Source organism: Manacus vitellinus, unplaced genomic scaffold, assembly GCF_001715985.3.
Source record: "Manacus vitellinus isolate BGI_N305 unplaced genomic scaffold, ASM171598v3 scaffold_16_pilon, whole genome shotgun sequence".
Taxonomy (NCBI): domain Eukaryota; kingdom Metazoa; phylum Chordata; class Aves; order Passeriformes; family Pipridae; genus Manacus; species Manacus vitellinus.
Genome location: NW_021939189.1, coordinates 2579245 through 2645080, shown reverse-complemented (window position 1 = coordinate 2645080; position 65836 = coordinate 2579245). Strand labels below are relative to the sequence as shown.

The 65836-nt window shown below is 48.0% G+C and overlaps 4 protein-coding genes across 10 annotated transcripts in view; 2 read left to right on the top strand and 2 right to left on the bottom strand.

Annotated features, from left to right (window-relative positions):
- Positions 1-6420: 6420 nt before the first annotated feature.
- Positions 6421-29111, bottom strand: DPP8 (dipeptidyl peptidase 8). 6 transcript variants are annotated; one of them, XM_018069619.2, is made up of 20 exons: positions 28968-29111; positions 25753-26022; positions 24125-24237; positions 23053-23226; positions 22009-22177; positions 20698-20808; positions 20209-20337; positions 18339-18400; positions 17288-17388; positions 15790-15967; positions 14430-14589; positions 13383-13462; positions 12465-12617; positions 11753-11888; positions 10870-11015; positions 10236-10382; positions 9685-9837; positions 8148-8290; positions 7335-7446; positions 6422-6773 (listed from the first exon to the last, which is right to left on the bottom strand). In XM_018069619.2, the coding sequence occupies exons 2-20, from the start codon at positions 26009-26011 to the stop codon at positions 6651-6653; spliced, it is 2649 nt and encodes an 882-aa protein (XP_017925108.1). In that variant the 5' UTR covers positions 26012-26022; positions 28968-29111; the 3' UTR covers positions 6422-6650. The 6 variants fall into 6 exon arrangements, with proteins under 6 accessions (XP_017925109.1, XP_017925108.1, XP_017925103.1 ...); XM_018069614.1 differs by lacking the exon at positions 28968-29111 and adding an exon at positions 27949-28001; XM_018069615.1 differs by lacking the exon at positions 28968-29111 and adding an exon at positions 27378-27439.
- Positions 29112-30314: 1203 nt separating this feature from the next.
- HACD3 (3-hydroxyacyl-CoA dehydratase 3) lies at positions 30315-41504 on the top strand. The gene is made up of 11 exons (XM_018069613.3): positions 30315-30433; positions 31214-31256; positions 32400-32473; positions 34361-34525; positions 35366-35417; positions 35763-35873; positions 36501-36628; positions 37134-37246; positions 37795-37901; positions 38498-38629; positions 39545-41504. The coding sequence occupies exons 1-11, from the start codon at positions 30347-30349 to the stop codon at positions 39619-39621; spliced, it is 1089 nt and encodes a 362-aa protein (XP_017925102.1). The 5' UTR covers positions 30315-30346; the 3' UTR covers positions 39622-41504.
- On the bottom strand, positions 41496-52192 carry INTS14 (integrator complex subunit 14). 2 transcript variants are annotated; one of them, XM_018069612.2, is made up of 12 exons: positions 51848-52192; positions 51138-51407; positions 49728-49835; positions 47806-47961; positions 46675-46793; positions 46106-46248; positions 45095-45187; positions 44447-44591; positions 44060-44193; positions 43833-43951; positions 43385-43450; positions 41496-42490 (listed from the first exon to the last, which is right to left on the bottom strand). In XM_018069612.2, exons 2-12 carry the CDS (start codon positions 51357-51359, stop codon positions 42239-42241), a joined length of 1557 nt encoding a protein of 518 aa, XP_017925101.1. In that variant the 5' UTR covers positions 51360-51407; positions 51848-52192; the 3' UTR covers positions 41496-42238. The 2 variants fall into 2 exon arrangements, with proteins under 2 accessions (XP_017925101.1, XP_008921347.2); XM_008923099.3 differs by lacking the exon at positions 51848-52192 and adding an exon at positions 51572-51787.
- A 2805-nt stretch (positions 52193-54997) lies between these two features.
- Positions 54998-65836, top strand: part of SLC24A1 (solute carrier family 24 member 1) — a 13097-nt gene continuing 2258 nt past the window's right edge. Inside the window, exons 1-6 of the mRNA XM_008923098.3 lie at positions 54998-55958; positions 57455-57517; positions 58000-58108; positions 62910-62996; positions 64611-64711; positions 65336-65539. Of these exons, the coding sequence (XP_008921346.2) occupies positions 55038-55958; positions 57455-57517; positions 58000-58108; positions 62910-62996; positions 64611-64711; positions 65336-65539 (1485 nt within the window). The 5' untranslated portion in view covers positions 54998-55037. The remainder of the gene's footprint in view (positions 55959-57454; positions 57518-57999; positions 58109-62909; positions 62997-64610; positions 64712-65335; positions 65540-65836) is intronic.

Below are 65836 nucleotides of genomic sequence, written 5' to 3'. Positions count from 1 at the left end.
AAAATCACAGCAGCCACTGTCCCCTGTTTTTAGAGAGATGCAACCCTCTCTCCAGACTTCCTGAGTCCCAGGAGGGATCCAGAGGGTGAGTTTTGCTGGATGACTGATATTAAAGAGGGGATGAACTTACAGGGGATGGAGAACATGGGAGGCAAAGAAGCAGGGCCAGACTGCTCCAGCGCTGCTGTGTTCATCACGCCAAGAGGAATGACTCACCTGCACCCAGACAGAATCATGGAATCACAGAACCAGACACTGTTTGGGTTGGAAGGAACCATAACGATCATCTTGTCCACCCCCTGCCATGGGCAGGGACACCTTCCACTAGCCCAGGTTGCTCCAAGCCCTGTCCAACCTGGCTTGGACACTTCCAGGAATGAGGCAGCCACACTTCCCTGTGAAAACTGTGCCAGGGCCTCCCCACCCTCACAGGGAAGAATTCCTTCCCACTATCCCATCTATCCCTGCCCTCTGGCAGTGGGAAGCCATTTCCTGTGTCCTGTTCCTCCATCCCTTGTCCCGAGTCCCTCTCCAGCTCTCTTGGAGCCCCTTTAGGCCCTGGAAGGGGCTCTGAGGTCTCCTTGGAGCCTTCTCTTCTCCAGCTGAACCCCTCCAGCTCTCCCAGCCTGGCTCCAGAGCAGAGGGGCTCCACCCCTCAGAGTATCTCCATGGCCTCCTCCAGACTCACTGCAGTAGGACCACATCCTTCAGGTGTTGGGGCCCCCAACGTCAGACACCACATACCTGCTGCCCAGCCCCTGCCTCCCCACCTGCACCTCCCGGCATCCCCACCCCAGAGCAACCCCCAATTTCCCCAGCAGGGCTGCCCAGGGGCAGGCAGGAAAAGGAAAGATGCTTTTCCCATAAACCAGCCCTGCAGGTTGTGCAGCTGCTGCTTCTCCTCCACCACCACGGGGCCAGGGATTTCAGCTGGGCTGGTTTAATGTGGAGCTCCCGTTCTGCTCATTTCAGAGCAAAATTATACCGCAGAGTTGCCTCTCCTTGAAAGGCTCCAATCTCGCGTGTCAGTGCCAGATAAATAGTTTTCATTCAACAAATCAATGAATAGAAACAAAGTACAGCAAAATAATGTCAAGTCATTTCACTGATAACGACAGCTGCTGGGCTGCACAGAGACAGGGAGAGCAGGAGGGGGTGTGGGGAATAGATTAAAAAATGTAAAAAGCAATGAATCACAGCTGGGGGGAAAATCATAAAACCACAAGCCACCGCTGCTCCCACACGAACGTACACGGTATTTACTCATCTATTTGCAACCAAAGCTCAAGGAGAAGAGAAAAGGAAAAGAGGGAGGGCAACGGTGAAAGTGTATTGGCCAAAATATCCTTGTTGGAAGAGCAAAAGGGCTTTTTTTCCCGGCATGAAAACCCAACACGGGATGCAAACAGCACAGCACCAGGTGCTGAGGGAGCAGGATGCAGCCCCAGCCCTGCTCCTTCCTCCCACAGGTTCTTACCTTGCTGCTTTTGGGTCATCATTTTCTTGCTGTTGGTTTTCACCTTGGAGCAGTCCTTTGCTGTTTGCTTTCAAGAGAGGAAATCCTGGCACTGGGAATTCCCTGGGAAACGTGCAGCCCAGTGGGGCCAATGCTCGTGCCTGTGCCGAGGAGCTCAGGTGAACCAGCACAGGTTGTCCACAGGTCTGTTGGCAGGAGCAGCCCAGAGGATGATCAGCCTGAGAAAAGACTTGATGCTGGGGAGGAAAATGCAGCCCTTTAATCCCAGCTACCATTTGCAGTTTTGTTACTAATCCCATAAACTGAAGAGAAGGTTAATTGTGCCCAGGCCATAAGTTCTCCCAGGAAAGATTTTCCCTTTACCCCCTCCCAGACCAGCACTGCGACCCCAAACACTAAAAATAAACCATGACTTCAGCCCTGAAAGGCTAAATCTTCACTCCTTTCCCCTGGGGCTCAAAAACCTCCATGGATAAACACACTAAGGATTGCAAACTGGGAGCCTCGTGTAGGAATGAGCACACGCCAGTGCTTCCCTCCCACTGAAACAGGGGGTGCTTCCCCATGGGTGAAAAATCAGAAATGAGTGAAAACATGAGTTGTGACTGTGCTGAGCCACCCCAGACCTCTTGGGACAGCACTGCATGGAACTGGGGTGCCTGCCAAGCCCATTCTGCTCACAGAGACACAGAGGAGGCCGAGCACAAGCTGACTGGAGCAAGGGACATCTCCTCTCTTGGGGAGTCCATTCCATACACACAGGTCCCTGTGTCCCCCTGCCTTGACTCCAGGGTCACCTCTTGTGACGTGCCATCCCCGGTACGACAGCTCCGGCTGGTGGCTGCCGAGGGCTGGAAACAGCACTCCCATGGAAACACTCAGGAGAGGGAACGGAGTTATGCCAAGGAAATGCCTGATCTTCCTGATGGTATCCTAATGGTATCCATCTCCCAAACCACAAGGGACAGGAGACATGGCAGATGCTTCTGCGGAACACCCGACGTGCACCGAACACACATCGCTGCTGCCTTCCCACAATGAGGAGGGAGATTTAATTACACACAAACTCTACTAAATCAAGGAGAGAGACAGTTGAAAACAGGGTAGGAAGAAACCCAACATTTAATTCAATTTATTTAGCAGCATCTTTATTGCAACAAAGGTTTCGTAATAAAACGCAGCAAAACTAATGTCTCCACTTTACATGATTAAAAGCCATGGAGCTCGGGAGGGTGGGAGGGAGGGAGCCCAATAAACCCACTGGAGTGAGACATGCAATTTTGTTAATGCAAACAGCAGGCACTTCATGTTCTCAAATTAAACACCTGAACTTCTACTGTGCACAACAGCCAAGTAAAAACAGGGAGATCTCTCTTCCCCCTCCAAAGGGGCACACGGGAAGGCCCTACAGGGCCCTGGTACTCAAACAGGCAGCTCAAGGCAGTGTCCTCATCTGGCTGATGCTTCAGTTACTGAGACTCGGTTATTGCCTTGGCAGAAGTTGGGTGTCACATGCCAGCAGCCTGTCTGACACACAGACACCCAGCAGGAACACAACCCACTTCTCCTGGCAGGGAATACGGGTTGGGACCCCCGGGATGGGAGTTTGTGAGTTCTCCATGATTTCCCACCCAGTCTCAGACGTAGGTGCTCCAGGGTTCAAGCATTACCACACCATCCCGCTCAGAAAGTTTTTCCATAGCCTATTCCCAAACACCACTAATAAGTAGGGAATGCATTTTCCATTCTAATACAATGAAGTTAGTTATTTTCAAAGCTTTACTCAGTGCTTTGAGCTCGTTATTCCATTGAGTTTGTAAAAAATAAGCAGTTGTAGGTAGGTACTAATTTTACTTTGTTCTGAATAAAAAGAGACCATGAGAAACAAAGGGGGTGGGGGTGAAACCCAACAGCTCTGCACATCCCACACTCACGAGGCATCACTGGAAGCTGCATTAAAATGGGGTGAAAGAACGTGCTTCCACCAGAAACAAGCACAACCCATCCCAAGCACCTCAAAAGGGGGGGAACTGCTGGCACCAACACTCAACAATTCAGTATCTCAGCACTCAGATCCCCATATTTCACATATACCCTTAAATATATGAAAACATTCATCTCAAAGACACCTGTGCCACCACCAAGGAAGGCTCAGTCCTGCTCCTGCTCAGAGCAGGTGTCCTCTTGGACATTCCAGCCTCTGGTTTGGGAGCCATAGGGATGGCTTCCTCCTCCAACCTCCCTTGCACGTGCTCCCCCAGTTCTGCTGAAAACTCACTAGTTCTGCTGAAAACTCACATTAACCAAGAGATTTTTTTTAACATGCAGAAAGTGACAAAGTATAATCCCAAATATCAAACAGGCTGGAAACCTCCTCGAGCAACATTCCCATCTCCAGGACTGTAAGGTCAGACCAGCACCTCACCATAGGAGGTGCAGGAATACCACTCCCCCTAAAAATATGGATACAACAGTCCCTCAGCACTGACACCACCTTCCTACCTCTGCAGTCTCAATCACAACAGGCTTTGCCCTTCTTCACTGGGAATTTAGCTGGAATCAGACTTCATCTAAGGCATCTCTTCTGCAAGAACTACAAAACTCTGGTGATAAATCCTCCAGCACTTCCACAGGATAGGAGAGCACGGGGTCTTAAAGTGCTTAACTACGGTAAAAAGGAAAGAAAATGGTGGGAAAGGAAGAATCCATAATTTATGTTGCAAAACAGAGCAGTTACAGTACGTTGTACTTTAATAGCTTTTCGATGTGTATATTTAAAACAGGGGAAGGATGCATTATTAAAAGTTATATGTCAGCGCTTATAATCACATCCTGCCTCAAATCCAAACCCAGCCTGGTTTACTTGCATAACATTCAGTTCTTCAGTTCCCCAAAAAAAGCACTGTTTGATGAAGGCCATTTTTGTTCTGTTTTTTTAAACAAAAGGATCGATTTCATCTTAAAAATCATATACATTTACATTCAAGGGTAATCACCTCTAGAAAAAGAACAAAAACACCCCAAAAAAGCAAGTTAATTTAATATTGAACAAAATATAAACAACCTTGGAAAAGGTGATACCATCCACGTGTAATTTTATACATATATGTATATATGAACAGATATAGATATATGTATATATAATACAGCATAAACACATTGGGAACACAATGGAATTCCAGAGGAACAGCTTATTCTTGTCTCCACTCACTGTTGTGTTTCTCCTCTCTCAGTGCTGACTGTAGCACACACCAGTGGGATGCTGCCTTTGCCTCAGCCACAATTAACCACTGAAAAAAGACATTCCAGGAGCTAGGCTCCTTCCCTGCCATGCCCTTCCCAAAATAAACCCGTTACTGACCTGCCAGTGGCATTTTAACTGATCCACTTACAATCACTGTGGTCTGAAAACCAGCAAACAGCCCAAACCGAACCTCCCCGCTGCGGAGGGAACGCGCCCTCACTGCAGGCCTGTTGGCTTTGGCTCTTCTGTGTGGCCCAAATCCCAGATCCTGTTCTCACACAGGGATTTTACAACCGTGTAAGTGCACCAGCTCCCACTGCTTCGGTGCCCAAGGCCAGCAGTTTAACTGGAAAACGATGCGGTTTGATCCGACACAGCCAGACTCTGTTCAATCCCCCAGTTTCGGGATCGAGCTGAACAGCACAAAAATCAAGGGAAGTACAAGGTTACAACATGTGGAGTACTAAGAGTGTAAACACCAAGAGTGATTCCAGATTTTCAGCAGATGAAAAGAAAATCGTGCTCTGCTCCTCTCTAGCACCAAACGAGGAAGAAAAGGAAGTTCTTGGGTTTCTAAGAAAACCATTAAAACTTATTGGAGTCTCAGAGGCAAGTCCCAGGGGTGGAATTTCCTGGATTAAAGAGAATCATTTTGCTATGGATTTCTATCCTAAACGATCTGTTGCCAGTTAAAAGTGCCCTCACACCCTTATGCTTTTCAGCCAAGCCTGCTGTGTAGTTAAAACCTCACCAGCAAAGCCACTGGGACTGCAATCCCTCCAGGATTTGTGGGGTTACCTGAAGCTGCACGGAAAGGGGTTCTCAGAGACAGCATCAGCATCATTATCATGCTACAGAGCAGTGCTAGAAAAGACCCAGGAACAGGGGACTGGACAGAGCACGAGCCTGGGAAAAAGTCCCTCATACAGCAGGAAATTCTATGTAACAGTTCATATTGCCCCACATCCTCTGCAGAATTAAGAGTATTGAATTTTAAAATCCTAACAGGATGCAGATGCCTATATCATGCTGATGTGAGGGTAAGGAAAGAGTATTGCAAACCCAGCTCCACAGTGAACATCAGGGAAAAATGTCAGTGGGATGCACTTTGAAGCTTGTTTTAAAATTTACAGAGTTTCAGCTCTTTGACTTAAGTTAGTTTGCACCTCAGAATAAAAGATTGTTATGTCCATATCACAGTAAAATATCAACTCACTTCCCCATTGAAATCAAGTACAATCAGGATAGGATCTCAAGCTGCTGGAAGAAAAAGAGAATGATTTATCCTGGGGGAGAAGGAATCAAAGAACCTGGCATCAACTGAACTGAATTCAAACTTTAAATTCATTAGGAGGCAGCTTAAAAGTCTTTCTTCTTAAAAAACGATTAACATCTAGAGAGGTGATGTGTCCAACTTGTGACCAGCTTCTAAGGAGTGAGACACATCCCCCTCATGAAGCATAAAAGCTATATGATAGCATTTAAAATTAATACAAGTTGTAACCATTCAGGTAAACAAAATCCTGCTGTGTAGTGAGCAAATCATCCAGTATTATGTAATAAGATACCAAGGAACACACTGTAAAAATACATCAATTATGTCATAATGCTTTTAAAAAGTGAAGCTCTGGTGCTGCAGAAGGACATTATTTTCAGTTTCAGCTCCTCCCCCCAGAGAACACCCATGGTACTGTGTTATACCACAGACAGTGGATTTTATTTACAGCTTAAACTTCGAAGTTATTAAATCACCGTACTTTCATTTCCTGTATGGCACCAAATTTACTTCTCTAAAAAAAGTGTCTGTGAGTGTGTGTACATGTGTGTACGTGTGGCAGGCACCAGAATGCAACGTTCCATCCTGTTTGCTCTCCTTCCCTGCACCTCCTCGTCCGGAGCACAGCCCGTGGAGCGGAGTGGAGGGGTTGGTCACAGGGCCTTCAGGGCAGCGATGTGAGAGCCCAGGTTCTCCTGCAGGTAATACAGCAGGTGCAGTTCATAGTGCTCTCCTGACTCAGGCACCCTGATGCTGTGTCTCTCCTGAGGGTAGATCTAAAAATGGAAAAAAAAGTTGTAGATATCCACAAGAGTTGCGGGCACCAACGTCTAAACCCATCCCAGAGCCACATTCCAAATGTCCACGGAATCCCCCTGCATTAACTCTGAGCTAACACACCTCATCCTCCACTGCCTGAACCCAGAGAGAACCCACTGCACCCCCTGATCCAGGGCTGAGCCTGGCTGAGAAGAGGTAGCTCCTGCCCAGAGCCATCCCGTCAATCAGGGCATTCCCAGTTCCCAGTGTGGTGTGGGATACCTGGGCTGCACCTGCCTGACTAGCAGGGTTTAATCAAATTCATAACCCTGTTCCACACTGCATGAACACTCCTGCACTGCCTCCCAACTGAGACCTCCTTGGGAGCAGCCTTAGCTGCTCATTTGCCCATTTTTTTTTGTTTATTTGTAAAATCTTACTTTTAAACAAATGCTGGGCTCAAATGCTACATTTTTATCCTAGAATTCCAAGCTGCCCTGCACAGCCATGCTGCAAGTTCTAGTTCTGGACTCCCCAAAGACAGACACATCACCTTTACACCCTGGTTCTGGCCTTACCTGTAAGTCATAGGGTTTCCCAGCTCTCACCAAAAAGCTGAGCAGAATACTGGTGTGTGCGAAGTGAACGTTCTCATCCAGGAACCCGTGCAGCAGCAGCAAGCGGTTTGGTCTGGGAAAAGCAAGAGGCAAACAGTTCTAGGCAGCATCCCAGCCATTTCACAGTCCACACACATCCATTCAGAAACACTCCTTGGAAAAAAAATGTTTCCATTAAAGGCAGTGACTTCACTGCTGTTAATTGCTCTGGATGGACCAAACTTATTCCTTCTTCCTCTGAAAGTTCTTCCTGCACGTGCATATCACAGTCAGACCTTTTATTTGTGTATCTTATTTATTCTCAGCAATATTTCCTGGCTTGGACAATGCAAGGACTTAAACCTTGCTTAACACTGCTGATTGTCAGCTCTTTGGTGAGAAAGCCCCTGGTCCCAGCCTGCTCTGCTGTGCTGACATAGCCTCAGAACAGGCAGAAAACATCCTGATCAACTAATTTTTGTTCCACTTAATGTGGCTCTGAAGTGCTAATCACAGCTGAAGATATGTTTGTCATTTCTTTAGACATAAAAGATACTCTTTAATTATAGCTACTATGAAAAGGATTACATGGAATGGCCTGTAATTATACAAATGTTCATTCCAGCATTAAATTTATTAGTGTTGGGTACTGGTGGGTTTTTTTAATTATTATTTAATGCGAGCACTTGTGATTCCAGGACCCAACTGCCATGAACAGGGAGATAAAAATGTGTCCGTGGGGCTTGAACTTTCCTGGTGGGAAAAGCAGAAGGTAGGAGGCAGAACCAAACTCACTCAGAAGGGAACTTCTCAGCCTGCATGGCCACGGATCCCAGGTAATAGCCCTGCTCGTTGTGCTCCGGGTGGCCCATGTAACGCTCCGTGTATCCCGTGTCGTAGAAAATCCACAGCGTGACGGGGGCTCCGGCTACAGCCACCTGGGAATTCCACAGGAGAGGGCAATGACAACACCAACCCCTGACCAGGCATGTCCCTCCCTCCCCCAGCTTTATCCTGCTTTAACTGTGGAAAAAACAAAGCACTGCCCACCCTCCCTCCCCTAGTTCACACGTGGCACGGCTGGGCTATGACCCACATGTGCTGAACACAGGGAGATCCTACAGATAAATCAGAAACAAAACCACCTGCAAGGGCTGCTGAGGGACATGGATTTTGTGGATTTTTGTGCTTTTACATTCATTTGAATATCTAACAGAAACTGGGAATGATGGCTCCCTAGGACTCAGCTACCACCAGCTTGTAGAGAGGCTTGTGGAAAAAAAGACCCAAAACCTCCCCTTTGCAAGGTAAGCGTTTTTAAAAGTAAAAATATAACAATCATTATGGATTGAGACAAATAATCATTAAACCTCCCAGTAATATTAGGGTCAGACTTGGAGAAAGCAAGAGCAGCCACAAAGTACAAAACACACCCCGAGAGCAATATCCAGCTCTTCCCACATCTCTGCCTTTGAGACATGCCCAAAGGCAGTCTGGACATTTATTACAGTGGTCTAAAGTCAGGCAATCACAAGAATTTCAGCACCTCTCCCCATCCCCAGCCTGCCCTCCTGGTTGCTTCAGAGCACACTGCTACGAAGCACCACAGGCAATTTGATCTGGGAATAGATCTGTCTGCAAAGGAACTACTCTCTCAGGGCAGGAAAGAGGGAGGATGAGAAGGAGGTGTTGTTTTTCAGCAGGATGGTTTCTCTTACCTGGTTCACAACACAAAGAGCTCAGCTGGCACAAAGTGGGCAGCAGCTGAGGCTGTCTAAGGCACCTTCAGCACAGGTGACCTGAGACTGGTGGAGCTACACCAGCACAGCTAAGTCACTGCGAGCTCAACAGTCCAACAGTTTCAAGCTCTCTTACACAGATCCACAGAAGGAACATCCATCTGTGCTCAGCTGACTGGGGGGAACAGTTGCTCCTCCTCACCCCAGCTCATGAGAACAGACTCAGATATTCCAGAAAAACTGGCCTACCCCAACAGCCCCCCACTCCTCTGCCATGCCAGGCTTCTTGAATGGCAAATGTGTTCTGCCCAAAGGTAGAGTGCATGGATTTCTAGATCTGCTGTCTGTGAAATACCAAAAAAATAACCAAAGCCTGGAAGCCTAATTAGAAACACCACAGAATAAATAAATAGAAAAGCAACTTCTCTCTGAAGTCACCCAAATAGAAGAGCCTTGAAGAAACTGCACTGTGCCCTCACGTGTCCAGAGCAAGCTCCGAGGTCTTTGTGCTGTGAACACTCATGGGAGGTCACACAATTAAAGGAAAAATTCTGTCTGCACCACCAGAGTAAGTACTCAATGCATGAACATACCCTGAAGATATCTGACCTCTGTGTTAAAGCCATGAGGGAGAGGTATCCTCCGTAGGACCAGCCGTGGATGCCGACACGGTCCAGGTCGATGAAGTCGTACTGCGACGCCAAGTACTGCAGCCCTTCCACCTGGTCATCGATCTCTATCTGCCCCTGCGAGGCACAGGCAGAGGCAAGTTCTGCTAGTTACAGGAAACAGTTTCATTCCCAGGATTTCCCAAGGAAACCACCTCCAGAGCTTTGCTGCCAAAGAGTAACCCATGCTGAGAATGGAAGTGTCCTGCAAATCGCAGCTGGTGGGAGTCACAGCCCCCCTTAGGCACCACTGTGTGTCAGGGCTGCCAAGCTGGAGCTGCCTCACACCTCACAGACATTTTGTCTTTCCCACACTGAGCACCTTTCCTCCCTCAAATCTCACCTATACCCAGTTCCTGTCCCCAAACCCAGGCAGTGCTGGGCACCTGCACCAAACCAGTGCTTCAGCTCAGGTAACACTGGGACTCAGACCCACCTCTGGCTGAGCACAGAGCCAGACTCAGAGCTCCACTTACCATTTTGTATTTAAAGGCTCCTTCAAACTTGAGCCCTCGGTGGCAGGAGCCCCTGTTGTCAATGACAACCACAACGTAGCCTAAGGAGGCCAAAGTGTTCAGTCGGAAATACTTGATTCCTTTGAACCGGTTGTTCACCAGCTGTACCTGGAGTACAAGAGCAGCACAACCACACGTGAATCAGAATCCAGAGGTCACCTCTTAATCCAACTTCTGATCTTATTTCTATTTCCCTTCCTTTAAATGGTTTATATTATTATAATGTAAAGTTTTTAAGACCCCTACTCCCTGCTGAATTCCCCCTCCCTGCTATGAAATAACCTCTCCTCCCCCATTCTGTGTCACAGGTATGAAGAGCTGAACTGAGCTCCAGTGAGGCACCTGGAGAGGAAAGGGAGACAGAACTGGGAACAGGGACTACCTGACTCCCCTTTGCCCCAGTTTCATCTCTGCTGCTGTTCTCAGACAAGGGAAGTGCCTCAATCCAAGAGCTGGAAATCCTGACTCCTTACAGCACCTTTGGCCAAGCAGCCATGCACCGAACAGGCAAAATGCCACATGCTGCCCTCAGCATGGAGCAGGAACTGCTCCTGCAGGAGAGGGCCAGCCAGCCCACCCCCTGCTCACCACTCACCTGAGGGCCTCCATAGATGAAGAGCACAGTGGGGTACTTCTTCCCAGGCTGCAGGTTGTGAGGTTTGTACATCATTCCGTACAGCGTGAACCCCGTGGAGCTCTCGAAGGAGAACACTTCAGGAGGAATGTAATCGGGAAGAGGGCCTGCCATGGGAGGGAACAGGGAGACTGCTTTAACAGGGCATGGATGAATAATGCAGCTCTGCTTCAGCCCTGCCCTGTCACCAGCCTCACTGTAATCCCAGCAGAGCTCTCCCATGCTTTCCAGTGGATGTGGCTGGGTCTAGACAGAGACAGGGAATGCCCCAGCCCTAGGTGAGCTTTCTCAGCCCTATCACATTCCCATCCCTGCTCTCCTGCTAACAACAGTAACTCTTCTCCCCTGACAGCCATTACAGATGTCCTGTCCCTTCCTAACCCCTCTTAGGACTCACACATTAGTATGTGGAAAGCACAGGATATGGAGCATGCCTTAGGGAAAGCGAGATGAAAGGGAACAGAAACACAACAGAAAACAAAGCCCAAGAGCTGTCCCACAATCCCAGGAGCAGGCAGCAGCACACACTGTTTAAGAAGTGCACACCCCTCCCCAGGAGCACACCCGTGAAAAGACACATTGCACAGCGTAAAGGAGTGCACTTAAATCCCTTCCTGAGCTAAAACTTGGTATTCTCCACATAAATTCCTTCATGGTCTGTTTACGCCCATTTGTTGCTGAGCTGAAAATGTCCCTCCTGTAATTCCAAGAACTCCTCACACAAGGCTGAGTTTCAGACAAAAGTCCAGTCACCCACAACAAGAGCAAATCTCAAGCAAGCATATGCTGGGGTTATCTTTCATCCTGTGACCCTGCTTTTCCTGTTCCTCATGCATGCCATTACCTGCTGAATCCAAAATGGTAGCCCAGAATTCCTTTGTCCTGTGAGCTGCATCATCTTCTGACCCTGTGAGCCGGTACAGTGACACACAGTGGGGGTTCTTCTGATTACTGTACTTGCTGATGAACATGTCACAGTCCTGGGGAGAAAAAGAGCATGCCCTGAACTCCTCAGTGCAGAGGCACAAGTAAAACTGAACACTTCTTTCTGCATCTACATCTTTCAGAAGATGCTTATGGACCAAATTAAAGCAGGAAGTCTGAGCACTTTTGACTCTGAAACGCTACAGTCCTTGGCAAGGCTCATATTAACACTACAAAGCCAAAGATACACCTGCAAAGCCAACAGTGGCAGGAGGACCTGGTCACACACCTCCCTCTGGGTAATGAATTCCCAGCTGGATGCCTGGAACTCCAGCCAGTGCTATCCCAGGCTTATCTCCTCTGGTCACTGCTCTCTAATCCACTTCAGAAAAAGAGTCAGGCTCAAAGAGTTTCCAACAATTCATCCTGTCTCCTCTTGCCTGAAGTGACCTGGAGAGCAATGAACTGGAAGGTCAAATCTGGTTTCCAGCGTGGTTTTACACACCGACTGTACAACGTACAGGAGCCCACAACACAGCAAAAAATGTGCTTTTGTTATACATAATTACTGCCTTGGCTGCTGACTGATGAAGGATAAGCCTGGTGACAAGGCAGAGCACCCCCAGGCAGACCTGGCTGACACAGCAGGCGTGGGAGTATCCACGTTCTGTCAGTCGCTTCACTTCCCCGGGATTCTCGTAGTTCACAACGTACAAGTGATGCTCCAGAGGTGAGTCTTTTGTGCCTTGAAAGTACACCAGTTTCTTGGTTTCATCCACATAGATCTGCCAGAAGCAAAACAGACAACACATCCCTCAAGATTGTTCCTTATCAAAGTAATACCCAGTTCTTCTGCCTCCAGGTCTCCCCTCAGGCCCACTTCCATAGTGCTGAGTTGGAGCCCAACAACCCGCAGGGAATAAAAGCCAAATGACTGTTCTCACTGTCCACAACTCTGTCACAGTTTGCATTTCACACCTGGTTGATCAGCTCTCTCATGTAGGTTCTTTGCTGTTCCCAGTCTCCCCTATTGTTTGCTGTGCTAAATAACTGTCCCCCATTCTTTGTCACCTCCACACTCTTCAGATCCTTTCCCAAATCATGTAGGATATAAACCATCCCAGAAGGAAATCAAGGCAGTAGCTCCCTGCTATATTAAATATTCCTCAGTTGTCCCTTCTTTTGGAGGGACAGCAGGCAGCAGAACAGATTCAAACTCAGGTCAACTTGCACATCTCATTCCCCAATCCCATTTCTAATTACTAGGAAGGATTTCCAAGTCCTTTACAAAGACCAAACCAGTAAAACACTTCTATGTGAGCTGCTGTTTGATTCAAATGATCAAAGAATTCACCCAGCTCAGAGCTAGAAGAGCAGCAGTTTGGGGAGCATTCCTTCCCTCCTTGTGCAAGCTGACAAGTTATATTGAACAGAAACACTGGGTATTCTGGCTAAAACCAGACAGGATTAATGGATTATGGTGATCCCTCCAAGAGACCATCTCCCTGCAGTGTGTGGCAGGATATCTGTGCAGGAAGAGCAGGGCTTACGTTGGATCCATGTCTGCCAAGCACTTCCCATTCCCCACTGGTAATTGCTATCTCCTCTTTGATGAGGCACTTGAAGTCACCTGCAAATAACAAACATGAAGAGATTTTACACTTTAAATTTTTACAAAACATGGTCACAATAATTCTTCTTCTTCCCAAGCTTTTTTCCTAGAACTAAGCCCAAGAGCAACCTGTTTCTGCAGCAGACCCCCAGCTCTGCCAGCTCCCCAGACAATGTCAGGGCTGGGGCTACTTAACATTCTGTGAAATATATGTCAAAGGATTCACAGGACATACTTTTATATTTTTAAAGTATTTTGTCACTTGCATAGAAATAAAGGTTTTACACTTAAAAAAATGGGTGGGTAAAGGGAACATGAAGTGTCAAAAAATGAGCAATTTTGCAACAGGGTGGGGAACAACTCTGCTTTTCTAAGACAGTCTAATTTCCCTTAGAACGAGGGAGATATAACGAGAAAAAAACTCGTATGCATTCAGAGAAATCCAACCCACCCAGGATATAAGGCTACCCAGGAAAAAACAACCCACCAACAGTTGCATGAAACTAGGACCTCTAGGAAAATTAGGTGTATTTTTTGTGCATGCAGAGTTCAGTATGCCTTTAACACATATCAAGTAAATTAAGTCTCACAGCATGAAACTGTGAATTAAAGGACACGTGCTGTGGAAAAGTCACTCTGGGAGCTCTGCACACAGTGACATCCTGCATCTGAGCAAGACCAAACCCCAGCAGTGACAAGGAAAAGCCAACTAAGTCTCACAGTATCACAGGGAGCTTTTTTCCCCCCATCTGTTTTTTTGGAAACTTTTCCCTCTAGTCCATAAGGAAGGGTCAGGGTTAAAACTAATGCATGCTGAAAACAGAAGAATTTCTGTTCAAGAGGAATGACTGTACAGGGAAGAGCTTTCCTGGACAACAGCAGAAGTTTCCAATAAGATAGTAATTCCTGCCAGCTGGAAGGACATTTATTTCCTCACCAGGCAGCAGCAAATGCCCAACTAAAGCAAAAGGATAATTTCCCTTACTGGGGGCAGGGAGGCCTCCACAGGACCGTTTGTATTTGCTCTCCTTCAGCACCGAGGTGACTTTGTACAGGTGCCGGAATCCTGTTTTACACTCGGAGGCAAAGATGAACTCTATCTCATCTTCCTGGGTTTGGGGGAAAACATGGAAGATATCGTGGATCTGTGGAGACAGAGCAGTGGGTTATTGTAATTAGTCACACAAAACACCTTCCTCTTGGTGCTCAACACACACCACACAGTCTAGGCTAACTGGGTGCAGCACTGTCCCTTACTGGGAGAACCAGTTACACTTTGAGCTGGGGGATCTGCAGCCAGTGCCACATCCTTACAGTTCCAGCTTGTTGCCAGTCTAACTCTATATGGTGGTCACCAAACTAATGAAGTTTTTCTGCACCTGCCTTTCTAGCTTGGTCACAGGGGTGGGTCCAGCCCTGCAGACCTCTGTCCTGTGCTGTCTGCAAGCCCTCAACTGAAGGGTTATTTTAAGAAAGATGAGCTCACGTCATCTTCCCACTCATCAAGAACTCTTCCTTCAAGGGAAAACCCTTTGAGGGACTTGGAAGCATTTATCTGCACAGGATGAGCTGCCAGTCAAAAACCACTCCAGCCAGTAAAAATACTGGAGGAAGGAAAACTCACTGCACCATCCTGAAACCACGACACCACTGCTAAGGAGAAAACTTGGTATCATAGAGGGCAGTCACTGTATAGGGACCATTCACTGGAAGGCTTTGTGCAAGTGCTCTCTGCTGAAAGATCCAGCCACCTGCCAGTGATTGATGCTCCAGGTACACCTCCAATGGCATTCCCTTTGATCCTTGGATCTGTATCTGCAGCAGTGTGAGGAGGGGCACACGTTTTTGCAGCAGTAACCAGGCACACCAGTGTCTGGTCACAGCACAGGCCCTGCTGTTCACTTGCCACAACATCACACCCCAATCTATTTCACCAAAAACAGTAGTTCAGGAGGGAGTTAGTGCCTGTCAGCAGACTCTCAGGACTTGTTCACCCACTATCATCTTGCTACATCTTTGTTGGCTGAAGAATATTTAATCTGGTGGTGAAGGACCAGCACCAAGAAGCTGCAGAGTGGCAGTAACACTGTGGGCAAGGGGGTGCTCAGGACCCCCAGAGCCCTGGGCTCTGCTCCTGCCTCTGAACACTGTGCAGCCTCAAGCAAAGCAGCTCTTGTTTTCACATCCCAAATCTTCCTGTTCTCTATATACTGTTTTTAACAGCAGGAAGCACAGAATATGCACAGAACTTGCACAGTGGGATCCCTCTCTTAAGCAGCACAAAAACCACCAGCGCTGCTCAAGTGCTACAAACTGTCAGAGAAGGCTGAAATTCAAATTCTTACATTTATCCAGATGTCTGTTGTTTCTTCATAAATAATGAAAGGTGTAACAGAATCTGGGACAGCATCGATGAGTTTCTGCCTTTCCATTGCATCATCTTCTGTGGGGATGAATAATGCAGGAGGGATCAGGACTATCTGCAGCCGAGTTTGGGAGCGATCCAGCAGGATAGACCAGATGCTGTTGGGGAGACAGATATTAGAGAAAATAACATGCAACCATGAGTATGACACAGGCCTGAAAATCTCAGCAGACACTCACTAGCACCAGGCATTTTGGGGGAGCCAGGAATGTTCGACTGCAAATTAAGCACAAAGTCACGTGCAAAATTTCACCCACATAAACAAATTTCTTCCACAACACAAGAACCTATTTCACTTCATTTCAATATTGCATAAGCACTGCAGGTTCAAAAGTTTAATTCGTTCCATTCTCCCTGATTTGAATTGTGCTTCAAGGGAGAAAGAGAAGAGAAAAATCAGAGGGAATAATGAAGCAGAAAAATCTCAATTGAAATTTCAGGATGCTTGTAAAAATACTATTGCTTTAAACCTACACCTGGCAGAGAATAACACTGGCACCTCAATGGATTGGCAGCAGCCCCTGCCATATTCTGATGGTTTTGCATGTAGCTCTAACAATTATCCTGCAAAAAGCAGGATAATGTAGCAAATGTGTCCCTGGACTCCTTCCACATTTGAGGGGGGGAAAAACCTAAAAATGTGAAAGCCATCTTTAGATTCAAAAACTGGAGGAGTGCAATTCTGGAAAATCATGGAATCATTTAGGTTGGAAAAGACCTTGAAGATCATCGAGTCCAACCGTTCCCCCAGCACTGCCAAGCCCACCACTAAACCATGTTCCCAAGTGCCACATCTACATGGCCTTTAACTCTCTCCAGGGGTGGGGACTCCACCACTGCCCTGGGCAGCTGTGCCAGGGCTGGACAACCCTTTTGGTGAAAAACCCTTTTGGAGAAGCTTCTGGTGAGTTAGAAACGCTGTACTACATCATCTACAGGGTTAAAATGACATGCAAATGTAAGTAGCACTTACAGCAGGTTTTCTGATCAGTAAGTCTGGTCAGCAAGGATGGTCCAGTGGTTAGGGCTCTAGCCTAGGGCCTGGGGGACTGGGCTCATTTCTCTCCTCAGCCACAGACTTCCTGCGTGACCTCTCACTTAACCTCTCTGGGCTTCAGTTCCCCATCTGTAAAATGGGGACAATAGCACTGCACTCTCTCTCACAGGGACGCTGAGAGGACACACACACCAAAGGCTGCGAGTGCCCAAAACCAAAGCAGCGGGGCCAGGGACCAGGGAGAGAGACAGCGAGGAGCCTGGTTCGGCTTTTGGAAAAATGGTCCCCTTTGCACAAACGAGTTGGTAGTAATGTAAAAGTGAAAGCAGGCTTAAGCTGGAAGAAGAGAGAGACCGCTACAATCTGCTTCTGACTGTATCACCCCAAACCCTCTGAGCAGAGACAGGAGTAACATACGCACTATTTTCCTTCTGGCGTCCACCCAGCTCTAGCAATGTACTCTACTCCTTCAAAGAGGATCTCGAAGGGCTGAACTAGCTCTTTATCCACAACATCTGCAATCTGTTGACAAAGCAGCAATTCAGTGACACTGAGATGAACCCCCACAACCAGTTTTTTCATGCACGATGAGAGTCTGGACACAGAAGACTTTTTCTGTGCAGCTCATGCAATTGAGATTGTTCAGCCTTTGCAGCACAGCAGGAGAGCTGCACTCTACCAGTACAGCCAGGGCTGGGATCAGGGAGCGTGGATGCTGCTCACAAATCCATCCTTCATCTCGGACAACTCACTGGAACTCTCAGTTCCCCTCTGGGAAGGGGAGGTGGTTTGTACTGAGGGTGCTTTTATGGGCAGGTGCTGAACGTCCTGCATGACCTCCAGTTATTAACGTGCTGCAGTCTGTTCCTGCTGGGAACAGACAGTTCCAGTGGTACCCAAAGGGTCCTGAAGGCTTTCCCTGCCTTTGCTGGCTGACACCAGCATCACTATCCCAACAGGTGACTGCTGATGGCTGAAGGAGCTCAAGAGTAGAAGAATCCCCATAATTTATGGCTGTTACTGTATCTGTTTGGTAAGACTGATTTCCCAGCTGTCCAAAGGTCTTGGACTGGGCTATGGAAATTTCTGCATCTGTTAAAAAATCCCAGGGCAACAGCAAAGTTCATCTCTTTCCATATGGTTTTGTAAGGTGATATATTGTCTTTGCAATCAAATTTTCCCAATATCTGCAGCCAATCAAGAGATCAGTCACAGAAGGTCTAACCACCCACACCTAAAATGCTCTGCTCTGCAGCTGGGTTTTTACACCAGTGGTAGGGAAGGAAAGCACAGCCTTGAGAAACACTGCTGCACACAGACACCAGGAATGAGCCAAGGGCACTGCCTCCAGAGAAGCCAGTAAGCCATCACAACCAAGAAAGTGCCTTTGTACTGAACTGGAAAATGAACGTTACCAAAGAAGAATCACAGCAATTCTATGTATTTGGCAAACAAACAGCACAAAGACTTACTCTGCCTTCTGCATTGATTGTCACCTCAGAGATCTTGAAAGTGACCTTTGGATTTGCTGTACCTGTAAAAACAGATGTGACCAGTCAGGCACCAGTTGTTTGCTAGGATTATTGTGGTCTTACTCACACAGAACTGGAAAAGGCAAACAGCAGAATGCTCTTTGATCACATAACCTCCATGCCTGTGTGAGACAGCACAGAACCAGGCAGGGAACTGTAAACATGAGGAGATTTAGTGGATTGTAATCCTGCAAACATGCTACTGTCACAGTCAGCCTTCTCTCTCACAGTCAATGGATGCAGGTACTAGTTGGAAGTAAATGCTCAGGAGTGATCAGTACAGCAAAGCAAGCTTTGGTTCCCTGTTTGGCTCTTATTCTCAAGGTAGTACACAGAAAATGAGCCAGTGCTAAAAAGCATCTGTGAAAATTAACTGTGAAAATTAAACCTAAAAGCCTACTGCCATCACTAGTGCCATTAAGATAATAAAGCTCCATATTTCTGTTGATCAGTGAAAATCTAAAGTTAACTCTTTCCACAAAGAAGCAACTCATCCTGCTGTACAGCCCCTGCCCTGCTCCACACAGGGAAGAGGGACTTTAAAGAATAAATCCACTGCCAGTTGATCCACAAGGAGTCACATGGCAATTCCATGTACTCTGAATATTCTCAATGCTGCTGTAAAGTGCTCCCACTTCACCAAACCTGATGCACTGAGGTGAAAATACTTGCCTTGGATCACAGTGCCAACCTATTTAAGTCCTTACTTCTCCCAGGGAAGAATGTTCTCCACTTCCTCAAGCTTTACCCTCATAACATTCCACAGGAAAGGGGTCTTGTCCCTGCAGCTCACATTAGAAGCTGAGACCCACAGACTAAAACCTTTATTTGGGCTTTGGTTAGCTCAGTTTCTTTGCATTGAATAATTTCAGAAATCTGGGTGTCCACAAGCACCACAAAAACCACAAGGAGTCACCTCTTGCTTCACAGGCTCACAGTGAACCTTTCCCTCTCCTCAAAACAAGTAGTAAATGAGGAAAAATAGAAGACTTTTCCCAGTGGATCAGGGCATCTGCAAGATCTGAATGAATTCTGCTGCTGGGAAAGGTCACCCAAACAGAAGATATTTGTCCAAAAAATGAAGATTTCAGCAGTGAGGAAAGAGAGCAAAGCACTGTTATCTGTGAGCCACATGCCCTGCTGTGACAGCAGGGACATCTCAGAAGGGTCAAACTCTTCACACCTGACTGAATCAGACTTCAGCAGGTCTGCTTAAATCCCACTTCCCTGCTTCCAGTGACACTCCAGTTTATGTGCTTCAAGCCTGCCCTCACCTCTTTTTGCTGAAGCCTCCAGATCATACATTTTTTAAAAAATATGACCACATGAGTTTTTCCTGGCAGGCTGCAACATGCTGAGTTTGCTGTTCAAAGTCCAAGAGCAATCCTGGAGAACTGACTCCTTCAGAACTTGAACTGCAAGGGCACTGCCAGCAGCTAAACAGAAACCCTCCCAAAAAACCAAAAGGCTGTCATTCTGCAGCTGTTCCCTCAGGAAACGGGGCTGTAACGAGAACCAGCTCCTCAACAACTCAGATCTGCCAGGATCTGAGAGAGCAGCTCCAAAATAGTGACCATCAGAGAGAGTTTCTGCCAACTCCTGACACCCAGACAGAGCCCTCAGTAACCCCATGGCTGCAGCATCAGCACAGTCACCAGTGACCCATCTAAGCTCTAGAGCAGCTTCCCCAAACATGTTTCCACCACTCCAACACATCCCTGCTCTAGGCTTGGAGAGTCACTGCTGTCAGGTACATGGAATGAAATTCCACATCTCCCAGACACAGGGATGTAAAGCTTCAGGCTCTCACCAGTTTTGGGGTACCGGAAGGAATCTGTTCTTCTTGTCTCCAGCATGGGGGATGTGACATGGATAATTTCCACCTCTGACTCATCGTTTTCTTCATAAAGAATTCGAAGGACTTTACCCCCATCCAGTGCTGTAAATGAATTAACATTGCAGAATTAACAGGACAGCTCTCGTTATCAGTTATTGCAGGCATCAATTATCTCAGGAGCACAAGCAGATTGGAAGGAAGAAGAAAAATCCAACAAAGCCTGTGATTCATGTTTCATTAAGCAAAACTCTGAGACTCTTACAACTCCCACCTCTGTTGTGAGAAGGGAAGTCTATTCTTCCAGTGCTCACAAGGCCCCTGTAACATACCCACTGCTGACAGATCAAAAGAAATTATAAAGTTTCCATCTTGCATAGAGACAAGTAACAGAAAAAAAAACAACTCTGCCCTGGACAGCAGAGGAGAGAAGTCACTACTCGTGCCTGGATCCACCACACTTACTTGGCTGTGCCCTTGGGCACCACCAGTAGCCAGTGTATCTGTCAAACTCCTCCTGCAGCACAAAAGTGGCCACGCCAGCAGATTTTGGATCCTCCTCAACATTGGCCAGTTCTAGAAAAACAGACACCAAAGAATTAGTTTGTGATGTGCTGTAGAACCAAACCAGTTCTGCATTATCCCAAACATGACCCGAGTTCACCCCCCTGGGAAGAACTACACGATAATAAATCTGACTTCTCAGCAGATTTGTCTTCTGCTTCCACCCTTCCCTGTTGATTTATTTAGGGAGGATTTAATCCTCTCTGGCATGGCAGCTTCCTTAAGGAAAAGAAAACCATCCTCCCCTCTTACTCCTACCTAATCAGGCTCTCAATTGGTCAAAAAAGAAAATGTTCTCTCTACCTGAGCTCGGTGAGGTGGAATCACAACTTTTAAGAAAATCAAAGAAATAAAAACAACCCAAACCTTTCCCGAACAATTGAAACTGAAAACATCAACATTCAGAAAAATGAAAGCACCAGTATTTCATTCCCTGTGCAACCCAAAAGTAACAGACTTACATAACACCTCAACATGATGACATATCCATAGGGCTTCAATATTTTTCCTGTTACCCTGGAGGTAACTTAGCAGCGCTCCATAAATAATTATCATCTGAGAAGGAGTCATTGCTACAGTTTATTTTTACTGTACTTACATAATATTTTAATATTTAACATTTGAATAATCTAAAGCATTATTATAAAGTGTCAGGAATTTTAATTAACTAAAATTTAAATTACACAGTTTCAGCACAAAATGTAATTGATTTTTAAAAAGTGTTTTATCCACAATTTCCCACGTTCTTTCTTCCTGGTCTAAAATAGAGTTGGAGAGGGTAAGAAGTGAGGACCCAGGTCACTGAGTATGAGGGGCCAGCAGAAACCCCAGTGCTATTCAGAAACTGCCTCAATTGTTTTTCAAAGTCTCTGCAGCCTGATTTCACTGACAGAAACTTTCCTCCAGCTCTATTCCACCCACAGCTCCTCCACACACAAAAAAGGCTGTTCCAGTAAAAAGCAATGTGCTGTGTTTCAGGAGAAGAGCCCTTCCATATGTACCCACCAAACAACTCATTCTGCCAGATTCCACAGTGCAGGGAAAAGAATCATCCTACAGTATGTGCACCAGGGGAACCGTGACAAACAAGGTGGGATAAACAGTGGCCACGACCCCGATTTCAGGAGAACCTTTAGTGCCACTGCTCACTTCAGTCTGGCAAGAAAAAGTGCAGAGGAGGTGCAGGGGTTGGATTCAGGGTGCATTAATTACCATTGTGCACAAACGTCAGCCTCCTCTCCTCCCTGGATTCTATATTGGATATCCAGATGTCGTTGCAGTGGATAAACGCAATCCAATTTGGATCAGCTGGACAAAGCTTGGGATCCATCCGGATATTTGGACAACTGGTCTCTACCAGGATGGGTCTCAATGGTTGTTGCTGTTTGGAATTTAAAAAAAAAACCAAAAAACAAAAAAAGCAATGATGACACATGAACACATGCACAAAGTAACCTGGATTTTCAGAAGGCCACAGCAGTGTGGACACTGACTACAAATACATGTTTACAGATGAATCTACTCGTTTTAAACACACAAAAATACCATGCAGGTAATTTATAGGGAAAGTTGTGCTTGTACCATGGTTGTACAGGCTCTACCAGGGCTCTCTCCCCACTGCTGAGGATCAGCCCCAAATCAGAAGGCAGCTTGTCTAGAGAATCCTGGCAAACTCCTAAAAACAGCACCCTAAAAGGGGCTGGCAGAACATGCAACCTTGTCCTCCAAAAGCAGCTCAGGGTACAGTAAATTCCCCCTGACAACAGGGTTAGACAGACACCAGGCATCTGTTGTAATAATGAGAAATTATTTCAGCTTTGAAGTCCAGCTTCAGCACCAGCAGAGTAAAGGTTGCTTGTTCTGCAAGCTGTACAGCCAAGTGGTGTAACACATCCAGCACTGCCCCTGAACAGTGACCTGGAAGTGCAGCTTGGGGACTGAAGTTGTCTCTGATGTGACTTCTGACTCCATGAAGAGCAGGGAACCTTTTGTTGCTTTTTATGGACATTGCTAGTCGTGAAAAATAATTTAAAAATATCTACTGTCCTGCCTTGCTGCCATGGTTTTTACCATTTCTTGTAATCCTCCATCTGAGTTTCTAGGACCATGGAAATGCATCCCTGTGGAGGACTTCTCCACTTTTCCAGGGTTATCAAGGTCATTTGCAATAACTGATGATGATCATGCTCTCTGCTCTCACTCCAAGCCAAAGGAGCTCCTGGCCAGAGCAGAGAGACAGAAGAGGAGCAAACTCACAGTGAATCCATGAGGGCCTCCATCCTTCACATGATAAATCCCACTCCCTGCCTGGAATAAGAAGGTGCCACTCTCCCGGTGATAATCATAGGAGGCAATCCCGACGGTGCCGATCCGCTTCCGCTCCCGCAGCAATTCCTCTTCCCGGGAGTACATCCCATAGTCCAGGATGGCCTGAAAACAGGCAGAGAACACAATCACACCTCTGCTCTGCACGCCTCACTGTTGGAGCATCCCTGCCTGCTCAGCTTCCAGCAGCAGATGGCTGTGCAGACTGCCTCCTCCTCCGGAATCCTGCTGCCGGCTGGGAGCCCACTCCTGCTCTGCCGCTGCCATCAGCACTCGTAGGTGCAGGCCACGATCGGATCCCACACAGCCGTAAACCTGACAGCCACCCCTCCCCAGCACACCAGCATTGTTCCCAATATTCCTGGTATGAGAAGGACCAGCCTGAAGGTCTGTTACTTCTGGAATGAGCAGGAGAGGCTTTGCTCGTGTTCACAGACACACAGTGACTGGTCTGGTGGGAGGAGAGTGCAGCCCAGGTTTTATGTCTGGCTGACAGCCCTGGGAGATAACATGGGGAAAAATACACCTCATGCCATGTGGGGTTTGTCCCACCGCCTCCAACCTGCCACGCTGCCTGGGATGGGATGGTGCAGGCTTGCTGTGTGCAGCAGTGAAAAGGGAATGCACATTGCAGTGAGTGGGAAAGGGATGCTCTGCTCCACATGAGTCACGGAGCCACCGGCTGATCCTCGGGGGAACCATCACTTCCCCTGCAAGACAGCAGGGAAGTGACTGGAGACTGCAGGCTCCTCCAGCAATCCCCAGGATCTCACAGCACAGAATTGGATGTAAAATAGAATTTTCCATCTCTGTCAGCAAAGGAGGAATCATCCAGCACACACAGAGGCTATGATTCCAAACAGGAGAAAGCTGTGCTCGGCTTTGAGATGGCTGCAGGAGAATCTTAAAATATTTAAGACAATAAACTTCAAATTTTAATGATGGCTTACAGGTGCAAGCCTGAAGCCCACGTCCTTGAAGTGAAAAAGAAATGATGACTCACTGGAAAAAGATCCAGAAGAGGCTTCCAGGAAAGCAACAGGACGGCAGCTTTGTTTATGGTTTTGGGGATTTCAGAGTAGAAGAGTGTGTTCTCCCTGTTCTCCCCAGACATTGCTATGGAAAAGGAGGAGAAAATAAAGACAAAAGGTGTATTAGCTTTCTGTTAATAATTCATTCTGACAGAATTTCCAGAAAGTTTCCCAGGCCCTTCCTACAAGAGAAAGTACTGATGGTCTCTGCATTGCAGCCCCACTCTGGGAATTCCCTGTTTCACAGAAATGCAACTCATGGAAAAGGCAGAGGACAAGGAATTACACCCAGGCTCACCCCACTCTGCCTGAAGCATGTCTGTGTCTTCCTGCTGCCCTTTTATTCCATAAGCTTTATAAATCAAGGAGGGCCTTTCTGCCAAATCCTCTAGTGGGATACATGATGCAGCTCGTGTTTCAGAGATAATGGAAAAAAATAATCCTTTAGGGAGGTTTGAATGTCCCTTTCCTGCTCCTCTCCCTCAGTGCTATTCAGATTTCTGAAGGCTCCTGCCCAGGCACATGGGGATGAGCCCAGAGGGAGCCAGGTGTGCTCCAGGGAAGGCCAAGCTCAGGAAGCAGCACTTGGGAAACCAGAGCTCATCCCAGGGGCTCAGCCTTAACCCCCCTGTGATGTGCTTGAACTCAGCACCATTCAAGGATTATGATCCCCATCCTCTGAAAAGGGGAAAAAGGGACTGACCAGCAGTGTTCTGGCCATGTCACTGCACAGCACGTGCAAAGACCTGGTGAATCACAAACCTGAGCTTAAGCAAAGTAGCCTAAGTGGTGAGCAGTGGGGATAGAATATGGCTCTGGCTCCTAGGCCTCTGCTCCAGCCATTGCTTCTCTCCCTTCTCTCCTTAATCCAGGTTTTCACAGATTCATGTTCATCTAGTGCAGCTTTTGACAAAAGCATTCCTCTCCCACAAAGGCTGCTCCAAAGAGCCATCCAGAGGGTTGCTCACAGTATCACTTGCAGAGCCAAATCACTTCTATCAAATGAACATTAATTAGTGAAGCAATGCCCAAGTGAGGCACCAAGGCCAAGAACAACAAACTGCATCAAGTTCTTCCTTATCAAGACCAAAAATGTTGAGAAAAGTATTTACTCTTTGAGCTGCCCCCACCCTACACTGCTATTTATTCCCCACAGGATCCCTGGAAAACCTGCTCCATCAGCAGCTGAGGCACAAAGGACTTCTAAAATGACACATCATCGCTGCTTTGGAAGGAAACTTTTAAGGAGAACAAGGTTCTACCCAATATCTGTCATTGAGAGAGAGGAGATCAAACCTGCACAGCTTTGGGAGAGGGGTGAGAGAAAAGGGACTGAACAGACTTCCAGCTTGGGAACACTTGGACAACACTTGGGAACAGAGGACACTTCACAGTTCTTTTCCAGCTCTAATGGATCACCCCCACCCATTCCCATGCGAGGTTACATCACAAGTTTTAAGGAGACACTGAGATCATGATCCTGACTTTTTCCCAGCCAGTGTGGCCCGGAATCTCTTTTGGTTTAACTGCCAGAAATCCCAGCTGTCAGGAGCAGTCAGAGCCCCACAGCCCTGCAGTGACAGGGGCTGTCACAGCTTACCCAGATAGTAGATCCTGTCAGAATGGGGCCCTTCAGGATCGTTTTTCTTCACGAACGTGAAGTCGTGAGGGGCTTTTGCCATCATGTATCCATGATACTTCCGCGTGTCCGTCAGCAGTTTCCGGAGCTGGCTCCAGGAATGCCTCTCCACATAGAAAGGTTCCAGTTTTGGCTGCTCCTCCCTCGGGACCTGCTCCTCCCGACCCGCGGTCTCAAAGATTTCCAGCGCCGGCTGTTCAGTTTCCATGGCTGCTGCCATGTTGCATGTTTCTGGAAGGACGGGACAGCACAGGGTCAGCTCCAGCAAAGCCCCACTGCAGACCCCCAGCACACCCCACAGCAAAGAAAACCATCGCTCCACGTGGGGAATAAACCCCACAGCACAAGGAAGAGGGATACGAAAGAGATTCCTGCTCTGGAAAACAAAGGCACCACTCGGCTCTTCAGAACGGGAGCGAGGACTTCATGGAGACACAGATTTATGGCTGTTGGCCTTTCCCACACCCTCACATACCAACTGCTCATTTTAGTTCATGAAGTGGATGAATTCTTCCCCTTTAAGCTCCTCTCTGCTCCTGCCCCCTGTGATCTGCACAAATGCCCCCTCCCTGCACTGCTATGGGAATGGGGGATGACCAGGAGTGCAGCCAGAGCAGGGACAAACTGCTCAGAAGAAACAACACCGGTAGTTGCTATGAAACCATCAGGCCATTCACAACAGCTGCATGTCCTTACTCCCATTATTCTCCTATAATTTATTGGATTTGTTTGCACTTCCTTTCAAACAAAACTCAGAAGTGTCTAGAAACGACCACCACTATTTTATCACCCTGAGGCCACAACTGCAAACACCGGGAGAAAGGGGACACTGTGTAAAAAGCCTTTCCCAGACAGATTTATCTGCAGCACAAGCCCCATCCTGCCCAGCAGGTTGTTTATGGAGCAGATATCTCCTCCTGCACTCAGCTGTGCTTCACCAAGTGTAGCTGAGCTGGCATTATCAGCACAGATGTCTGGCAGGAGGAAATCAAGTCTTCCCACTGTAAATCCCAGACCCAAGGGCAGCTCCAAAACGATCCAGGCCATAAACTCCTGCCACACAGTTCATTCCTGGAGAATCCAAGGTGTAGGACTGTCAATCCTCAAAGGGAGGGGGTTCTATATATAGGATGGAAAGACTGCACTAATGCAGCCTAAATAAAGCTCTTCCCTGGAGCAAACAGGCTCTGAAGGATCCCTGAATCCCCAGGCCAGGGCTTGGGCAGCTGGCAAAGCTCCCTGGTGGAGCAGCTCTCCCACAGCTCGGCACCGCTGAGACACCTCAGAGGAGTGACAAAGACAAGTCCCACACCTTGGCCCAACCCCGTTCGAACACAAACTGCCAAAAGCAAAGCCCAGCAGGTCTGGATCCACCTTTGGCAGCACAAACCCAACAAACAAAGGTCTTTCTTTTGTCCACGCTATTTATAGCACAAACCCCCAGAATAGAACAGCCCTGTACAGCTGGAAGGAGGGTCCGAGGCGTGCCCAGAGCAGTGCTGTGCTCAGACAAGAGCCTCCAAACCTCAATCACAGAACCCGTTTAATCTGCACGATTCCAACAAAGAAAAGTCTCCTTTCCCCACCTACACCCGAGTGCTGCTGCGTCTTAACCCGACCTACTTCTCACAGCAAAAAAGATAAAAACCGAACAGGAGGAAACGTTACCGAGCCGATAACAGCGAGAACGGGCACCCGGCACGGGGGTGTCGGCCCGGGCTTGTGCCCCGGGAAGATGCTGGAGAGGTCCCCACGGCCGGGGGCAGAACCCAGGGGTCCCTCCACGGCCAGGCACGTCCCAAGGGGGACTCCCAAGGCTGGGGGCAGATTCCGGGGGGGGGGCGGTGGGCAGATCCCGGAAATCCCTCCACGGACGAGAGCAGATGCCGGGGGAAGCCCCAGGCCGGGGCAGATCCCAGGGGAGACCCCCAAGGCCGGGGGGCAGATCCCAAGGGTCCATCCACGGCCCGGGGCAGATCCCGAGGGAGCGGTGGGCAGGTCCCAGGGGGGTCCCCCAGGGGCGGGGAGCGGCCAGGCCTGGCCGGGGGCGGAAGGCCTGGCCGCCCTAGGTGAAGCCCCCTCCTCCCGCCCACCCCAGGGCTCTCCCCCGGTGCGGAGTCCCCTCCCCGCCCCGCCCCAGGCTCCCGCGGTACTCACCTCGGCTCTCCCCGGCGCTCCGCGGGCGCTGCTGCCGGGCCGCCCCGCCGGGCCGCTGCCGCCGCTTCCGCTTCCGCTCCCGGGAGGGGCCGCACAGCGCGGCACCGGCGAGGGCGCCGCCTGCCGGCCCGGATGACCGGGCTGCGGGGGTGCGACACCCACCCGGGACACGGGGACAGGGACACGGGACACGGGACACGCTCCTCACCCCTTGCACGGGGGCCGGACACGCATACACACTGCACAATTAACGGGGGTCAGGTCTTGCAACCTCCCTCGTGCGCGGGACCCGCGCGTTTCAAAAATCTCGTTCACTCCCCCCCCCGATGCCACCATTTCCACATGGACACGCTGCCCACAGCAGAAAAAAAAAATAATAATTTCCCATCTGCTAATAACGAGTGTTCAGCACGGGGCACCCTCAGGCTCCAGGGCAGTGAGCCCCCAGACCTCCCCCAGGCTCCAGAGCAGTGATTCCCACAAAACACTCCCAGGCTCCAGAGCAATGAGCCCCCAAAACATCCACATGTTCCAGAGCAATGAGCCCACAAATCACAGGCTCCAGAGACATCCCAAAACACCCCCAGGCTCCAGTGCAGTCAGTCCCCAGACACTCCTCAGGTTCCAGTGAGCCCCCAAAACACCTCAAGGCTCCAGTGAAGCCTCAAAACACCACCGGACTCCAAAGCAGTGAGCCCCCCAAACATTCCCAGGCTCCAGAGCAGTGACTGCCCCAAAACACCGCACAGGCTCCAGTGACCCCTCAGCCACTCATTTCTCTGCACCTGAATTTCCAAACTAAAGCTCCCTTTTGTCAAGTGAAGTCTTTTTTGTCCCCCTATAAACCAGAAAAAACAACTTCGCTGCAGGTGCCCCCTGGTAAGTGCAGGTGCAGGTGGAATTCCTGGGTCACACTGGGACCTGAATGCTGTTTTTCCCCACATGCTGCCCCAAAGGGTATCTGGGGTTTGTGTTCCCAAATCAAGCAGCCTGGAGATCACTGCTACAGCTCTGCCCACCTTCTGCAGTAGCTGCACAGCCCCAGCAGTGGCAAAGGTTGGGAATCCTCCATCCAGGGCAGGCTGGGGCACGGGGTCCGTGTCTCCCACCGACGTGGAGATTCACACAGAAAACCCTAAGGCTGGAAGAGGTCGTGCCAAGCTGGGATGGAGGGAGAATGGATTTGCTGCTGGAATGAGGATGGATTTGCTGTTAGAATGAGGATGGCCATGGGCAAAGGGCTCTTGTATGAGCTGCTGAGGGAGCAAGGGGCATCATTTTTGGAAGTATCACCGTAATCAGTGCTGTCACTTTTTAGTCTTTTTATCACAGAATCATGGAATAGTTTGGGTTGGAAGGGACCTTACAGTTCATCTCGTTCCAACCATGAGCAGGGACACCTTCCCCTATCCCAGGTTGCTCCAAGCCCCATCCAACCTGGCCTTGGATACTTGCAGGGATGGGACACCCACAGCTGCCCTGGGCAACCTGTGCCCGTGCTTGGAGGTCTCGGGGCACGTAATAATGGCAGTGTAGGAGTTTAAAGAGGTTGGAGCACACAGGATTGGCATTTTCTACATTTCTATCCTCCTCCCCTGGTCACTGCTGAGATGGGGTTGGTCTCTTCTCCCATGTAAGGATAGGACAAGAGGAACAGCCTCAAGTTGCACCGGGGTAGGTTTAGGTTGGATATTAGGAAAATTTCTTCATTGAAAGGGTTGTAAAGCATTGGAAAGAGCTGCCCAGGGCAGTGGTGGGGTCCCCGTCCCCGGGGGGGATTTAAAAGCCATAGAGATGTGGCACTTGCAGACATTTAGCAGGTATCTTGTCAGTGCTGAGGGAACAGTTTACACTAACACACTAGTGCCCTCTTTCCAAGGACACTGTACTCTAAAACCTGCTGTGGGCTACTCGTTTACTTTGTTTTGATCAAGTTTCACACATTAAAAAACTGATAATGCTCTCTACATGTAATTTTTTTCCATGAACTTTTTAAGCATGAGTACCACTATAGGCAGTAATTCTTTCTACATATCTATCTATCTACCTATCTATCTATCTACATATATATATACACATATATGTACACACATATATTACGTGTCTCCCAAACTCTCCTTAATTTCTCAATAAATTCCTCTTATTTTCCGCCTTATTTTCTCAACAAATGTAATCAAGAGCATGAAAATGCACCAAGCTTTCGGTTTGGGAAGGGTTTTCCAGCCGAAACGACGCTGCGATTCCCCATCACGGCAGCCCCAGAGCTCCGAGGTCTCTGAGGGCTCTGAGGGGGCTCGGCCGCCCCCCCCCGCCCCGCCCCGCGCGCAGGCGCAGCGGGGCCGCCCCCGGCGGGCGCGCAGTGCGCAGGCGCGGGGAGCGCCCCCGGCGGTGCGGGACCATGGCGGGGCCCAGCCTGAGGCCGCACGTGCACTGGGCACAGCGGCACCGCCAGATCTTCCTCAGGGTGGAGCTCAGCGACGTGCGGGTACGGCGGGGGGACACCCCTGCGGGATACCCGGGGGGTGACACCTGGCGGGGAGGGGGGGGCGGGTAAGGACTCCCCTGCGGAGAGGGAGGACGCAGGGGGACACACCTGAGGGACAGCCGGAGGGAGGACACCTGGGGGACACCCCCGTGAGGGGACACTCGGAGGGGGACAGCTGGGTAAGGACACCTGCGGGACACCCGGGGGGTGACACCTGCGGGACAGCCGGCGGGAGGACACCTGGGGGACACCCCCGTGGGGGGACACCCACAGAGGGACACCTGGAGGCACCTGCGGAGGGGGGACACCCGGGAGAGACTCACCTGCAAGGGGTGGGGGGGAGAGACTCACCTGGGGACCCCTATGGGGAGATTCCCGAAGGGGGACACCTGGGAGCATCTGAGGGGGAGTGACACCTGGGGATACCCTGGAGGGACTCACCTGCAAGGAGCGGGGGAGACTCACCTGGGTACCCGTGGGGAGGGGGATACGTGTGGGACACTCAGGGGGGAGTCACTTGCAAGGGGGGAGACTCACCTGGGGGGACTCACCTGGGGACACCTAGGGACACACACCTGTGGGACCCTCGGGCAGACTCACCTGGGGACCTCCCCGGGGGCTGTCCCTGCCCACAGGCAGCAGCAGTGGTGGGGTCTGTGCTCAGGGTCCGGGGAGGGCTGTGCTGGCGTGGGGTGACAGGACCCCCATATGTGGGTGGGTGGGTGCACTGACCCCTGTGGGCGTGGGAGCTGCCACCTAACACACGTCCTCCCTCTGCAGAACCCGGACATCACCATCACCGACAATGTCCTGCACTTCAGAGGTAGGGGTTTCACTGGGGAGGGTCTCAGCCTGCCCCCTCCCTGCTGTCCCAGGTGTCCCCACCATGAGCTGCCTGGTCCCCATCCTGGCAGGAGCCTCCCTGACAGGCATGTTGGGATCTGTCAGGCTCCCACCCACAGCCCTCTGTGTTCCAGCCCTGGGAACTACATCAAGCCCTATCTTATCTAACAAGAAAACCCCAACCTCCCTATATTTAAATCCTAGTGGAATTTCCATATATCCTTCCTGTCCCTGGTCAGCCAAACCCCAGAGAGAACTCCTAGCAGCTTTTCCTTTCACAAAGACCTTGTGTGCAACTGTTATCGAGCCTCCACATCAGGAACTAGGGCTCCATTTGGAAGGTAAAGCAGATCTTGCCCTCAAAGATGTTTTTTGGGCAGCTGGACAGCTGCACATTCCAGTACTGTGGAGCTGGTGCTGGTTGGCATGTTTGGGTAGTGCTGTGGACCTGCTGTCACTGCTTTTATTGGGTTTTCTCTTTTATTTCTCCTGAATTTCTTTAAGATGCCTCATCCAGGAGCTGCTGCCTCCCTGGTGTGCTGCAGCCAGGCCATTTGATAGGGGGTGTTCCGCACCGTCTTCACTTTGGGATCAGTTTACAGCGTGGAAGGGTGGGAATTAAACACAGTGCAGGGGTTTGGAGCCCTTCTGGGGACGAGACCAGTGTGGGAAATGAGGAATTACCCCATTTCCTGGTGTTGGGAGGGCCTCCCCACATCAATCCTACAAGCCCAGCAGGCACCCCTCTCCCTGGGTGCTCTTTCACCAGTGCAGAGCCTGAATCCCCCAGGGCAGGAGATTTCAGCTGGATTTGAGTTAGCCATGAACAGCCTTTTGAATCCCTCTTTTGGGAATCTGACACTGCCTCCCTGCAGCAGGGACCCTTTTCCAGGGGTGCAGACTTACAGCAGCTTTAGCTGCCGACTCCTGCTCTGCCCCTCCAAGCCGCATTTTGGGCTCTTGGTGTCTTCCCCATTGTCTTGTGGTTTCCTCTTATCTCCCAGCAAGGTGGGGGAAGTGCTGTGAAATAACTGCTGAATATTTCTGTGTGTGAAGCCTCCTCTGCAGGTGGGGTGTGTGGAACTGTCTGGGACCTTCACACTGACTTGATTCTTGTCTTTAGCTCAGGGTCATGGTGCCAAAGGGGACAACATCTACGAATTTGAGATCGAGTTCCTTGAGCCTGTCGAGCCTAAAGTAAGTATTTTTACTTTTCTAACTCCTGAAAGGAAACTGGCTGTGTGCTGTGTCCATAATATGCCTTTTAGGTTTTCCTGGTGACTCCATAACTGTTGCAAACTCCAAATTGTCTGTGGCATTCTTCCATCCCAGTGCTCAGCCACATTCCTGTCTTACTGCAAATCACCTCACTGGAGCTGGTGCTCCCATGGGTCAGCTCTAACAGACACAGGGCCTTGCTTGTATGGCTTGTTAAACAGCAGTTTTAAGTTTTTGTAAAGATTTAAAGCAGCAAAATAATGGGAGAATCCAGCAATGTGTTGTCTGATGCAACCCCAACTGGAGAGCAGGGGAACACTGTGCTGCAAAGTGTCAGTGGTGATGTTTTATGGCTTTTGCAGCTTTGACAAAAGGCAGAAAGTCATGAGAACTCATGTTTTCTGGCTTGTGCAGGTTTCTTAGGTTGTGATACATTGTGGCTCCTGTTGTAGAAATGTTCCCCTAATCCCTGTTGCAGCCTGACAGGAGAGAGCTTGCCTGCAAGAGCCGTCCCTCTGAGCTACTCACAAGTGGGTGGAAGGTCTGTCCTTGCCTCCCAGAGCTGTCAGGGAAAAGGAGAACTCTGGGCTGTGCTACCAGGGCAGGATTTGTGCTGCTTGTTCCTGGCTGACTTGGGGATAGAGCCACCATTGACCTCTGCTGCTCCAACAAGGGAGGAGATGCCGGAGGGTGAATTCCCAGGGTCTGCCAGCAGGCAGCTTTGTGGTGTGGCTCCTGCCACCTGTGGGTGGCAGACAGTGAACAGCTCCTGGTTCCAGGGTCTGGCCACCACTTTGTCACCTGCCTGGCCCCCAGTGTGGGAGAGGTGCCTGTCACTGCCTGTGCTTGTCCCCTGTGCTGGCAGACGTGGGCTCTGCTGGGAGCCAGGCCTGGAAGGCAAGTCCTTGCCTCTGTAGAGCTGCCTCCTTCCAAAAGTCTGTGAGTCACCATGAGTCACTGTGGGGGGACTGGAGGAGAACAGACTGAATTCTGTGCAACCACAGATGGTTGGGACTGGGAAGTATCACAGTCCAAGGTTTTCTCCTTTAGATTTGATGTGTACCGTGAGTTCCCATGGCTGGTGCCAGGCTGGCCAGCAGTGAGATGGAGCCTCTGGCAGGCAAGGACGAAGCACAGCAGCTGTAAATTACAGCTGCAGCCTTCAGATGTCTGAGGAGCATCCAGCCAGCCCTGACAGGGCAGTGCTGGGGCAACGTGCTCAGTTAAGGACACAGCTCCTGGCTCTGCTGCAGCACTTTCAGCTGGTCTGATAGGCAGTGCCACCCAGAGCAGCCTTGAGGTGCAGAGGGATGTGATGGGGGCAGCAAGGGTGGGCTCCAAGAGGACAATGCCATGGGCTATAAGGTTGGAGAGGTCCTGGGCTGCCACTGTGCAGAGGGGTGACAGTGACCACACTGTTGTCTCCAGATGTTCCCTAAGGCTGTGAACTCTTCCTCTCACTGCAGCAGATGTCATGTGGGGTCCCCTGTTTCGGACACATCCCTGGGGCTGCTGCCAGTGTTGTTTTTACCTCTGGCTGGAAGAAGTGTGTGGCTCACAGCACTAAGGTCTAAAGCCGAGATTATGGGTTCTGCCTAGGAAGGCTGGCTCTGGGGTCTGTGGTGGGATGCAGTGGTGCTGTGCTATGAGCAGGCTTCCAAACTGCTCATCAAGTCCTGCAACCATCCCAGCTGCCACTTTCTACTGGGCTGCCCTTTGCTTCCATGCCTTAGCTGGCAGAGAGATGCTTGTGCTGCAGTTTGTGTCATCCCCACCTCCTTGGTCAGGAGAACTGGGGTGTCAATTCGGTCTCAGAACTCATTTCTTAGTCCTTCTGCTGATGTGAGCCCCTGTGTCTGCCCTCAGCCTGTGTGCAGGGTGACCCAGAGGCAGCTGAACATCACTGTGCAGAAGAAAGAGAGTAACTGGTGGGAGAGACTCACCAAGCAAGAGAAGCGGCCGCTGTTCCTGGCCCCCGACTTCGACCGCTGGCTGGACGAGTCGGACGCGGAAATGGAGCTGAAGGAGAAGGTCAGTCCTGTGGGCACCCGTGGCCTGTGCTGCCACTCACAAAGCAAGGGGAGCATTTCATACAGATCCTGTGTAGAATTGGTGAAACTGTTCAAGCTGTAAGCAGGAATTCAGCAATAGGCACGTTTTGGTTGGAATTGGAACTGGACGCTGTGTGCTGGCTCCTTGCCTTGCCTGGTGTCCTGATCCATAGGAGGATCATATCCCTGTGCCATGTGGAGCCCAGAGGCAACACTCCCAGGCATTGCTTGTTCTGGGAAGCAAGATTTCTAAGGCTTTCCTCAGCCACTGGACAGGCCCTGCTGGTGCATTCCTACCACCTGCTGAGGTTGAGCAGCTCAGTGCAGCAGGGAGGTGCAGGACTGACTTGGGAGAGACTGGAACAGACCACATTCCTGCAAATCCCTTTTACAACAAACACTGCCCTGTTCCTCTCCACAGCCATGAGCTGGGAGCAGGGAGGGACACTGCAGTGCCAGGAACAGTGGGAAGGGCAGGCTGGGCTGGATGTTCTCAGTTCCCTTCAGGTCACTGGTGGGTCATGTAAGAAACAGCACACTAATAACTGAGAATTAACACAGAAAACAGAGGCTTCTTCAGCAAAAGCATCTAATTACCAGAACAAAACACACTGAAGACAGGATAACTGGTTAACACCCTCTGGCTTTTACAGTACCATAATTTCTGGATGATGAATGTGCTCTTTTATGCCAGTAAAAATTTATACCTTCTAGCAACTGGCTGCTGAGCTGAGTTTTAAACTAGCTCTGCAGTAGTATGGTGAACAAATGACTTGCTAGGTACAGTAACAGTCTTTAAAACCTTATCCTTCATTTTAAGGAAGAAGAAAAGATTAACAAAATGAAAATAGAATCCAGAGTCCCAAAAGACCGTAAGTAACTGTATCTTTTTAGTGGGTAAAGGGGTTTAGAAAGTTTGTCACTGAGATGAGAACCTCAGCTCTTTGGAGCAGTTTGGAGTGGCTTGGCGTGTCTTGGAGGGGATCTTTGTATTGTGAGCTATTAGAAATTTAGTCAAAATGGACTGCAGTTCCTGAGGAATGTAAAAAATCTAATTAGCAGTAACTGAGTTCTATCAGATGGTAAAAGCAGGCAGAACCCTTTTACTGTGATCAACAGCTTCCCTTTTCCTTGTAAGCTTTATTCTCAGAAAGCCTGGTTTGCACAAGTGTTACCATTGTGCTCTGCTCAGCTGATGTGTTTATTGTTGATTTCAGCTTTCAAACACCTAAAGAAGGGATATTTGATCATGTATAATCTTGTGCAGTTTCTGGGATTCTCTTGGATTTTTGTGAACATGACAGTACGACTGTTCATCTTAGGAAAAGGCAAGTAATAATCACTGTTTTGTTTACACGGGGGGTTTTGGGTTGGTTTTTAGTGTTGTTTTTAAGACTTTCTAAATAGCAAAATTTTAAGAGAGACATATTTAGGAACAAAACCATGAACACGTTGCCAAAGAGCACAAGAAAAGCCTCTCAAAGGCCATCACAGTGTCAAGGGTAAGAAAACAGTGTCCTCTTGAAAATTAGAGCTGTGTACTTTGATGATGATATTTGTGCTCTGCCAGGATCACTCCTAAAGCAATCAGCTGGAGCAAAATGTCTCTCTCACTGCAATGCTGGTGTTTCTGAAAACGATCTGGGCAGAATATTTTGGTTTTGAAGCAAGAACAATCCATTCTGTTGAGGTACAGCACTCTTGCTTTTTTGGTAGAGTCATTACTGAAATAGCTCATGATCCTTCTGTGTGTGAAATGGAGCACTTGAGCAGAGTTTCTGGCCCAACTGCTGTGAGTTCAAGATAAGGCCTATAAAGAAGTTACATAATTATGCATCATGTTTGTTTCCAAATGCAGCCAGAATCCTGTTATCACAAGCTGTGCTGCTGCCCCAGCTTCCCGAGCATGGAAATTCATTTGTTCTCTAAAATGGTTGGCTTCCTGTGTCTTGCAGATTCCTTCTATGACACATTCCACACTATTTCTGATATGATGTATTTCTGTCAGACCCTGGCATTAATGGAGATCATGAATTCACTAATAGGACTGGTCAGATCCCCTCTGATACCTTCTGTTGTGCAGGTGATGTTTTAAAATTCTTCTCCTTGCTCTTATGTTTAAAGTAAATGCTTATTTTACACAAGTTTGAGACTTTACTAAAATAAGAGATACTTCACTGGCACTGGGCTAGAGGATTTATTATTCCAGAGGCAGGAATCCATGCTTCCCAGTCTTGGCTGTGGCAGGCTGTCTCCTTCCATCACCCAGCTAAGAGAGTGCAGGACAGCAAAGGCAAGAAGCCGATAAAAAAATATGTGATTTTGGTTTGGTCCCAGTGTCCTTTTTATCCTGGCTGTGGTGGTTGTGCATAAAAACAAGGGTGGATGATTTAAGGCTGGGTCCCTTGGATTGTGCCCAAATACAGAGCAAGATGCCCACTCAAGAGAAGCAGGTCACAGCTCAGCTGCAGAGTCAGTTGTGTGCTCAGATGTGTGAAGAGTAGACATCTTGGGTGGTTCTGACAGCAAAGACTTGCCCTTTCTCTTGATAGAGTGTGACTGTTCCTTAATTTGTTTTTCTGAAACAGATATTTGGAAGGAATTTTGTTTTGTTTGTTATCCTTGGAAGCCTGGAGGAAATGCAGAGCAAACCTGTGGTGTTCTTCATATTTTACTTCTGGAGTATCACTGAGCTGTTCAGGTCGGTGGGATTTGTCTCCCAGCAGGTGTGCACAGGACTCTGTAAAGAAGATTTTCATCTTTGTACTTTCTGGAAGGGTGGCATTAATGCCTTGGCCCCAGAGGGTAAAAAAAAGCTCCTTGAGTCATGGACTGTCACAACCTTCCTGGGTTGTTCCATCTGCCAAAAGCTGGGATAAGGCTGGAGACTAAAGTAATACTGCCCTGTTGCTTTTTATCTTGAGGGTTCTGTTGCTTTGAATTTCTGTTGTTAAATGAGATGTTTCTCTTGGAAAAGAAGTACTTTGAAAGGTTTATTAGGCAGACAGGCAGTTGCCTTCATCCATGTGTTCAGAATAATAATAATAATATGAGTTCTGTAAGCTTCCAAATAACTGTGTGTCCATGTCATCCATAGGAGCAATGCTTTGAATATTCTTGTGCCATTTGGGAATGGTATTCACTACACAGTGTATATACACAAGACTAAATCTAGTAGCAGCTTCCATTTTGAACAGTGTCTGTTCCCTCATTCTAAACCATGTCTGTCTGTTCCCCCCCTGGCTGTAGGTATCCCTATTACATGCTTTCCTGCATTGGAATTGAATGGAAACCACTGACCTGGCTCCGTTACACTGTCTGGATCCCTCTCTACCCCTTAGGGGGCTTGTCAGAAGGTATGTCCAGAAAAGACAGTTTAACAAATAAGGAATTCAAGGTGGGGCAAATAACTTTTTTTTTTTTTTCCTGGCTGCTGGACTTAAAAATAATAAAATAGAACAACAGATACATAGATTTGCTTTGAGGAAGTGTTTTGTCTTTCATACTGAATCATTGCCTGTGCCTCTGTTCAAGCTCACAGATCTTCACATTACCTTGGCATTGCAGAGGACAGGCAGGGGCTGATGGTTGTGTTGTAATTGTACCTGTCAGGACCCGTGTCTGGGAGGCAGGAGGAGGTTTGGGCATTGCCCAACACCAAGCAGGGGAAGGACTGTGCCTGTTTGGTTGCTGTGGGTATCTGTGGATGGTAAATGCTGCTGGCACAGGCCCTGGGGGCTGCAGCTGGGTGTGGGAGCAGTGTCTCACCAGGCAGGTTCACTGCTGCACTGCCTCAGCTGCTTCCCACCACACTGCACATTGAACAGCCTCAAAACTGCTGCAATTAATGAAAGAGAGCAAATAAGAAGGGAATAGCCTGAAATAGGTGGTGTGGGCTGGGTAACTGTACATTTTATCTGTGTTTGATGATGATGGTGACCTTTGCTTTCAGCTGTCTGCATCGTCCAATCCATCCCAATCTTCAGTGAAACAGGGAAATTTAGTCTGGGATTGCCAAACCCACTGAATGTCACAATCCAGTTCCCATTTGTGCTTCAAATATATCTTATAGCCCTGTTTTTAGGTAAGTATTTAGTTGTGTTTCTCACTATGGAAATATAAAGGCCAGTTCCCCCTGAATAAGTAGATTTTTCAAAGAAAATTAAATTCCTGCATCTTGGGGACCATGGCAACACAAAACTGCTTGAGGTTAAGCATTATCCTTGTGGCTTGTTCATGTAAATTTGTCAGTGATGAAGGGGAACTGATTAGCCCTTCATGAAGGACACCTTGGCAACAAATTATCAGCATTAACTTGGGTTAAAAGAATAATTTTTACATGTATTTATAACCTTAGAGTACTTAGTTTCACCTTCCACTTGGTATTTGAGCTTTGCAACGATTTAGTGGAAATCTAAACATAATTTCAAATTAAAGCAATTCAGTTAAACATTGCAGTGTAATAACAAACTGTAACATGAAGTCATGTTTTTCCAGGAAACAATACAAAAGGTTCTTTAAATAGTGCACTTAAAGAAGAAAGGTGTTTGTTATATACTTGGTTTCTGGTGTTACACTTTTAAACACAATTTAACTTTGTTGTAGGCACACCCAGCACTCTGGGTATCCACAGCTCAGTAGAGTCTAACCTGGAATTTTAAACTCAGCTTTCACTAGATTTCTCCCCTTAAGACATTGCTTAAAGCCAACCTTTAATCGAGTTTCACTCTGAAATACCTGTTTCATCCTCCACAGCTCTGCACAGTGGGTGTCACAAGGTGACAAACCAACCTTCTGAGCAGCCAAACCAAACAGCCTGTGCAGCAACTCCTGCCTCACCCAGCAAAACAACACTTGCATTAGCTTTCAGTGCTACACACACCCTTAAATAATTTATTTCTTTCTGTGGTGGTTTGGTTGGTTGGTTTCTGTTATTGTTTTTTTTTTAATCTGGTAGCATTAAAACGATGTCCTACCTAAACGCTCGGTTCTTTTCCAGGGATATTTGTAAACTTCCGTCACCTCTACAAGCAAAGGAAACAGCACCTTGGACCAAAGAAGAGGAAGATGAAGTGAGGGAGGACTGCAATGCTTTCTTGTCTCACTTGATGACAAGATAAGCCTTCAATTCTTATGGTTTTACCCTCTGTAATGTAAAGAATTTTGTAAAAATGAAATGACCACGCTAGATTTCATGATTTCATAGTGAATTCAGGTAACATTTCCATATCCTGGATTTTGTTCCCTTTCCATCACCTGTGCATGGCATTTACCATTGAACAGTTAAACAAACTTGTATCCTGTCAACCAGCATATTAGAAAGAAATCCTATTATCTGCATATGAAATGCTTATAATCAGTGGAGCAGCACTAAATAGAAATAGTGTTTATCTTTTAATTGGAGATTTGCTCTTTCAATATTGCATGCAGATAGGGCTTCTGAGGCTGGGATATGCCCTCAGCTGGCCTGTGCTGTTCCTGGGATGCATCTTGATGGCAGGAGGAGCACAGTCTGAGACCACTGTGAACAGTGTCTGGGTGTTTATCAACCACTGGGGTAAACTTGCTCAGCACATACCCCCCCTTTTCTTCTGCAGGATTAAAACTGGAAGTAGCTAATGCTGATTTCAGTGCTATCACTTAGCCTGTTTCTAGTTCAGCCTTAACAGAATAGAGTGCTGTGTGGACCTGTATTCCTGTAGCTACACATCCTATCCAGTCCTGAGGAAAAGGAAGCTGCCCCTCTGAGGCAGAAATGCTTTCCTGGTTGGCAAAGCAAGCACTGAAACAGAGCAAAATAAGGAAACATAGGTACCAGCTTTCTCCTGGCATGGGAACCCCAAAGAACTCCATCCCACCCAAAGGGAGAACGTGGAACTGTCATGGGAGATGGGGCTCCACTGGTGGATCCTGGCAGTGCTGTGGCTCCTGTATTTATGGCCTTGAGCAAGGCAGCAAAATTGTTTTTCTACTTCCATTTGGGGCTGCAGCAGAGAGGTTGGTGTGTCTGGTTTGACTGGCCCCTGGTGAGATGGAGCAGTGGGTCAAATAAACTGCATTATTGAGATAGCACAGATCAAACTTCAGTAAGGGAGATCCCACACAGGGTCTGAAGGACCCTTTTTTCTGTGCTTGTTAAACAACTGCAAGAACACAACAAAAGAGAAGCTCCCCCCCCTGCAGTTCATCACTGTCTCACCTTTGTTTCAGTTGACTTTATTTCAGGATGCCCCTCACCCCGAGCCTCCCAGATCCCAGATCCCTCTGGCCTCCTTAATCCAGTTCAGAGGTGTACAGAAAGTTTACTCTAAACTGTACTGTGGTTATGAACAGGTTGTTTCCCAACTGCCACTGCCCCAGGGCACTGCAAAGCAATGCCAGCAGTCCACATTAGCTTAGTGCCATGTTACTGGTTGTCTTTTTCTACTGTAAAACCATAGGAATCCTCCAGAAAAATTATTTTCTATACAAAAAGTAACGAACAGCGTAATGTTTGTGATATGGACCCAGTGATTGTTACTGTAAAGGAAAGGAAACTGTTGTAAGGAGACTTTAACAAGGAACCTGTTCAAGCTCCACGCTGCACTTCACAAATTGTGTTCTCTCAAAAGAGGTGTAATCCACGTTCTCTTTGGGGATACTCCAGACTCCCACTCATAGGAGAGCACAGCTGACTTTACTCAGGAGAGCTGAGCACTACTTACACAATCTTTCACTTAGCACACACTGTACCTATGTTTGAAGTATGTCCAAGGATTGAACTAGCTGAGCAACAGAACAGCAAGGATCACTTTCATACTTCCATTTTCTCCTCTGGGCATTTAAACTTCTGTTATGAAATCCTTATGTATCCATCAGTGAAACTGTGGTACCTAGTGCAGCCTGTCATGGATCTTACACTACTGAACTTTAGTCCTTCAGCAAGAATGTGTTTCTATTAATAAAGATTTACAACCAAATTTTGCTTTCCTTCAGTTGTTCTTTCCCTGCACACGAGGAGTTGTATAATTTGGTATCTGACATGTGATAAAGAGCTGCAAGCTGAGCCTTCACCAGGTCACTGTTTTAGGCCACACAGCCTGGTTGCTCTGAAAACGGAAAAAAATCCAACTTAAATTTTCCTGAAGAATTGCTCTTTATTAATATTATGCAAATAAAAAAAATGTCCCCCAAGATTAAGTTACTTTCACAGACATAAGCACTGCAGTGCCAGTGATAACACTTGCTCTGGCAGTACAGGCTGGCTGTCAGGCTGGGTATAAAACCAGGGCCAACACCCCGAAATCAGCTCCGACTCTGATCTTGCTTCCCACACATTCTCTTTGGACTGATGAAGTTTATTATAAAGTGGAGTAGCTGCCTTTTAGGATACTCTTACCAGCGAGTTCAGTTACGTAGTAACTGCATTTTGGAGAGGCCAAAAGCCACGAGCTGCCCCAAACGGCATTTTTTTCCTGAATAACTTCCACCCATCATCCAACACCATAACTGGCCTTGGGACACTTTCCCCAGTTTCCAGGTCTGATTAAAGCCACCACGAACTCGCTACGTTTGTTTAGAGAGCGCTGATGCAAAATCCCCCTTTGGACAGGAAGTTCTCCAAACAGTAATTAAACAGCCCTAAAAAGTAAACAGGACAAGAAAATCAGAACCACTCGAGCCTCAGCCTGGAGAAGCTCCCGAAATGGAGGCTTCACATCCTCTCAGTGCTGCTGCTGGAAAAGTCTGTCTGCAGAGGGGCAATGTTGTGGTCGTAGGCGGCGTATTCCGAGGCTCCGGTGCTCGCCACCTTGAGCTGCTGTGCCGCGTGGGTGAGCTGGAAGGCGGCGTCGGGGTGGGCGGTGTCGGGGAGGAGGGTGCACTCCCTCTCCAGCATGTCCGCCACGCCCTTCAGCAGCTCCAGGAACCCGAAGGCCAGCGCTGCCTTCCGCAAACGGTTCAGCTCCTGCAAGCACAGAGACTCCCTTTTAACGCCGCTCCGAGCCTTCATGTGAAACGTGGTTTTCCTTCTTTTTCTTTAAAGGTGATGGTTACTCACAGCTCGGCTGCTGGAAACTGCCCAGCTGCTCGCAAGGTAAGAAATGCTTCAAAAAAAAGGGCTGAGGATGATCACAGTGGCACGACTAAACAGTTGGATTTCCCTTGATCCTTTCCTAAAAATCCCCCCTTCTCTCCTCTGTGCATTCAGTTACTTTGTCTGTCTCAGCAGGGCTCCAGCTGAGGCTTCACTGACTGACCAACTGCTGCCTTGAACCAGTGTCCACATAAAATGTGGATATATTGATTTTTCTTCACTGTAAACTGACAGTGCTTATGTGCACTTCGAAGGGTGTTCATTCCTCAAGTCTCTGAGGGCTACAATACTAAACTGCTTCAGCACTAAGCTTGCCAGAGGGACAATAACTTCCAGCTACAGTCCAGTTATGGATTACTGTGATGTGGCCAAATGTGCCTGGAATTTTGTCTCTCTCTGCTTCAGTTGCAGACAAAATATGAGAGACATTTTCAGACTCAGAATGACACCTGTGTTCCTGTTTCTGTCTGATCCTCCAGCTTATTTCTGCCTGGACAAGAGCATGAAATCTGTAAAGAAGTTCACCGTGGAAGGAGCAGGGGGCACGAGGGACACCTGTAAACATGACATGTCTGTGCCACCCTGACAGAGAACATGGTGGCACGGAAACCAGACCCTATAAAATGACTCAGGATGTCTCCTTTGCAGAGCATCTGTGTTCTTACAGCCCTACAAGCCTGCACAGAACATCCCACAGTCACAGACACTGTGCTTCTTCTGTTAAATGCATGGGTCAAACCTGGGCCAGCCTGCAATGTTACTCACTTTATAGAAGGTCTGAGTTTTTTCAGGGAGTTTCCTTGCATTTCTCAAGATCTTCTGTACATCTGTCTGCAGAAAAGAGGGGGAAAAAAAAGTACAAAAATCTTGGCAACTGCTGGGGAAAGCTACAGGAAAAAAACCTCAACTCTTTATTGATAAATTATCCTGGCCATTGACACATTGCAGCTCACAAAGGCTGAAGCAGAAATGGTAATTATACTAAATCCAATAAACCAAGCCAGATGCTACACTGGAGACAGAGCTTTCATGAAACAAGCTATGGTTTCTGATTGCATTTTAATCAGGACACTGTGAAGAGGCAGTGTTCATAAAAATGAAAGAAAAGCAATAAAGCAATTACCTTAAACAGACAGGACACACACAGACCCCACTTTCCTGCTAAGATGGCCACTGCTGCTCAAAGTGAAGCACCAAAACCTCATCATTTTACCTGGAGGCCACTTGGTTTAATCCAGACTGTGACATTCTGGGCGTAGCTGCGCTTGTTCTTGGGCTGCAAGGGGAAAGGGCTCTTGTTGTCATCCTCCCCATAAGGATTTTCTTTTGCATCTGGGAGGAAAAAAAAAGAAAACAAACAGGCTTAGCTACTAAGATTTGGCAAAATTATGCACAGCACACTGACTGTGTCAGAGTTACTCAAAGGAGTGCGAGCAGTACCTGAAATGGGGCCGAGCTGTGCCATCTTCCCCAGCCATGGCAGGGGCTCAGGACCAGGCTCAAAGAGTGACATCATGAGGTTTGATTTCTTCTTGCTATCAGCTTGTGAATAAAGCATTCCATACCACTCTGGCCTATGGAAAAGAGCAAAGCCCCAAAGGCTGAAAATCTTCCACCCCTGTGCCTAGAGTTTGCCTCCCTCCCACTGTGTGGGGGCTCAATGTTTTGCAATTTGTACTGGCAGAAACATCTCTGTGATTAGAAATCCACAGCTTTGTCTGGCAGTGCAGAGTTCTGCACAGAACACAGATATAAATAACATAATTTATAAATAAAGCACAAATGAGCAAAGGAAGAGATTTTTCAGGCAGACATCCAGCTCCATACCCCAACTGGACGACAGCCACCATGCCTTCCACTTTGAGGCTGCCATGTAATAAAACACAGAAGTTGGGGATTTTCCCAGCAATCTGATTTGCTGAATTCTCATCTTCGGTGTCATCTGTGATCCCAGGTCCCACCTCATCCCCTTCTGGGAAAGAATAAAGACAAACAAAGAGAAAACATAAGAATAAATTCAAACACACCAGTTCTCTTCCCATGACACCACCCTTTACTGTCTGCATGCAAGAGTTAATTAATACTTTTGTAGAACAAACAGCTGCTAAATGAACTGTTTGGGCAAAGTAGTACAATAATGATACATAAATATTCCCCTGCATTGTACTCACAGGCGTTAAATATTCATCTTGCACCACATATTTCATGGCTCATTATTATTTTTAGCTTTAAGTTTAGCATGTTCTACAAACAATGATGCTTTAAGGACCCTGGTCCCTCTATGAACTTCCCAAAGAACACAGTATTCAAAATAAGAAACCCTGTGTTCAAGGTTTTAATTTTAACATCAGCACACAAACTTGACATCTGGCATTTTGATAAAGCACAAAATCTGTGCTTTTAGTCTAAACCACCACAGACATTACAAGGGAAGCCTGAGGTAGTTTTTTGCTGAAAAAAACCAAACCTGCTCACCTCTGTTAAGTGCAATGGGCAGTACCAAGTGTCTGGACAAGACAGGAGGGCTGGAAATGTCAGCTATGTCTACAAACCCAACAATTTCTAGATCTGTGGGGAGACAACAGGTTTAAGTCAGATGTGGAAACAGCTGAAATGGATGGAGTCAATTTAATACCACTTCTTACACCACTGTTTTCTGAAGCAATGAGGCAGCACAGAGAACCCAAACCTCAGCTGAGGTCTCTGAATGTTAATAAAATACAACCATTCACAATACCATGACTTTTTAAGATAAAAACATAACTTCCATCACACACAGCTGCCCATGAGCTGTGCTGCTTGACAAATACAGGATTGTGGACACTGACTTTTACACTGTAACAACCCACTCCTGTTTTAGAAATGCCAAAGGAGAGGAAAGAAATACCTGCTGCTCATGGGAGCAGTGTGCACTCGTGGGAGGGCTGAGAAAGGTTTTTCTTGGTACAGTTGTTTTTTAAAATAATTTACTATTGGCAAGAAGTGCCAGGATGACAGAGAACCTAAATCTCATAAATCTCAACTTGTGCTGCCTCACCACTTCCTCCTGATTCCACTTCTAATGGATTCCTCAAAGAAACCTCCAGAAAGATGCTGCTTTGCCTCACCTGATCCTGCAGATTCTTTCTGGTAAAGGCAACTCTAATACAAAATGCAGCCCCTTCTTCCACACATCTCTCCTGTCTCCCATGAAGTTTATGAGGGTGTTCATGGAAAGCAGGCTGTGGCTGTGTTCCAGTCTCTGCCTCTAAAAACTGGCACCCTGAGCTCTGCAAGTGCCTCTGCCCCACTCCAGCCCTTTCACCAGGCACTCATGGATGAAAGAGGAGGATGTTCTTGTCCCCACATCCCCAAACATTACACAGTCAGTGAGTGATAATTGCAGAGATGGATTGAGATGGTGAATGAAACAGTAACTACACAGCTGGCAGTGAAAAGGCAGAAATCAAATGGGTTTAAGTCAAAAAGCAATCAAAGGTTTTTTACCTGTATTAATTGCTTTAGGAATGGGGTCTATCTCCTCATCTATAATGAAAGGCTCAGGTCTGGGAAATACTTGCACATCAGATGCTAAGTGGCCACACTTGAGAACAGCATGGAATGGTGTATAAGCCAGGTCTATCAGCTTTCTAGAACACAAACACTTATTAAGGAAAACATAAAACATACCAAATGGAAATTATTTGTCTAAAGCACACTAACTTAGGTCTCAAAACTTTTTTTAAGCTACAGTTAATTTAATAGTTCTAGTGTTGCTAAATTATGGAACAGAATACCACATTATCACACTGATGGCAAATGAACAATAGCTGTGGAAATTACTGTGTTCTGTCTGCCAAGCTTAAACAACTGCTATGGTTTGGTTACACAATAATTAAAATAAATATTGACCTTAACCAGCGAAGGTCAAGATGAAAATACAGGTAACAAGATCATAAAATAAAAGGAAAAAGAAGTTTAATTAGAACATCTCATATCACCAGATTTCTTATTGTATTTGTTTTCCTTTAGAGATACTAACTGGAAACCTTCCCAAAGGCCTATTATCTACTAACCCAAACATTGACTGCACATTCTTCAGGCACAGGGGGCCATCAATGGTGAAAATCTGTCCTTCCCCATTGTTTAAATCAATGAGCCTTTCCAGGCAGTCCAAGGAATCTGTGCTTTGAAGCTGTAAAAAAACAAAGGGAAATATTTTTGTTGAGTGTTCTTCTTCCTCTCTTTTTCATTAACCAGTATGTTTTAAGAAAATATACACACCACAGCAAAAAGCATCTGATTGGATGTTCTCCTGTTTTTTTGTTATCTCACTCCTTTCAAAATAAAGCAACATTCTTGGTCTCCCAGGTAATGCTCTCTTATTACTTATCAGAAATAGAAAATTTATTTTAAACATTTTCCCAGTTATCCTGATGTGTAAACAACACTTCAACCCATCAATTTAATCAGAAGGATCATCCTTGACAAGAGACCTTGAAGCTGAGATATCTATTTGATGCCTAAGCAGAAAATCCTTCTGTGATGGACACAAGAATATTGGTGTCAGGTCAAAAGCAATGCTATTAATAAAACCTTTTCTAAGGAACCTTAGTCAAATAGGCTTCTTTTTAAACATTGTTTATTCAGCAGAATTCTAACTCCTGTGGAGATTTTTAAAGCTGGTATTCAGATTTGCAGGAGAAAAGTAAGGGAAAGAAAACCAACACTTTTCCTTTGAAACTAAGGGAAGCTGGTTTGAACAGTGGCTTAGAGACTTCACTTTTGCTCTCTCACATTTCCACATAAAGCTATTATATTTTAAGAGTTGAGCATCTTTACAACAGAATTCATTTAGTCAAGAATTTAACTGTAGGTTAAGAAAACCCCACAAAAGCATTCAGTGTAATTAATGCAGTAATGGTAACAACATAAGCAGATAAATTAAAATTGCCTAATATTCCCCAGGGGGAAACTGGCATGATTTATAAAGATTACTACAATAATGCAGCAGTAGTAGATAATAACAGTGCAATAATAAACTTCTTAGCAGTCACACTTCAGCCAATAACTAACACTGGAATGTCAAGCACACCTCAAGCACAAGAACATCGAAGGACGTTTTGTGCCGCCCTGGTTGTTAATTCAGAAAAAACCCAGCAGTTATCCCCCACAACAGAGCAGAAGGAAGGTGTTAAGGACATCACCTCTTCCAGGTTGGCCATGCACATGACGTAGAGCTTGGACGGGAAGGGGAAGGGCAGCGGGAAGCGGTTGCTGTCGCTGCGCTGGTTGTGCGTGGCCAGGGAGTGGCGCAGGGAGCCGCGGCCGATGCCCAGGCAGCCGTCGGTGACAAGGACAACCTGGGGGGACAGCACGGGGAGAACTCCTGTCTGCAGGGCGCAACCAACACCGAAACATCGCAGCAGCCTTCCCGCAGCTCGGAAAAACCCGGCTCCCACCGGGATTCCCTCCGCCGGGCTGAGGGAAGGACCGCGAGTAAAATTCCCAGAAAACAGAAGATTGAACCATCCTGATTCAAACTGTGCATGGCAAATATGCATTTCCTTGTCATTAGGCAACTGCACTGGAATTTAAATTCCATAAATTTAATTTCTAAGTGTACATCAGAAGCACAGTGACTATAGTGCCAAAAAAAGCAGCCTGATGCTGATGGACTCAAGGATTCCAGGCTTATTTCCAGGTGGAAGATAAAGCCCAGTTCTCCTGCAGAATCTGGAGGGCAACTCAACTTCCACTCCAAGCCACAGAAACCATAAAAAAAGTAGTATTAATTATCTTCGCTCTTTGCAAACACAGCTGCAGTTTGCTCAGAACTATTAGAGCAAAAATACACATTTTTCTATTGAGTTGCACATCACAGTCAATCCTTGTGGGAACCTGCACTAAGAGGTTACACTGAATAATGGGATCATTTACACTCAGCTGAGACACTGAGCAGTGAAAGAGCTGCTCCTTCAGCACTGCACAGCAACAGCAGGCATGATTTTTGGCTGGGAGGTGAGAAAAATCAAATCCAATCCAAACTCAATGTGTATTTGCTACATCCAGATTTGTATCCTCTCCCCATCCTCAGTCTCTCTCTCTCTCTCCAGTTTCCTCAGCTCCTATCTGAACTGTTGCTCACCAGTGATGTTTTCCTCCAGTCCAAGACCCCTGACAGCACATTCCCCACTGCCTTTCATCACCCCACCACCACTTGAAGTGCCAGGAAAATGAGCCCTGACACAAATGAGAGACCAAATTGTTGAGGTTTAATCTCTGTTTGGTTTTTACACCTTTCTAGTTCTTTGCTCTGAATGTCTGCTGTTCCCAGGGACCTTTTATCAGCGTTGGATTGTGAAGCACTACCCAACCCATAAACCTCTATCCTTTTTCTCCTTAAGGAATGTTGCTTGAGGCACCTTCCCAGCTCACTGAGCTGCTAAATTACTGAACTTACATCAAGTGTCTCAGAAAACTGAGGGTTAAAAGCAAACTTTGCCATAAGAGGCAGCAAATCTGGAAGGCTGAGAGCTCTGAGGGCTGGCTGGAGTGTGTGAGCAGCTGCAAGTCAAATGACTCATCTGGGAAAGAAGTCAGATCAAAACACACTCAGCACAGTCCCACACTGGTGGTTGAGACCTGGAACTGCTACAAGCCCTGGAAAGCATCAGGTATTGGGGAAGGAAGGTTCTTGAATGTGTGACTGCACCCTTTCCACCCCGAGTGAGGCTCCTGGGCCAGCAGAGTGCACCCAGACCAAATGCCAAACCTGCACAATGGTGCTCCTGGGCCATATTTTATAATCCACTGCACAACAACAACACACTGGACAGGAAACAGCCTAGGTTTTACTGCTGAATATTTAAATAAACATCACCTTCTGTTCCCATTCCAGATCCATCCAAAACACTAATTCTTTGTGGGTCTGTAGCACAGGCATGTCTGAGAGCATTCAGAGTTTTCAAATTACATTTACATTTCTAATGCAACTCACAGGGATAGAATCACAGAATCATGGAATGGTTTGGGTTGGAAGGGACCTTGAAGATCATCCAGTTCCAATCCCCCTGCCAGGGAAAACTCAGGATGCACTGGATGCTACGAACAGTGAAATCAGGTGTACCTGGCATGGAATTGCTGCCCCCCATTCCTGCTGGACAATGTTGCAAACCCCCAGCAGTGCTGACTCCAGGCAGGTTTTGTCATAATCATCCATGTTACTCAGGGCTTCCTGCAAAGACAAACAGCACTGTCATTCCTGGGGGGAATATTCCTCCCAGGAGACACACACCAGTCACTCCTGGCTCTTGGTGAGTCAGGATGTTTGCTCTGCATGGTCACACAACTGCACTGTTACACAAAGGGAAAGAAAGGTGTAAAGAAATGATGAATGAAACCATGAGACAATGACAGCTGACTCTGAAAGAATTATAATATTATAAACAGAGCTCCTCAAGAGAAAAAAAATCCTTTGTATGTCTCAAAGAAACAGAAAAGTCAAAATCTGAAGCAAAGTCTAACAAGAAACATTTAGCTGAGAAAATCCTCGCAGGTGTCAGAGCAGCTACAGCCTCTCAGAGGTTCAGAAAGGAGAGAACTCTCATGAGGAGTTTGTCTCACAAAAACTCTTTGGCAGAGAGAGTAACAAACCCTAAACCTTCCATCTGCATCCATAAACCAGCTTTTCTCCTTGAAGTGAAAGCCTCACACTTAACACAGGGTGCAGCTGTGAGATGAACCTGCTAAAGGAGCCTGGCTGGGTTCTTGGCTTTCAGAATTCCTCAAATGAACACCTTAGGGAGGTGAAAACAAGTCAGAGAGGATGCCCTGGTACTCTTAACACTGCTCTAAATCTGCAAACAGAACAGAGAACTTCTTTGAAAATCTGTTTGTCCCACAATGGACAATCCTAAACCATGGTGCCCTGTGACAGCAATGTGTCATTTCCTCCTGATATTAGGTATGATAACAAGATATATATGTACAATTTTTACTGCATTCGGAGGCTTTTAGTGTCTTACTGCACTCATGGGAAACTTCCCTCTTGGATTTCCTCCCTTTCACTTCCTCCTCCCAACTTCCCATCACATCTGTGAGGCCTAAAATCACTTATTCTCATCCCTGCCCCGCTTCAACTGCTACACACCCCCAAAAGCACCTTCTCTCTGCCAAATCACCTGACCTTCTCAATGGTCCTGTCACCAGGACATCATCCTGCGCCATTTATCATGAGCAAAACCACAGGAACATCAGACAACCAGTTTTAGAGCTTTGAGGCAGCTCTTTCCCATGTTTAACTCCATCCCCACTTTTAAGTTAACTGGCCACACTCCTGGGCTCACCTGCAAAACAGCAAAATGTTTCAAACCCGCTGATTTCCCCTACACTTAAATAACGACAAAACACTCCATTCCAGACGTGGTGCACAGGATGACACCACAACACACAATTTCTCTCCCGATTGCTGGTGAAATTGGCTGATTTTGGTTTAAAATGCTGAGGGTTTCCCGCTGTTGTGTTGCACCCTCCCTACCTGCAGCGTGTTGTAGTCCCTCGTAAAGGGCACCATCAGCTCCCAGAGCGATGAGAACACCACGAGGGCCGTGAACTCCAGCTTGTAGTTGGTGGCCATGTGCTCGAAGAGCATGGTGAGCCCGTGGGCCGCCAGGTGCTTGCGCTGATACTCCTCGGAGCCCTCCACGGCCACGGGCCGGGTCATGGACAGGGACACGTCCATCACCACCACCGTGGGCATGGCGAGCTGCTCCTCCCGCTGCCCTCACGGAGAACCGCGATCACCCGCCTGCAAGGGAGGAAAAGGCACAAATCTTTATCAAAGTTACGGAGAGATCACTGAAGGTGCCGAGCTGGGAGGGGCCCACGGAGACCACTCAACTCTTAACCCCAGGAGTCACACGCAGGAGGCAGCTCGCCCTCACACTGACCCCGGGGAGAAGCGACAATTACCCTTGTCCCCCGAAACACTTCGCCCAAAACGTGGGATTTGGCTCAGATTCAGTGGGTCACACACAGCTCATCCCGCCGGGGGTAAAGGACGGCCCGGACACGGCGGGAGCTGAGCCGCGCTAAGGGGAGCAGCCCTGGCGCTCCGGGAGCCGCCCAGCCGGCAGCCAGCGCTCCCCACTACCCTTTCCCGCTCCGCGGGGCCGCTCCCGGAGACTCCCGGGATGTTCGGGGGGAGCGGAGGGAGGCGCGCGGGGGAAGGGAATTGGTGTTGCTCACCCTGGGCCCGCCGCGCCGCCATGGGTCCGACACGGAAAGCGTCCCCCCGGAACGCGCGGCGCGGGCGGGAAGGGCCGGGGCTCAGGCGGGAAGCGTTCTGTGGGATGTCGGAGTTGTGGGAATGCGGTGCCGCTGTAAAAATGACCGCTGTGCACGGAGAAGGGGTTAGGGATAAGCAATCCCGGCTGGGCAGTGGGCCTCCTTCTCCCAGCTTTGGGAGTGAGGGACAGGGGAAGGGAATAAATGCCATTGCAAAGTGGGGATGTGCCCCCGGAGCTGTGCGTTCAGACAGCGGTTTGCTTTAATATTATCATGGAATCATGGGATCATTCAGGTTGGAAAAGACCTCTAAGATCATCGTGTCCAACCGCTCCCCCAGCACTGCCAAAGCCACCCCTATTCCAAGTGCCACATCTACATGCCTTTTAAATCCCTCCAGGGATGGAGACTCCACCCCTGCCCTGGGCAGCAGCGCCAGGGCTGGACAACCCTTTCAGTGAAGGATTTTTCCCTAATATCCAATCTAAACCTTCCCTGGCATAGCTTGAGGCCATTTCCCTTTCTCCTGTCCCTTGTTCCCTGGGAGCAGAGCCCGATCCCCCCCGGCCCCCCCTCCTGTCAGGGAGTTGCAGAGCCAGAAGGTCCCCCCTGAGTCTCCTTTTCTCCAGGCTGAGCCCCCCCAGCTCCCTCAGCCCCTCCTGCTGCTCCAGACCCTTCCCCAGCTCCATTCCCTTCCCTGGACATACTGCAGCCCCTCAATGTCTCTCTTGTCACGAGTGGCCCAAAATCAAACAACAATTTTCTAATTCCCCTGTGACAAATCTGATGATCAGGCTGTTGTGACCATTAAATCTCTGGCCAGGACTGTTGTCATTTCTTCCTCTGTGGAGCTGCACCATGTCCATGCCACAGAAGAGTCCTGGACACCATCCCAAGGTTGTTGTGCCGGTGAGGGGCTGCTGCCTCCCTCTGCATCAGTGCTCCTGGCGTGGGAGCTGAGTGATTTTTCCAGAAAGAAAAAAAGAGTTTTAACGCTCCCTCTGGCATTGCAAAGTAGACACACATTGTGGCAAAGGTGCTTGGATGGCATTTGACCTGTCAGCTGTAGGAGATGCCTCAAAATGGAGCTCCAGGGCCTTGTTTAAGGGTGATTTGCCCCCTGGAGCTGCCGTGAGGGTGATCCATGTCCATGGCTGGTGCTCCAATCCTGTAGTTTGTAACACAGATAATCACCTGCCCTCACACTGGGAATAACCTGGGGCAGCAGACAAAGGTATTGGCTTCAGAGATAGACCCAAATCTATACAATACTGCTTAATCCTCTTAGGGCCTGTGGTATTAAATGGGATTGGCTGTCCCCCACTAAGGTGTCCTTCACACCTGACCCTCCCTTGCATTAGGGCTCTGCTGGCAGAGGAGACCTCCTGAAAATGGGATCATTTTCATCCACCTCCCTCTGCAACAGCATCTCCCACCGGGCTGTTAAGTACCAAAGAAGCTTCCAGCACTACACCCAGCCCTTGGAACTCCTGTTCCTCCTGGACACGTCTTTGGAAGGTAGGCTGGGGAGGTTTATTTGATTGGTTTGGATCTTGCCTGGCTGAGGCAGGAGCTGAGAAAAGGAGTTTACCAGGAGTTAACTGTAAGAAAGCTGCTAAACTTAACAAGGCTAGAGAAACAAAGAGGCTGGTGGTCAGGAATTGTGAAAGGTTGGAGAGCTCTTAGAACTGACCCTAAGTATGTGCACATGTCTGTGTCCTCCCTAGGCCATTCTTTTAACTCTCCTGTCTTTGTTAGGGAGAATTATTTTATAATTTCCAATTTGTTATACCTATTATGCAGTTCTGCCACATGCATGTTTATGTTCCTTTTACATATGAAAAGCAAAGCTTATATCATCTATTTATCTGGGTACTCCCATGACCCTCTATTAGTGTTGCCTTAGTGATCCTCCCAGCTATTTAAATGAAGATAATAATGCCTGTCTTGCAAGAAATTTAGGCTGATTAATTCCCTAGGTGTTATGCAAGAGGGTAAGTGTGTGATAACTTGCATGAAGAGCTTATCTGAGAATGGTTTAGAAAACTATGATTCACATCCAGTTAAAGAATAATGTAACATTTCCACTATGGAGGAAAAATAATCCATGGAGAGCGATATTCTGAGGTAAAACATTAGAATATAGAACACTCCAGATGTGCCAAAGGGTAGATGCTGTCCAGCCCAAATCCCTGTCTCCAGACTGTCACAGCTGCAGGATCTGGCATCTACAATTCCTTTTCCTTTCTAAATGCTGCTCAAATAATTATGCAAGATATGCTAATTACCCCCTAATAAAAGGTATGATTACAATTCCACTTTGCCAGTTCTGAATTCTACAGAAAGGCTTGGAAAGATGTAGTCATAGAAACAAATGGCTGCTCAGCACCCCCAGTTTTAGTAGAACCACAGAACCACGTTTTCCTCACACTGAGGGAAAAAACTCACCCTTGCTTGGCCAATTTCCTGGGGAGTGAAAGGCTGGAAAGCCACGGACCAGCATTGCTGGGAATTCTCAAGCAGTTCCCATCCTCCTGCTGAGCTTATTTTGGTGAATAACTGGTTTAGAAGGAGGTTTTACCAGCTTGATCTTGCCTTCAAAGCATCAGCTGTAGCAATTAAAAGTCGGTTCCTTGACAGAAGCTGTATCCTCTCCTCCTGCAGAACTCTGACCCAGTTGTTAATATTACAGAATAGCAACTGCACTCCAATGAAAACACAGTCCTTAACATCTCCTGGATGTGGGCATTTGGTGGAATCAGAATTCAGCTTGGATTGGACTGTCTCAGCCAACTCCTCTCTATTAAGCCAAACCTTTGATTATTAATCAGCACAACTTACAGTTGTATATAAAAAAAATAAACTAAACCCTGGATCTAGATCTGCCTTTACTCATTTAAGTCCATTTCTTCTTACTGAAAAATACAAGAGTGCCAGTGAAGTGTTGCTGCCCAAATGGTGGTAAGTTGCAGTACTTAATTTTTCACAGCAGATTCTCTTTTGCAGGATTCTGCATCTTGTGCTGTGCAGTTCCACTCCTGATGCTCAAGATCAGCTGGAAGCTCCAATGGTGGCTGTAAATTCGAATTGCTGACCAAGAGAAGTCTCCAGTGGCTGCTGGACACAGCTCTGGATTCTGAACCTTCAGGAAATGCATTTGCCACGGAGGAGGCGGCTACGAAGGAACCGAATCCTTTTCTTTCTTGCCACGGTGTTGGTCCTCTCTCTCTACCAGCTCCAGTTCAGCCCCTCTGCCCTTCCAGCATCACACACAGCCCCCCAACCCACGGACCCTGTCAAAGTGACCTCCAGGGACCCCCCCAGCAACAAGACTTCTGGGAGAGGCAATGCCACAGCACCCAAAATAAGGCACTGTATATATGTGGATGCTGAGCCAGCTGTGCCCGTCACTACTCCAGTGGATACAACCCCACAGCAAGAAAATGCCAGTGAAAGCCACCCAGACAAAAAACCACCCCATGAGTCCAAAGGAGAATATCCCCAGGACCTGTTCAGTGTGGAAGAACGCAGGCAAGGGTGGGTTGTCCTTCACATCTTTGGCATGATGTATGTGTTTGTGGCCTTGGCCATAGTGTGTGATGAGTATTTTGTCCCCGCTTTGGGAGTGATCACAGAGAAGCTGCAGATCTCTGAAGATGTGGCTGGAGCCACCTTCATGGCAGCAGGTGGATCAGCACCAGAACTCTTCACCTCCCTCATAGGTGTCTTCATCTCACACAGCAATGTCGGCATCGGTACCATTGTGGGCTCAGCAGTGTTTAATATCCTCTTTGTCATTGGCACCTGTGCCCTCTTCTCCAGGGAGATACTCCACCTGACATGGTGGCCCTTATTTAGAGACATCTCATTCTACATTGTAGACTTACTGATGCTCATCCTGTTTTTCCTAGACAGTGTCATTGATTGGTGGGAAAGCCTCCTTTTACTGACTGCCTATGCCACATACGTATTCACCATGAAACAGAACGTGTACCTGGAGCAATGGGTGAAGCAGGAGCTGAACAAGAAGCTCAGTGCTGTGCAGGCAGCATCAGCAGAGCATGTGAGAAAGGTTGGTGTCCTTAGAGTTCAGAGGGCAAGTTGGAAATAATTTGTTCTAGTGTAAACCATAAAGAAAAACCACATCTCCTTCAAAAAGCACATATTCAAACCTCAGAACACAGGTACTGGTCAATAATTATGGTTATAAAATGAGGGAAATGCAATCTGGAGAGAGATTATAAGAAATTAGAGAACATCACTACCATGCAATTACTAAAGGACTCAGTTGTGGTTGCTCAGCTGCTTTCAAAGACACATGTGGGATTTTGCTTTCTTGGTTGTTGTAAAAGTTTCAAAAAGAACACTTGCAGGAACACATTCTTAGTCTAGGAACAAGATTGGACTACTCTGTGTTAAACAGGGGGAAAAGGCTTCTGTCCCAGCCCCTTGTGGCTGAGAGGTGTAGGAGGAAATTCTTTTTTCCCTCCCTGCAGCCAGGTGGGACACTGGTGGTGTCACTTGTTACCTGATCTGCAACACAGGAAGGGGTTTGGCAGCTTTAGCTCTCCTGGTCAGCATTTGGCAACCAGATCCAAGTGCCCAAACCTAATTCCATGCCCTGACCCCAGCTGGGTGTGCTCAGGGGGATTCTGTGCTCAGGAGGTTTGTGGCTGTAACTCCAGATTTGAGACCTTCCCTCGGTGTCTTTTGAAGGAAGAGCTGACTGCTCACAAAAAGAGTATCTGAAGGTGTCCCCAGAGCCAACCACCCTTTCAGACTTGCAGCTCTGGGCAGGAAGGGTCTCCAGAACACTTGAGCTTTGCCATCTTGAGTGTGCCAGCCCGCTCCTTCCTCCTCTGTCCCTTCTCAGCTCTCCCACAGCCCCTTTGTTCTCCTGACCTGTGCTACTGCAGCTGTTGAGCAGAGACCACCTGGTTTCAAACTCTCCTCTGGCATTGCAGGCTTTGCTGGTCAGTTGTGTGTCCCTGGCACTCAAACATGCTCTGCCTTCTGGTCCTGGTGCTCCACATCATTTAAGGGAAGGGAAGAAGGGGGGTGAGGGTGGTTGAAGTGGTGCAGAATTGAGAAACAGCTTCTCTTTCCTCCCCCTGGTCTGGTGTTCACCCAGTGCCCATAGCTGGGAGTCCTGACAGCTCCTGTGCTACATTCCAGTGGGGTACATGTCCAAGATCCTGCAGTGACACCCATCACTGTGGACATCAATCACCACAAATTGAATCCAACCCTGCACTTGGAGCTGACAGAAAACTCTCACTAATGCAGAGCAGCATGACAGAGCTGCTGGACCTATCCCTTGGGAGAAATAAATTACAGAAATTGTAAATGTTGGAAAGTAATGCTAATCACTGTGGAAAAAAAAAAATACCCCTTTGCACTTTCACTCTGCTGGAATTTGAGGAAGGCTCTTTCAGTAGCATCCATGCAAGTCATTGGTGTCAGCTGTCCCACCTCCTCACAGAGAGCAGCCTGAGGGATCATTAGATCCTAAAAAAGCAGGTGAAGCAGCAGAAGGGATCAGTCATTTTCATTCTTTGTTGCTTGTAGAAAAGCACTGGGGCAGCTGCAGATGATGGAACAAAGAAGCCACCAGATGTGAGGAAGCTGCAGGTAGGTCTAAGCAACTTCACAGGGATCTGAAGTCATTGCATTTTGAACCCCTCCCCATGTCAGGTCATGAATAAAAGTGTCAAATTCTGTGGCAAAAAACCTGGACAAAGCCTGTCTCGTATCAGGCACAATGCTCACACCTTGTTAAGGGGACACCTGGCTCAGTCCTGTCCTCAAAGGGATTTTTATAAAAACCAGGAGACAGCTCAGGCTTCCCCAGTGGATTTGACCAGCAGAGTGCTATTCATCCTCTGCTTTGAACAGGCATACAGAAATTCAGAAAGTGATTTTCCTTACCTGGTTTTGTGGCTAATTTTCCGCCTGGGCTCCCAGAGCAGAGGTTGGCAGGGTCAGTCCTCCACCACAGCAAACACTGCACAGCTCATTCCTCCCCTGCTGGTTAAATTGCTGCCCCTTTGTCTGCCCATGGCTGGCCAGTGGAGGAGGGAACTGGGATTGACTGGGATTGTGCCTTTCCACAGCCTGGGCCATCCCTGCAGCGGGGCAGCAGCTCGGCCTCCCTGCACAACTCCCAGATGCGCGGCACCATCTTCCAGCTCATGATCCACACCCTGGACCCCCTGGCAGAAGGTGAGTGGATGCTCCACACTGGAGGGACTTGGGTTTGCTGCCCTGGGTGCAGAGTGGTTTAACTGGGAACACAGGCTGTGTGTGTCAGTGTTTTGGGGTCAGCAACTCACCCCTGGAACGCAGCTCTGCATGTCACAGGTAGTGTCGGGAGCTCTGTGTCTCTTCTGATCCAGTGCTGGGAGGACAAACACCTCATGCTTTGGTCCTGCCACATCTGCTTTGCCTGTGCCAAGCTGGTCACTGCTGTGGTGGCAGCTGCTGCTGGGGTCCCTGGAAGCGGTGACAGTCACTGCTGTCCCCCATCTCTGCTCTCTCTGACTGCAGGGGCAGCAAACATGAGTCGCGTCTTCCTTCCTCTTCTTAGCTCAGACCTCACCCCAGCCCTGAAACAGCAGCACAAAAAGAGGTTAAAACCCTTGAAGAATTATAATTTTGACAGTGATTAATATCCCAGCTGGGATTTAAATCACAAAATGAGCTCCAATTATGATGGTTAGGCCAATTCTATGTGGTTTAGACCGACACCGAGCACCTCTAAAAGCTCCCCTGCACTGCTGTGGTGCCATCACTGCCATGGCAAAGTGTGTTCCCAGCACAGTGCAGGCAATGGGCAGCTCCCCAGGGCCAGGGAAAGATCAGTTCAGGTCCAGACTCTTTTAAACTGCCCAGGATGCAGAGAAGCCTCATCTCCAGACAGAGCCAGGGTCTTTGTATACAGACTTTTAACATGCTGCTTTTTTAATTCGACCCCACTGTGGAGGTTCATTTTCCAAGAAATAGTGAAACACATAAAAAAAGACTTTTTTAGATTTTCTTCCCTAGCTCAGCTCATGCCCCACCCCTCCACTGCCCTGCTTGTTCTTAAGAGATTACCTGCTGTCCATTCAAAGAGAGAAGGAAGCTAAGCAGATCAACACCTCTCTCCTGGCTCTCATAGAGGTTACAAAAAGGACTCTCCAGATCAAAATCCCAGCTGCACAAACTGATCAAGGGAAAAAAGGAGGTTGGGTGAGGACAGCAAGGCAGAGAAGTGTCTGCTTTGACAGTCTGGGGAAGGCACCCAAACCTGTTAGGCAGCCTAACAACTCATCACAGTTTGCCCTACTGCCCTTGCCTCCTCTTCCCCCAAGAGGTGTTATCAACAGCACCAGGGTAATGCCAAAACCTTCCAAGAGGACATGCCATTGCCTTGAGCATCAAAAAGTGCCAGATTGAGGGGCTGCTGCCACTCAGAGACTCCCCCCAGCACCTTCTCATCCTTCCCACACCTCCAGATGTCTCTGTGCAGCATCTCCCACCCCAGGCCAGCACACACTTGGCTTTCTGGTCCAGGCCAGTGCCCTGGGGAAACCCTGGGACCTCAGCAGGAGTTGCAAGATGAGGTCAAGGACAGTTCCAGCCAGTCAGCCTGGAATAGGCTGCTGGGAGGTTTCCATGCAGTTGTAAAAGCCACTGTCCCTGCTACAGAGGCTGCTATTCCAAGGACTATATTGAATAAACAGGATTGGGGGTGGGGGGCAGTTTGGATCTTCTCTGAAAGAGAACTTCTCTGCTCATTCCACAGAATCATTTAGGTTGTAAAAGCCTTCCAAGAGTCCAACTGCTCCCCCAGCACTCCCCCTCTCTGTTCTTAAGTGCCCCATCTACATACCTTTTAAATCCTCCAGGGATGGGGAATCCACCACTGGTCTGACAGCCTGTGCCAGGGCTGGACAACCCTTTCCATGAAGAAATTTTTCCTGCTATCCAACCTAAGCCTGTCCCAGCAGCCAGGCACGGTGTGAGTTACTGTCTGTGCAGCAGCCACTAGATGGGAGTGTGAGCACGTGTACTTCAGTCTGACACAAAGGGATGCAAGGATGGGCTACAACAGTCTCTCCAGAAGGTTATTCTTTTTAATGAGGAATTTCTAGCAACTTTATTCTTTCCCCCACTTTCTTTGGAAGTGTGCAGAAGCAGAGCATGAGATCTTTTCAGGATTTTCCCCATTGACACCAGAGGGAACTGTGGGGGAATGAAAAGAAAAAGGATTTTGGAAATACTCAGGAACCCTCTCATTGCTGAACCTCCAGTCTTACCATCAGATTATCCTTTAAAGTCCAGTCATGCAGGGAAGAAGGCAGAAGCTAACTTTTGTTTTTGAATGAAGAAAAGGGCTCCAGCAGCAGAGCTGCCTGTCCTCAGTATGCCCCAGTTAACAAGCTGATGGTTTTGGAAATTAGACCAGCCCAGAGCAGCAGGCAAGGTTGCAGGCCAGAGCCAAGTGAGAAGCTGAAGGCAGCTACAGTTTCTCCTTGTTTCCTTAGCATTCCATCACTTGTTAAGGAATCAAGATACAAAGGAGCAAAAGGAATAATGAGTTTGGTTTTTTATTTCCACTTTTAGACAGCAGAATCTCCAAATCCTTCAGGTTCATGCTAAATTGTAAAGAAAAAATCCTTCCTGCTGATCGTGTAGTGAAAGCCAAAAAGTGCATTAAACCCAAGAGCCAAATTCAGGGTAAAAGCTCAGCTGCCACCTGAAGTCCAGCCTGGGTGCTGTCAATCCATGGGACAGGAATTTTCCTGGAGAGCATCTCAGGGCCCCTGGACACAGAGTTGTCCTGTGTGATGGGCTCTCAGAGCTGGGGACAGAGTGGATGCCCCAGGGGACTGAGGGCCCCTGCCCTGCACAGCTAATCCAGCACAGCAAGGACTGAGCTCAGGGACATCCTTCCTGCCCGTGCTGACCTGCAGATCAGCCCAGCTTAGAGCCAGCTCTGGCTCCAGCCTCAGTCCACACAGGAATTGTGTGTCAGAGGAATTAACACCCTTCCAGATGAGACTGATCTCCTGAGGACTGGAAAGGGGCCTGGGCCTAATCTGTTTGTGCTGACAGAGGGATGCTGAGGGCTCCACTCCCAGCCTGGGCCAGGGCAGGGAGCCAGGAGCTTCAATGTATATAATCTCCCTCAGGCTGAGCCTGACCGCCCTGACCTTGCTGACAGGAGCTTTTGCAGCAGCTTCAGGGACAAGCTGAACAGAAAGATGCATTGCCCAGTGCTTAGAGGGGACTGGGAGCAATGGATCACCTCTGTGCTGCCCTGCACCCAGGCATGTCCCAGCGCATCAGCTCAGGGGGAAGGAAGCAAAATGCTTCCCATCCCCTCTGGTGAGCTTCAGGATTGACAAGGAGCATGGAAGAGTCAGGCTCTTGCGTCCCAGCCAGCCTTTCAAAAGAGAAAAAAAAATCATCATTTTGATTAGATATAGGGAAGAAATTCCTCCCTGTGAGGGTGGGGAGGCCCTGGCACAGGTTGTCCAGAGAAGCTGTGGCTGCCCCATCCCTGCAAGTGTCCAAGGCCAGGTTGGACGGGGCTTGGAGCAACCTGGGATAGTGGAAGGTGTCCCTGCCATAGCAGAGGGTTGGAACAAGGTGATCTTAAATTCCCTTCCAAACCAAATCATTCTGGGATTCTATCATCATTTCATCTCAGTCCAGTGCTCATTCCAAGGCTCAGTGGAAATTCCAGTTGGTGAAAAATGTTTGTCAGACACTAACAGGAATCTCACCAGAATAGGACTTGTCCCCTGAGGTCTTAATGTCTGAGCTGGACAAAGTTATTGGACATACACCAGAATTTACTGATTTTTGTGAGGTTCAGCTCTGAATCTGATCTGCCCACACAGCTCATGGCCTCAGGCCTGCAATTTTTATTATATCAGTATCACAGTGATGTATAAAGTGGCAGGGCCCTGCCCTTGAGGCAGATGACAACAGCACTGTTCTGGTTGTGTACTCAACAGCACAGTGGATTAAATCAGTGTGATAAAACTTCCAGAGGAAATGAATTTACAGCCCTGCACACCAGCCAAGCAGAGCGTGGCCAGTTCCTTGTGGCTCCTGTCCATGTGCAAACCCTGCAACCCTCAGCTGAGTTGTGGGGTGGGCAGCTCAACAGAGGGCACAGAGTAGAGAAAATGGGGCTTTTCTCTGAGCCTCTGTTTTGTACTGTTTCAGTGAGAGTCAGCACTAAGAGATTTGAACACAACACTGAATTATGGAGACACACACACAGTTTCACAGTTCACTGTAAGCCAGTAATAAAGCAGCTCATCTGAGCAGAGCACAACATGGTTCACAGTGGAAGAAGCCCCCAGCAATCCCAGAAATACAGCACTGGACCCTGCACTGGTGAAGATCATCTCCTACACAGCCTGGACACCAGGAATTTAGATCAGTGCCAGCAGAGCAGAGCAGACACTTGTGTATACTTAGAGAAATCAATAATTTTCCAGGGAACTGGAAGATAAAAGGTTTTTATTTTCCCTTACCATCAGGTCCCCAGGCTGCAGGCAGCACCCTAAGGCCTCTTCAACAGCCACATGGCAGGAGGAAGGTGTCAGTTTTAGTCTGCACATAATCTAGCCTGAAAAAAATCAATAGTCCCTTGGGAACAAGATGATATTGCACTAAAACTCCTCCTCTGTTCTTTCTGCATTTGCTTCCTATGAAGTACAGATACCCTTCTGCACTGATGACCTGGAAAGGATTTCTCTTCCTTCTAGTTCTCTTTAAAATATGATAGTATTAGTTACCTCTCAAATGGCTGGTGTAATTGCTCCAGCACTAACATTTAAACATGCCAGCCATGATCAACAGCAGCAGCCAAAACCTGGGGGCCCATCCACAACAGCTCACAGGTCAGTGCTGGCTGCAGCCCATGGAAGAGGAAAAGGGCAAGAGCAAGGGTGTGTGGGGGGAGGTAAAGGGGGGTTTCACAGCTGACAGCTGCTGATGGACATGTCCTCCTCATCCACAGAAAAATTTAAAGACAGGGTTGACATCCTGAGCAACATGGCCACGGCCAAGGCAGAGACCTTGGATGGACAAGGCCCACAGCCAGAAGGTGAGTGCAAGAGCTGTTTGCCTGGTTTTGCAGTGCCAGCCCTCACCTTCCCAGCACACAACACCCCAGGGCTGGCACTGAGACAGGGTCTGACACAAGGTCTGTGTTATTGCTGCTCACAGGCTGCTGTAACAGTGCAGCAGGAAACAGTGGATGTGTGTGGGCAGGAACAGCCATCCCAAAGGAGCCCTCAGTGAGACAGAGACGGGGCAGGGAGTGCTACAAGGATGTAGTGGAAGTGGCCATGGAATGGTGGAGAAGGGAAGTCAGGCCATTACAGGTAGCACTTGGGTGCTGCTGGCCTTTGGTAGACCCTTCAAACTGAGGTGTCTGTTAAAACAAAGGACCTTCAGTTTAGCTTGGAAATTTGCCAGACTTGCAGAAGAGCATGGAAGGTTCCTGCAGAGGGAATCAGCTGCACTGATTGTTTCTATATCAGTCTAAGGGTCTGTGCATTCTTCCCTTGAATAGATTCACAGAATCATTTGGGTTGGAAGAGACCTTTAAAGCCCATCAAGCTCCAACCCTTGCCCTGGGCAGGGACACCTTCCACTAGCTCAGGTTGCTCCAAGTTCATCCAACCTGGCCTTGGACACTTGCAGGGATGGGGCAGCCACAGCTTCTCTGGGCAACCTGTGCCAGGGCCTCCCCACCCTCCCAGGGAAGATTTCCTTCCCAATATCCCATCTGACCCTGACCTCTGGCGGTTCAGTACTTTTTGGGTTTTCTCTCTCACTGCTGACACACAGCCTGTCTGAGCTGGCTGTGCTACAACACGGGTTTGTGCTGCCTGGGAAGATGGAGATTTTGAAAAACAGGAAACTTTTGTGTGGAAGGTCCCAGCTCCACACAACACAGGGACCTCAGCATCCCACAACACTGGGCCTCACCTGAGTGAGCCTAAACTTGAGAAAAATACTGTTTAAAAAACAATTGCCTGTGTGTGTTACCAACATCTCATTGACTTCACCTGTGCTCTGTGTTGTCCTTGTTTCCACACTATTACACACGAAGGTTTCCGTGTCCCTCTTGGCTACACAGGAACAGCACAGAGGACACTGCAGTTGTTTCCTTGTACGTGTCAGCACTTTGCCATTTGCTTTAGAATCCCCACCAAATGATCAGGGATTAAAGTCTGGCAGCACGTCCAAGTCATTTTTCAGAAGCCTTGAAGAAGCAGCTCCCTGGAGAATGCTCCCATTCTTCACTGGAGAAAAAAAAAAAACAACAAAATACAAACCAAAAAAGAAGCAAGGCTTTACATCCTTTCTGGCTTTTAAGGATGGTTTTAATAAGATCTTCGGAATCCAGAAAGCAACCAGGAAATACTCATCAGCTGTAGATGAGGTAATTAGCATTTCCCTGTTGCTACACGTGTCTCTTACAGCAGTTCTGGAGAGGAGGTCACAGGAACATCAAGGTCTCATTCTACTCCAGGAGGGTCAGATTCTGCCCAGATTTACTAATCACAACCACAGCAAACCTAGGCAGTCTGACAGGGTTTCACCTGAAATGCCACATGTTTTGGGAGGGAGGTCAGATCTCCCTGCTGACCATGGGGAAGGTGAGCCACTGACAATTAAACCCAGTGTTCCTTCTTATTGCTTTTTGCAGAAGAGGAAAAGAAGGCCCCAAGCACCATCCAGGTAACTCCTGCCCATGACTCTGAGCCCAGCAAAGCCACACAGAAGGCAGATGCACCACAGGATGGACAGGTATTGAAATCAGGGTCACAGGCAGGAAGTGCTCCCTCCAGGCTGACCTTCACATGTACTTCCCTTCCTCCCTGTCCAGAGCTTTTGGGACAGGATCCAACTTATGTCACTGGCAGCTATATATAGACTGTGCAGTGATTTATTAATATTTGGCTGAAACATTTTGGCTTACAAACACAGATCAGGTCCAAAATATGACACCAACTGATCCTGTATAGTATTTTCCACTCCTCTGAGGCCAGGGGGTACTCCAGGGCAAGGGAAGATCCCAGGATGTGCCTGTCCTGTGCTCCCCTGTGTACAGTTCTGCTTTGCTCCCCAAATCCCTCCTTCCAGGTGATGTAATTTGGCTGTTCTGATGAGGAAAGGATTTTCAAGGACAGTTTGTGTCAAAACCTCATCTAAAAGGTGGTTCTAGTTAACAGATGCAATTTAGTTGACAATACACAGGTGCTGGGGTAGGATGAGCCTGGATCCTGCCCACAGTAGTGAGATGGGGCCTGTGGGTGCCCCTAGCCCTGTTACAAATCTGAGCTCTGCCCAGGTGAGGCCAGGGGGAATAAATGCAGCTCCTTGGAGATGTGAAAACATTGTCTTTTTGATTTTTTTTATCCTGATCTACAGTCCCCATCAAGCAGTGACAGCTCAGAAGACAGCAGCTCTGAGAGTGAGGAAGACAGTGATGAGGACAGCACAGATGATGATGATGAAAACGATGAGCCCTTATCTCTGGAATGGCCAGAAACAAGGAAAAAACAAGCCATTTACCTTTTCCTCTTTCCCATTGTCTTTCCTCTCTGGAGCACTCTGCCTGACGTCAGGAACCCTGTAAGAATCTGTCTTCTTTCTGCTACTGGAGTCATTAACTGAGCTATAGATTTCCTCTGGGCAAGAGTCCCCAGCTCCATTTTTCCATGTCTGCAGCCTTTGCATACTTGAAGTGCTGTTACTGCTGCAGGGGGTGGGACAGGAGGCCCAGCTGCAGTGGAACGTTGTACAGAGACTTAATTTAATAAACCACAAATTCTAGCAACTACAGGTCACCTAATCGAGCTGAAAACCAGAAATACAAATAGAAACCAGGGTCCAAGTTAAAGCAAATCAACTGCAGGGAAGTGTTTCGGG

Coding starts and splice junctions, on each gene's coding strand:
- DPP8 (XM_018069619.2), bottom strand. CDS start 26,011: ATGGCAGCAGCCATGGAAACTGAACAGCCGGCGCTGGAAATCTTTGAG. Junction 20,338..20,697: donor GTGCCCAAGGGCACAGCCAA/GTAAGTGTGGTG, acceptor ATTCATTTACAG/CACTGGATGGGGGTAAAGTC. Junction 8,291..9,684: donor AGAGGTCAGATATCTTCAGG/GTATGTTCATGC, acceptor TGGAATTCCCAG/GTGGCTGTAGCCGGAGCCCC.
- HACD3 (XM_018069613.3), top strand. CDS start 30,347: ATGGCGGGGCCCAGCCTGAGGCCGCACGTGCACTGGGCACAGCGGCAC. Junction 36,629..37,133: donor TGATACCTTCTGTTGTGCAG/GTGATGTTTTAA, acceptor TTTCTGAAACAG/ATATTTGGAAGGAATTTTGT. Junction 37,902..38,497: donor CTTAGGGGGCTTGTCAGAAG/GTATGTCCAGAA, acceptor CTTTGCTTTCAG/CTGTCTGCATCGTCCAATCC.
- INTS14 (XM_018069612.2), bottom strand. CDS start 51,359: ATGCCCACGGTGGTGGTGATGGACGTGTCCCTGTCCATGACCCGGCCC. Junction 44,592..45,094: donor GCCCATTGCACTTAACAGAG/GTGAGCAGGTTT, acceptor ATTCTTTCCCAG/AAGGGGATGAGGTGGGACCT. Junction 43,952..44,059: donor ACAGCTCGGCCCCATTTCAG/GTACTGCTCGCA, acceptor TTTTCCTCCCAG/ATGCAAAAGAAAATCCTTAT.